The sequence below is a fragment of the Heterodontus francisci genome, unplaced genomic scaffold (assembly GCF_036365525.1).
Source record: "Heterodontus francisci isolate sHetFra1 unplaced genomic scaffold, sHetFra1.hap1 HAP1_SCAFFOLD_590, whole genome shotgun sequence".
Lineage (NCBI taxonomy): Eukaryota > Metazoa > Chordata > Chondrichthyes > Heterodontiformes > Heterodontidae > Heterodontus > Heterodontus francisci.
Genome location: NW_027142138.1, coordinates 257,309 through 329,397, shown reverse-complemented (window position 1 = coordinate 329,397; position 72,089 = coordinate 257,309). Strand labels below are relative to the sequence as shown.

The following is a 72,089-nucleotide window of genomic DNA, read 5'->3' as shown; positions in this document are numbered from 1 at the left end:
TAGGTTGGTTATGGAAAAGGACAAAGAACAATCTCAGGTCAAAAAAATTGAACTAAAAGTTTGGCGGGAAAAACTGCAGCTGAACAAAAGGCGACCTTCAAAGAAGAGACAGTTCGGGCACAGTCAAGGTATTGGATGAAAAAAGAGATAGAGATGACAATGAAAAAGAGTAAAAGTGTGCTTGTGACAGATGTCATGTCAATAATACAATGGAGAACCCACCCGTTATATAGGGATCCAAGTGGAAGTGAACAAGAAAATAAGAAAAACAAAGTGAGAGAATGAAAAGAGACTGGTAGCTGACACAATACGGAATTCCAAAACAATCTATAGGCACATAAATAGGAAACGTGTGGTAAAAGGTGGAGTAGGGTGGATTAGGGATCAGAAGGGTATTTACACATGGAAGTAGGGGCAATAGCTGTGGTATTAAATGCATACTTTGGATCTGTCTTTACCAAGGAGAAAGATGCTACCCAGGCCACGTCAAAAAAGGACACACTGAATACACTGGGATGATGTAAATTGACAGGGAGGAGATATTAACTTAAAATTGATAAAGTGCCAGGGCCGGATAAGATGCATCCATAGATACTGAGGGAAGTGAGAGTGGAATATGCTGAGGCACTGGCCATAATTTTCCACTCTTTGTTAGATTGTGGAGTGGTGCCAGCAGACTGGAGAATTGCAAACGTTACCCCCTTGTTCAAAGAAGGGTGTAAAGATAAGCCCAGAAACTGCAGGCCAGTCAGTTTATCTTCGTTGGTGGGGGAAATTCTGGACACAATGATCTGGGCCAAAATGAATACTCACGGAGTCAAATGCCGATTAATTAAGTAAAGCCAGCAGAGATTTCATTAGGGAAAATCATGATTGCTGGAGTTTTAAAGAGGTAACAGAGAGGCTTGTTGAGGGCAATGCTGTTGATGTGGTATACAAGGACTTTCATAAGGTGTTTGATACAGTGCCATACAAAAGACATGTGAGTAAATTTATAGCTCCTGGACTAAAAGGGATAGTAGCAATATGGATACGAAATTGTCTGCATAACAGAAAACGGAGAATGTTGGTTAATGGATGTTTTTCGAGTTGGACGAATGCTTATAGTGGAGTGCCCCAGGTACCCTTGCTTTTCCTGATATATATTTATGACGTAAACCTTGGTGTACAGGGTACAATTCCAAAATTTCCAGATTATTCGAAACTTGAAAGTACTGTGAAGGGGTTAGAACTTCAAAAGGACATGGACAGGTTAATGGAATGGGCGGACACGTGGCAGATGAAGATCAGTGCAGAGAAATGTGAAGTGATCCATTTAGGCAGTAAGAACATGGAAAGACAATATAAAGTAAAGGGAATAACTCTATATGGGGTTCAGGAGCAGGGGGAGCTGGGTGTATATGTGCATAATCATTGAAGGTGGCAGGACAGGTTGAGCAAGTGGTGAATGAAGCAAACAGTATCCTGGGCTTTATTAATCGGGGCATCGAGTACAAGAGCAAGGAGTTCTGTAAGACATTAGTTCTTCCTCAGATGGAGTGTTGTGTCCAGTTCTGGGCGTCACACTTTAGGAATCATGTGAGGGCATTGGAGAGAGTGCAGAAAAGGTTCACGAGAATGGTTCCAGGGATGAGGAATTTTGTTATGAAGATGGATTGGAGAAGTTAGGAATGTTTTCCTTGGAGAAGGGAAGGCTGAGAGGTGGTTTGATAAAGGGATTCAAAATCTTGAGGAGACTGGACAGAGTAGATAGAGATAATCTATTTCCACTTGTGACAGAGTCCAAAACGAGAGCAGAAAGATTTAAAGTGATTGACAAACTAAGCAAAGGCAAAATGAGGAAAAACGTTATCACACAGCGAGTGGTTGGGATCTGGAATGCACTGCCTGAGAGTGTTACGGAGGCAGATTTAATCGAGCTTTTCAAAAGGGAATTAGACAGTTATATGAAACAGAAGAATGTGCAGTGTTACAGGGAGACGATGGGGGAATGACCGTCGGTGAATTGCTCATTTGGAAAACTGGTGTGGCCAGGATGTGCCGAATAGCCTCCTTCTGTGTTTTCATCATTCTGTGATTCTGTGCTCTTTTATTGCAGGATTGTGGACAAGGGGACACGGTGATGGGGCGTCTCAGATGGACGTAACGGTGGGAAATAGGGATCCATGACGGTAAATGGAAGTTGCCCTATTGGAACCCATGTCTTAGCAAACACTTTCCTGTGCTGGTAGAAGGCATCCAGGAAATATCCTTTATTCCTCCTCTACCTCCCCATCATCCTCCTCCTCGTACTCATGATGTGGCCTCCAGATTCCTGTTGGCAATGCCTGTGTCCCCATGATGGTGATGATCTGAAGGATGCAGAAGAACATCATGAATCGGACACCTGCTCCAGTGTGTACTGGAAGGCTCCCCCCGAGCGGTTTAGACATCGGAAGAATTGCTTCATCACACCGATGGTCTGCTCCACGATCTTCCTGGTGGCTTCATTGCTCACGTTATACACGGGTTATTTGATGTCGTTGGTGGGTGGCAGTGGTTGTGATTGGTTGTTTCTGGGGTGTAGAATCATGAGCCGTGTGTAGAGGGGTAAACATCTGCCTCCGAGGAGCAATATTCCGGTTCTGCAGGGAGGCCCGAGGATGTTGGGACCGGCTGACTGCTTCAGACTGAAGGTATCGTGGCTGCTGCCAGGATCGTGGACATTCACCAACATGATATACTGGGCATGCTCACACACCAACTGTACATTAATGGAGTGAGAGGTTTTTTTCAGTTCCTGCACCTCTCCCCGTTGATGTGCGGGCTCGACAGAGCCAAGTACACCATCAGGAATCCCGCTGTCCTAATAAAGCCACGGGACCTCTCATGCTGATCCTCCCTGCTGAGGGAGAATATAATGACGTAGACAGCCACCCCAATTCACAGGTGCATCGATGGATAACACACAGTCCGAGCAACGGCAGACCCGTTATTCTAGCACTGGGGATGAAATGCATCGCCTGGAACAGAACATGGATAGGCCAGCATTGTGGGCAGAAGAGGTATCAGATGGAATTTAATATTGGCAAGTGCGAAGTGGTTCATTTTAGCAGAAGGAATCCGGAGAGGCAATATACAGTTACTGGCACCGTTCTAAAGAGTGTGTAGGAACAGAAGGACCCGGGGTGCATGAGCAACGATCTTTATAGGTGGCAGGAAATGTTAACAAAGTGGTGAGTAAAGCATATGGGATCCTGAAATTCATAAACAGACACATTGAGTACAAAAGCAGGGACGTTATAATGGACCTATATAGAGCTCAGGTTAGGCTGCAGCATGAGTATTGCATCCAGTTCTGGTAACCACACTTCCGGAAGGATGTGAAGATCTTTGAGACGGTGCAGAGGAGATTTAACAGAATGGTTCCAGGGATGGAGGATATTAGCTGCAAGGATAGGTTGGAACATCTGGGGTTGAACTCCCTCCAGCAAAGGAGATTAAGGGGAGATATCATAGCGGAGTACAAGATTATGACGGATTTAGATGAGTTAGATAAGTAAAAATCGTTTCCATTAACTGATGGAGCAATGACTAGAGACACAATCTGCAGGATTTATGGTTCATGGGATGTGGGCGTCGCTGGCTAGGCCAGAATGTATTACCCATCCCTAATTGCCCTTGAGGATGTGGTGGTGAGCTGACTTCTTGAACTGCTGCAGTCCATGTGGGGTATGTACACCATCAGCGTGTTAGGAAGGGAGTACCAGTATTTTGACCCAGTAACACTGAAGGAACGGCGATATCGTTCCAAGTTATGATTGTTTGTGGCTTGGAGGGGAACCTGCAGGTTGTTTTGTTCCCATGCCTCTGCTGCCCTTGTCCTTCTCGGTGGTGGAGGTCAGGGGTTTGGTAGATGCTCTATACGGAGCCTTGGTGAGTTGCTGCAGTGCATTTCGGAGATGGTACACACTGCTGCCACTGTGCGTCCTTGGAGGAGGAATTGAATGTTTGTAGATGGTGTGTCAGGCAAGCGGGCTGCTTTATCATGGATTGTGCCGAGCTTCCTGAGTGTTGTTGGATCTACAGCCATCCAGGCAACTTGAGAGTATTCCATCACACTCCTGACTTGTGACTTAAAGATGGGGGACAGGCTTTGGGGAATCATGAGGTGAGTTACTCACCGCAGGATTCCGAGCCTCTGACCTGCTCTTGCAGCCACTGTATTTATATATTACGTCAGTCCAGTTTCTGGTCAATGGTAACTCCTTGGATATTGATGCTGGATGATTCAGCGATCGTAATGCGATTGAATGAAAAGGGGAGATGTTCAGATTCTCTCTTGCCAGACTAAGAGTTGCAGGGGAATGTGTGGAAGATCTTTTTTTTTATATGCAGCGAGTGGTAATAACCTTGAACTCACTGCCCACGAGTGTGGTGGAAGTGCAGATCATCAATGATTTTGAAAGGAAACTGGATGGGAACTTGATGGAAATTGACTGGCAGGGCTGTGGAGATCGAGCGGGGGAGTGGGACTGAATGGGTTATTCGCCAGATAACCTGCATGGATTCGATGGGAGTAATGTCCTCCTTACGTCCTATTTATGACTATGCCCCGATCACTCTCTGTGACTCTCTGTGACTCGATGTTGGATATAACGACCGCTGGAAGATTCGATGCATAGAAATTCAATGAAACTGTGACCTTAACGGCCACTGACAGCTCCGTCCACACACTGATGTGAGGTTCCAGATCGTGTTACAGAAGGTGACATGGCACTGTGACCACCTCCTTATTGAATTGGAGTCACCTCAGACACTGTTCCTGGGTTCGGTGCAGAGAGGAAAAATGCTCTTGGAAAACCCCTGGTGAGTAGGGCAGAGACCACACCCCCTCCCCCACCTCTCTGCAGTCTCTGCTCCATTTGTTGCTCATGTTACAGACCCAGAGACACTGTAACTACAGTTCCTATAGCTCGTCCAGAGTTGGGTCAGCAACTCCTGTGTCCTCCCTGAATGTCTGCAGTAGCTCACAACACAACCTGCAGAAAAACATCCACAGCACCTCCACTAGATTTACTACAGCAGAAGTAAGTCAAAAATCCCCTCACCTGTAAGTTAGATGTCTGGTCCTTTTAAATAACACGAGAAGGGGTCCCTCGCGTTGCTTAATGTATGTTCAGCTGAGAGTGACTAACACAGGCGGTCAGTGGACATGCACAGACCATGTTTCAAAGACGTACATCAAAGCTGTCGGAATGGTGGAATGATGTCTCATTCAAACTCCTCCTAACATTAACACCACATGCTCCGTATGTCCAGGCTGGAGCCATGCCCATCATGGGCACTGTGCAGGCCGAGATCGAATTGTCTTTTTTCGCAGATCCCATTATTTTATGGCCCAAGGCGTTCATAGTGTTGGCGTCAGCAGTGCTGTGGAGACAAAGATCATAATCGGAGAAGGTAGAGAGGGAACGAAAAATACTTGAAAAACGGCCAGTGCAGAAGTGGCTGACTGTTGATCTTGCACTGTTTTATTGATCCAGGCTTCGAAAGTGTCAGATCCAGTGGTGCCATTGAACTGAAATCACGGCCAATGTCGGATGCAGAGGGAAAGAGATTCGCCAGGAATATCAACAGCAACAAGCAAGACAGAGTAAATGAGAAGAACAGCAATAAAGAACAAAGAAGAACAAAGAACAAGAAAATTACAGCACAGGAACAGGCCCTTCGGCCCTGCAGGCCTACGCCGATCCATATGCTCTATCTAAACCTGTCGCCTATTTTCTAAGGGTCTGTATCTCTTTACTTCCTGCCCATTCATGTATCTGTCTCGATACATCTTAAAAGAAGCTATCGTGCCCGCGTCCACCACCTCTGCTGGTAATGCGTTCCATGCACCCATCCCCCTCTGTGTAAAGAACTTTCCACGCATATCCCCCCTCAACTTTTCCCCTTTCACTTTGAACTCGTGTCCCCTTGTAATTTAATCACCCACTCTGGGAAAAAGCTTCTTGCTATCCACTCTGTCTATACCTCTCATGATTTTGTACACCTCAATCAGGATCCCCCTCAACCTCCGTCTTTCTAATGAAAATAATCCTAATCTACTCAACCTCTCTTCATAGCTAGCGCCCTCCATACCAGGCAACATCCTGGTGAACCTCCTCTGCACCCTCTCCAAAGCATCCACATCCTTTTGGTAATGTGGCGACCAGAACTGCACGCAGTATTCCAAATGTGGCTGAACCAAAGTCCTATACAACTGTAACATGACCTGCCAACTCTTGTACTCAATACCCCGTCCGATGAAGGAAAGCATGCCGTATGCTTTCTTGACCACTCTATTGACCTGCGTTGCCACCTTCAGGGAACAATGGACCTGAACACCCAAAGCTCTCGGTACATCAATTTTCCCCAGGACTTTTCCATTTACTGTATAGTTCACTCTTGAATTGGATCTTCCAAAATGCATCACCTCGCATTTGCCCTGATTGAACTCCATCTGCCATTTCTCTGCCCAACTGTCCAGTCTATCTATATTCTGCTGTATTCTCTGACAGTCCCCTTCATTATCTGCTACTCCACCGATCTTAGTGTCGTCTGCAAACTTGCTAATCAGTCCACCTATACTTTCCTCCAAATCATTAATGTATATCACAAACAACAGTGGTCCCAGCACGGATCCCTGTGGAACACCACTGGTCACACGTCTCCATTTTGAGAAACTCCCTTCCACTGCAACTCTCTGTCTGCTGTTGCCCAGCCAGTTCCTTATCCATCTAGCTAGTACACCTTGGACCCCATGCGCCTTCACTTTCTCCATCAGCCTACCATGGGGAACCTTATCAAACGCCATACTGAAGTCCATGTATATGACATCTACAGCCCTTCCCTCATCAATCAACTTTGTCACTTCCTCAAAGAATTCTATTAAGTTGGTAAGACATGACCTTCCCTGCACAAAACCAGTTAATGCAGTTAAACATGGTTTATAAAATTAATAGCTATATGGGGAGACTTACCAGAGACATCAATCATAGCCAGCATAGGATAGTAAATGAATTGCATCAACAGAAGTGTGAGATTGATCCGGGTGGCTAATGATAGCACATCATAAAATGTAGAAAGAATGTAGAAATGTAGGAATTCCAGGAGAAACTCCTGCCCATTGTTGCAACATTCCAATCTATTGTTCTCAGATTCTGATCCATTGCTGTAACATTACAATCTATTGTTCTCAGATTCTGACCCATTGCTGTAACAGTACAACTAATGTTCTCAGATTCTGATCTATCCTTTCCGACACCCTGGAGCTGCTGGTCCCTGAGAGTGCTGGGGTGATATTCTTGCTGACACTATGGGACAACACACTGAACGGAGATCCTTATTAATAGAAGAGGTAAATCCTCAAGTGATACAACTCGGGTCCATGGAGACTGGCATTAATTACAGTCACTGAACAAACAAGTTCAGTTGACCCTCTTCCATCCATAATAACGTAGAATATTTTGCGCCATGATCCCAGATGTATGAGAGAGAAAATGGTGGAAATAGCGGAGGCACTGGCCAGAATCTTTCAATCCTTCTGGTATATGAGATGGTACCAGAGGACTGGAGGGTTACAAATGTTAATACCTGTTTACAAAAAAGAGAGATGGGGTACATCCTGTAACTCCTAACCAATCAGTCCAACGTCACTACTGGATAAATTTCCAGAGGTCACAAACCACTGGTCACACGTCTCCATTTTGAGAAACTCCCTTCCACTGCTACTCTCTGTCTCCTGTTGCCCAGCCAGTTCTTTATCCATCTAGCTCGTACACCTTGGACCCCATGCGCCTTCACTTTCTCCATCAGCCTACCATGGGGAACCTTAGCAAACCTTATTGGCCCGAGGTTTAATTTCCTCTCTGGGGCCCAGCTCGCAAGGCTAAATTCAATATCCGAAAGGTGCTGCTGTCTAAAGGCTTGTTATAATTCCTGAATAATGCTGTTGTTTTGGGCAGTGCCGTGAATTTGAGGGTGAAATGAAATGTGTAGCAGCCATTTGAATTGAGAGTGAGGTTCTGACATTGGATTTCTCTGTCTGTCTCTCTCTCTCTCTCTCCATCAGTCTCTCTGAATGAGAGTGACATGAGGGAGAGAGAAGCAGGAGAGTGAGGGTAACATGGAGGGAATCAGAGGGGGAGAGGAGGGGTAGCGGGTTGTTATCACACTACTGCTTGTGGGATCTTGCTGTGCACCAATGGCCTGCAGATTTTACAACATTGCAACAGTGTCGACCACTTTAATAATGAACTCATTGAGCGTCAAAAGCTAGGAATTATTTCACAAATGTGAGTGTTTCTAAAGGCTTGTTATATTTCTAGAATAATCCGTGTACTTTGGGCAATGCTAGGAAGCTTTAATATTAAATAAGATGAACCGAGCCTATTGGAATTCATTTTACTGAAGTTCTGAGTTTCGATTTCTCTCTCTATCTCTCTCCAGCTTTCTTTATCTCTATGTCTCTATTTAAACTTCTAATCGTTAAAAACATACCACACACTGAAACATGATTTGTTGTTGTTTGAAATGGTGACAGAAATATTTCAAAGCACATTTCAATAAAGATTAGATAGGAAATAGTGGGGAAGAAAGCCGATATGGACAGAGAGAGAGAGCAAGAGAGAGGGACACAGGGGCGACTGAGATAGAAACAGAGAGAGAGAGAGAGAGATACAGAGTCAGGGAGAGAGATAAAGAGACAGACACACAGCCACACACTGGTGGAGGTTGATGTCTGAACCCTTTTATCCTTCGGTTTATTAACTGTGATTTGTTTGTATGTGGGTGTTGCTGACAGACTGTATGTGCAACCGAGGGCAATTCCTGGGCTCTTGCTATGATATTTTGTTTAACAATGCCTTTTAATCAATTTTCTCTCTCTCCCTCTTGCCTTCAGGAATTTTCTTTCTGAAAACTGCATGGAGAAGGTGAAAAGAGGGAAAGGCTGGGACGAGGAATCCTTGGACAGGATCTTCCTCCAGAGGGGAAGGTCTGAGGCCTTGTCCACAGGCTGCACCGAAAGGGCCCACGTGAGTTGTGTCTGTTTATTAGCCCGAGGTTTAATTTCCTCTCTGGGCCCTGGGTTAACTAGGTGCTGTCGGATGGGGGCCCTGGAGTTTTAAACAGTGTGAAAGCCTGGGGTTAAAGAAGCAGCCCCAGGAGGGAGTCCCATTTGCCTCTTGCTCCTTCCAGCCTTGCCTGTGAGGTTTGCTTCTGTTCTGGGCAATGCTATGAAGCTAACAGTTAAATATGATGCACGGTGCCCATTTTAATTCATTTTACTATCGTTCTGAGGTTAGCTTTCTCTCTGTCTCCACATTCTTTCCCTGTGTCTCTAACTCCCCCCATGCTTTCTCTTCTCTGACTCTTTTTCACACTCACCATCTGAATTTAAACATTAAATATATAAAGAACATGCCACAAACAGCAATGTGATTTGTTGTTATTTGAAATGGTGAGATGGAATCAGCAGCTGGTTCCCAGTTGAAAGAGGGAGTTTCACCCTTTCTGGGGACTGAAATCTGGTTATTGTTACAATGCTGCTTGTGGGATCTTGCTGTGCATCAAGTACCCTGCAGCATTTCCTACATAACAACAATGAGGACACTTTAAAATTTAGCTTCCTGTGGGTCTGAGTGTGGATTTTTCTGTGTTTTTACCAGAATTGCACAACAATTACAATTGCTGAATGAGAAGCTGTATAAAGATTTGTTATAAGTTTAAAGATGGAGTTTAGCATTTTCTGATGACTGTGATGGGATATCTGACTATGATCACATTGTGGGATCCTGCTGTGCATGCATTCTCTGCATCCATTCCGACATTACAACAGTGAGGCAGAAACAGATGGAGAGAAAAGAGGGCTAGTGAGAACCAGCTGGAGGTGGCAGGTTAAACGCAGAGAGGGAGAGACAGGCAGAGTGTGGGTGAGGGAGGGAAGGCAGAGAAATATGGAGCAAGACAGATAGAGAGAGAGAGAGGGGGAGGGAGAGAAATCCACACTCAAAACCTTGGTCAAGTGAATGTTGAAGTGTCACCATTGCTGGGATCTTGCCGTGCACAGCTCGCCTGCAGGATTCACTTCATTGTAACAGTGACTGCATTTTAGAAGTGAATTCATTATGTGTAATTGCAGCAAGACAGCCCTGCTTCTGTACTTGAATCCTCTCGCTATGAAGGTCAACATACCATCTCCCCTTTTTACCGCCTGTTGCACCTTCATGCTTACTTTCAGAAACTGGTTTACGAAAACCAGGTCTCGTTGCGTTGCATATTCCACTCTTTCAGTTTATAGTCAGTCAGCTAATAATCTGACTTCCTGTTTTTGCTGCCAAAGTGGATCACGTCACATTTATCCACATCATACTGCATCTGCCATGCATTTGCCCACTCAGTCAATTTGTCCAAATCACCATGAAGCCTCTCTGCATCCTCCTTAAAGCTCACCTTCCCACCCAGTTTTGAATCATCTGAAAATCTGGAGATATTACATTTAGTTCACTCATCTAAATCATGAATGCATATTGTGAAAAGCTGGTGTCCTAGCACCGATCGCTGTCGTACCCCATTAGTCACTGCCTGCCATTCGGAAAAAGACCCATTTATTCCAAATCTTTGTTTCCTGTCTGCCAAACAATTTACTATCCATCGCAATGCACGACCCCCAATCCCATGTGCTTTAATTTTCCATACTGATCTCTTATGTGGGACTTTGTCGAAAGCCTTCTGAAAGTACAAGTAAAGCACATCCATCACTGCTCCTTATCAACTCTACTAATTGCATCCTCAAAGAATTCTAGTACAGTTGTCAAGCGCCTTTTTTGCTGAAAACGTGACAACTAGCTTGCGCTGCAGTGGCACATGCAAAATGCAGTCTGTGCCACTAAATCGACACAGTCTTCGACATCAGGCAGCTGCCAGGACTAAATATGGCGCTGTTCAAATAATCACACAGAGGCAACCTAAACAGATGGCAGCACAGGATGGCTGAAGGGAGAAAGCGAGCGGGCCTGAGTATTCTCAGTATGTACAGGGTGGGATGAGTTTTTAAACATGAGGTCCCATCTCTACACCCTGGTATTCTCAGTATGAACAGTGTGGGATGTGCTTTGAGACAGGATGTCCCACTTTCCACCCGAGGATTCTCAATATCAACAGGTGGAATGTGTTTTTTTTTAAATTATTTCATGGGATGTGGGTGTCACAGGCCAGGCCAGCATTTATTGGGCATGGCTCATTGCCGTTGAACTGAATGGCTTGCTAGGCCATTTCGAGGGCATGTAAGATGTCACATGTCGGCCAGACCAGGTAGGGATGGCAGATTTCCTAAAAGACATCAGTTAACCAGATGGGTTTTTACAACAATTGACAATGGTTTCATGGCCATCATTAGACTAGCTTTAAATTCCAGATTTTTTTTTATTAATTGAATTCAAATTATACCTTCTGCTGTGGTGGGATTCGAACCCACGTTCCCAGAGCCATACTTGTGTCTTTGGTTTACGAGTGCAGTGACAATAACAGTACGCCACCGCATCCCCTTTTGAAACTGGATATCCCATCTCTCAACCCTGGGATCCTCAGTATGCACAGGGTGGCATGTGTTTGGAGACAGGATGTCCCAGGACGCCAACTTGGGATTCTCAGTATCAACAGGGAGGGAAGTGCTTTGAGAAGGGATGTCCCAGCTCTCCGCCCTGCAATTCGCAGTGTGAACAGGGTGGGATGTGTTTTGACAGAGGATGTCCCACTGTCCACCCGAGGATGCTTATTATCAACAGGTGGAATGTGTTTTGAGACTGGATGTCCAAGGTTTCCATCCTGGTAATCTCAGGATGGACAATGTGGGATGTGTATTGAGACATTTCATAGCGTGAACAGGGTGGAAAGTGTATTCAGAAGGCATATCCTTACTCTCCACTCCAGTAGTCTCAGTATGAACAGGGTGGGATGTGCTATGAAATAGGATGTCCCGGGTCTCCAGCGTGGGATTCTAAGTATGAACAGGGTGGAATGTCCTTTGAGACAGGATTTCCCATTTCTCCAGCCTGGGATTCTCAGTATGAACATTGTGAGATGTGCTTTGGGACAGAATCTCCCAGTTCTCCACCCTGCAATTCTCAGTAATAACAGGGCACAATGTGTGTGGAGAGGGGATGTCCCAGTTCTCCACCCAGTTCTCCAAATTCTCAGCATAAACAGGGTGGAATGCGTTTTGATAAAGAATGCCCCAGCTCTCCAGTTTGGAATACTCAGTATGAACATCAGGATGAACAATATGGGATGTGTTTTGAGACAGGATGTCTCAGCTCTCTCCCTTGGAATTCTGAACATGAACATAGTGGGATGTGTTTTGAAGCAGGATTTCCTAACTGTCCACTCTGGGATTCTCAGTATGAACTGGGTGGGATGAAGTTTGAGGCAGGATGTCCCAGCTCTCCAGTTGTGATTCTCTGTATGAACAGTGAAGGATGTGTTTTGCGAAAGGATGTGCCACTTTACACCCGAGATGCTTATTATCAATAGGTGGAATGCGTTTTGAAATGGGATGTCCAAGCTTTCCACACTGTTGCTCTCAGGATGAACGGGGTGGGTTGTGTTTCGAGACAGGACGCCCCAGCTCTCCATCCTCGAATTCTCGGCATGAACAGGGTGGGATCTGTTATGAGACGAGATGACCCAGTTCTCCAACCTGGTATTCTCAGGATGATCAGGGTGGGATGTGTATTGAGACAAAATGTCACAGCTCTCCACCCTAGCATTCTCAGCACAAATAGGGTGGGATGTGTTTGAAAGTTCCCCCTGTGTCTGCGTGGGCTTTCGCCGGGTGCTCTGGTTTGCTCCCACAGCCAAAGACTTACAGCTTGATAGGTAAATTTGCCATTATAAAATTGCCCCTAGTATAGGTAAGTGGTAGGGGGATATAGGGAAGGTGGGGATGTGGTCGGAATATGGGATTAGTGCAGGATTAGTATAACTTGGTGGTTGATGGTCGGCACTGACTCGGTGGGCCGAAGGGCCTGTTTCAGTGCTGTTTCTCTAAATAAATAAATAAACAGCGATGTGTTTTGAGACGGATGTCCCAGTTCTCCACGCTGGTATTCCCAGGATGGGATGTGTTTTGACACGGGATGTTCCAGCTCGCCACCCTGGAATTCTCAGCATAAACAGGGTGGAGTGCGTTTTGATAAAGAATGCTCTCCAGCTTGGAATACTCAGTATGAACATCATGGAATGTGCTTTGAGAAAGAATGTCCCAGCGATCCACCCTGAAATTCTCAGAATGAGCAGAGTGTGATGTGTTTTGACACCAGATGTCCCATCTCTTCCCTTTGGTTTCTCAATATGAATAGGGTGGGATGTGTTTTGAGACAGGATTCCCCAGCTCTCGATCCTGGAATTCTCAGGATGTACAGTGTGGGATGTGTTTTGTGACAGGATGTCCCAGCCCTGAACTCTGGGTTTCTCAGTATGAACAGGTTGGGATGTGTTTTAAGTCTGGATGCCCCAGCTCTACACTCTGGGATTCTCTGTGTGAACGGGGCTTGGTGTGTGTTGAGACAGGATATTCCAGTTCACCACTCTTGTTTTCTCATGATGAGCATGGTGTGATGTATTTTGAGAAGGACTGTCCCAGCTCTGCATTCTGGGGTTCTCAGTCTGAACAGGCTGGGATGTGTTTTGATACAGGATGTCCCATCTCTCCCCCTTGGGTGTCTTCGGTATGCACAGGGTAGGAGGTTTTTTCAGACATGATGTTATAGTTCTCCACCATGGTATTCTCAGGATGAACAGGGTGGATGTGTTTTGAGACATGATGTTCTACTTCTCCACCCTGGTATTCTCAGGATGAGCAGAGTGGGATGTGTTTTGAGACAGGGTGTTCTAGTTCTCCACCCTGGTATTCTCAGGATGAACAGGGTGGGAAGTGTTTGGAGACAGGATGTCCCAGCTGTCCACACTGGTGTTCTAAGTGTGAACATGTTGGGATGTGCTTTGAGACAGCATATCCCAGTTTTTCACCATTAAATGAGCAAGAAGGGAGCCAGCTGAATTTAATGTTCTTGCTTTGTGACATCACTGCATTGTCCAGAAACCAGCCTCCATTAGCCCTGCTTATGATGGACTGGGTTTAGCTCAGTGCTGTGATTGGAAGGTAAACTTGAACAGGACGCTAGCCTTGTCTAGCCCAAGTTTAAGGGGAGAGATATATGATCAATTTCTACCATATCGAGGGAGTCGTTGATGGGACAGTGAGGAGAGAGCTTTATTCTGTACCTCAACAGTCTTGTACCTGTCTTGGGAGTGTTTAGATGAACAGTGTAGAGGCAGCTTTATTCTGACTCTGAATTTTTTTTTATTCCACTTTTATTTTGCTAGTGGGGTTTTTGTTCTCCTGGCCACTTTATGTACATTTTAAACAAATAACTTTATTACAAAAACGATAAATAAAAGAAAACTCAAATCAAAATGCCATTCTCAGCATTAATGATGCACTCCAACCCCTGCGCTGCCCACCAATCGTGGAAGGACACAAGAGTATCGCTGGACACCCCATGTTCCTTCTCCAGGGGCAACTGGGCCCAATAATAACCGCGGAAGAGGGGCAGGCAATCAGGGTGGACGGACTCCGCGACAGTCTGCAGGCTAGACCTGGGTTGCCACCTTGGCCAGGCCCAGCAGCAGACAGAAGAGGAGCCCCTCCTCCCGGCCAACGCCACTCCCCATCGGGTGCCCAAAGATCAGGAGCGTGGGGCTGAAGTGCAGCCGGAACATGAGGAGCAGCCCCATTAAGTACTCAAAGACGGGCTGCAACTTCGCACACTCCATATAAACATGGAGCACGGGGTCATTCAGGTCGCAGAAATTGCAGGCGGACTGGGAGTCTGTGAACCTGCTTAAAAGTCCATTTAATGGGACTGCCCTGTGCAACACCCTGCACCCCAAGTCCCCGATGTAAAAGGGGGACTTCTGCATGGAGGGACCGCCAACGGGGATTCCAATTGCCACCAGATGGCAAAACGGATCGCCACAGATTTTCTGAGCGTCCAACAAAGGTGAGGAAGTGGAGAGTGTGCTGGAGCAGCCCATAGAGGAAACCGGTTGTGTGGGACCGGCTCCCGAAGACATTTCCATGGCCTGGGTCTGATGAGCAGGTCCAGCTGACCGGGGTCCAGCTGGGCCGAGAGCATTCGACACTCCCGAGCTCCCTCATCAACGGCACATCGAGGCATTCCACGGGCGTTGGCTACTCCTCTGCCTATCGGACTGTCCCGAGAGCCGGCAACCTGGAAAGCCTTGGTGCTCATCCTCCACCAGGGGGAGAATGCCCTGACTGGAGGTGACCATGTTCCAGACACTGAATAGATCCCAGTAAAAGACAGACAACACCCTCAGCAAGGTGCAGCTAACCTTCTCGACTGGGAGTTGCGTGCCGTCTTTAAGGCAGTGCCCCTGGTGTAACAAAATCTGATGCCAGTGCACATCATCTGGGAGGATGTTCAATGTTCAATCTCTGCAGGTTCCTAAGGTGGAGAGTTACAGCCTGGGTGCGGACGCACACCAGCAACTGGTCGCCCTCCACAAATGGGAGACTCAGGACCGCGGCAGAAACCAAGTCTTTCCTCTTGCCCCAGAAGAAATCGATGAGCTTCTTCTTGAAATTGGTGGCAAAAGCAAGGGTCGGGGCCAAAATGACCAACAGGTTGCATACCTCGAGGCCACCTCTTAGTTTAGGACCAACGCTCCGCCCCTGTAGGAAAGCACTCGGAGCAGTCTAGTCCAGCGCCCCATGCAGGTGGTGACTTTCGCCTCCAACTCCTGCCAGTCTGCCATCCAAGCTTCTGCAAAGGGGCTATGATAGACACCCAGGTAGTGGAAGTGCGTGGTGGTCCACGCAAAAGCTGTCATCTCCTTGGACAGGCAGTCAACCCGTCACTGATCCACCAGGAGTCTGGAACATTTCTCCCAATTGATCCCCGTGGAGGGTGCGGCAGAAAAGTTCTGCTGGCAGTCGCGCATCCTCTGCAAGTCAACGGGATCTGTGACTATGAGGAAGATGTGATTGGTATAAGCTGAAAAGATGACCCACATTGCCGGCCCGCGCAGAGTCAAACCCGTCAACCTCCTGCTAAGCAGGCACAGGAACGGCTCCACGCAGATGGTATATAATTGGCCAGACATGGGGCATTCCAGACACACTCCTCTACCAAAGCGAAGAGGAGCCATCAAGGTCCCGTTAACTTTAACCAGACACTATGCGGCGGTGTACAGAATTCCGACTTGGGCCACAAAATGTGGTCCGAGTCTGAACGCGCACAAAATCACGAAAATATATTTGTCATGCACCGTGTTGAATGCCTTCTCATGAGCGAGAGAGGGAAGAGCGACCAACAGACCAGTCCTCTGGGAAAGATGGATCAGGATCTGGACCATGTGGATGTTGTTCTGGAAGGACTGGCCCGGGACCATGTAGTATTGGTTCCGGTTCAAGATGTGGGCCAGCACAGAGTCGAGACGAGGTGGCAGACTGGACGCCAATTCTTCAGCAGGAGAAGATTGCCCCTCTTCTGCAGAAGGATGATGGCCACCCTGCGCGAAGACAGGGGCATCTCCCCAGTCGCAACGTTTTCCCCCAGGACCCGCGCATAATCGCCCCCAGGATGTCCCAGATTGCCCTGAGGAACTCCACGGTTAACCCGTCCAGCCCCCGGGATTTTCCCCTGAAGAGCTGGAGGACACCAGTTAGCTCTGCCAACATGAGCGGAGCCTCTAATCCTTCGGTGTCATCTGGGCTGACCTTCGGCAGGTCCTCCCACTGAACTGCTCCCATCCTCGCTGGAGAGATCCGGAGAGAACAGTACACTATATTAGGCATGGACTAGGAGGCCCATTCCCTCCAGATCCATGACGGAGGATCCAACATCGGTCAGCATGTCAGTGATTTGCTTACGGACACCCTGCCATTTTCACAGCGTGTAGAAAAACGGTGAGGCGCAGGCCAAATCTTCCCGGATCTGGATCCGCAGCCTCACGCACGCCCCTCGGGACTATGAGCTGCGGGTCCCACAGCGCACCGTTCTTCTCCTTGCCTGCGATGTCCTGTGTGAGATTGGACTCCAAGTCGAGCAGTTCCCTCTCAAGGCACCTGATCTCGGTTTTGCAACTCTTAGTCAACCCCTTTGCGTATACTGACAGAGGACACGAATGTGAGTCTTGCCCACATCCCACCACAGCCTCAAGGAGGGGACGCACCCTTGCTTCCTTCTCCAGTCGGCCCAGAATCGACGGAACAAGTCCAGGAATTGCTCGTCCTCCAGCAGCCAGTTGTTAAAATGCATGTATGCAGACCCCACCCATGTGCAGAAGCGAAGCGAACTCTGGCCACACAGATGATGCTCCTAGCACTGCACCAGGCGCATGGAGGCCGCCGAGTCGTGGGAGATATATTCCTGTGAAATTAGAGATGGTCCATTAGGGAACATCCTTCTCCAGACTTCCTGGTGAAGGCGCTGGAGTCGTGATAGAGATTCCACCAGATGTCCACCAACTTGAGGGAGCTGATCAGTCCCCTCAACCTCTCCACTGATGACTTGGCCACGCTGGGAACCGAAGCGATCCCTCACCTCAGGGGTACAGTTAAAATCCCCCCCCCGTGGATGATACACTCGCCGCTATTGATAGAGCTCAAGAGAGCAGACAGTTCTTTAAAGAAGCCCTCCTGCAATGTGCCAAGCCCGGGCACGTATATATCCACAAATTGGAGTGGCACGAAACCCAGGGAAACGGCGAGGTGGAGCTAGCGGCCTGGCACAAGCTCCTTGACACCCAAGATCACCGGCTGAAAAGTGTGGGACAATAAGATAGCCACCCAACAAGAAATATGGGTGAGGTCACTCATGTCGACCCATTCCAGCCTCTCCAGGAGCCAGGTGGCTTCGTCTCCCGGAATGGTGTTATTTTCCTGCAGAAGGCTCACCACATAGCTCCCTTCCTGGAGGACAGAGAGATTATGAAATCTGCGGAGAGGCCCCCTGCTGCCATTGACGTTGGGGCTGGCTCTGGTTATCTTGATGTCAAAAGTACTTTGATCCCATAACCAACACCTTACTGTGAAGAGGCAACGAAAGCAGACCTCACCTTCCAAACCCCAGCAACCCATTGAGCAACGCTTTAAGCCAGCGCCTCTCAACCAGTTTCACACCCGCACTATTCCCCGTCTTCTTGAGGGCAGCGCAGGTAGACTGGATGACTAGCGCCAGACTCAGTATCTGGCCGAAGGGCTGCTGAACTTCATTGCAGCAACCCCTGCATACAGCGAGGATGTCCCGAAATACTGTGATGGGGATGAGAGGAGACTCGGTGGGAGGCACGAGGTTGTCCACGGACTCACTAGCGATGGATTCATGGTGGTCCTCCGTGCCCCATACCGAGACCCCCTCCTCCTCCGGGTCGTCACTGCCAGTACCCGACACACACAAAACTCACACTGTCAGGTGGACGTCTCGGAGGTGCCAACTTGTCCCGGCTCTGTCACGATCTCACCCCCAGGATCGATGATTGGGGAGTACTCAATGGGTTCTTCTGTGAAACTGGAGACTATGTGCACCAGCGGTTCCGTACGCCCCCAACACCCCACCCCCTCCCCACACCCCCAACAACCTCTGTTTCCAAGCCAATGAATGACCCAGTGGAAACGGTATTTCCCGACTCCAGAAATCCAGCCAGAGCCGGGAATAAAGGCGAAGAGGGGAGGCCATCTCCGGCCCCGTCATAATCCACAGGTCCAGCAGGCAGGGCAACATTTTCCCTCGTAACTGGCTCAGTACGTCATGGTCGGGAGTGAATTATGGCTGGGAGGGCCAACCCTTTGGGGCCTCACCCACCGTCCATGCAGGTCCCCCGATCCCAGTGGCAAAATGGGTGACTTCTTCAGAGGTGTCCCCAGGCTCCTCCATCACAAGCAGGGCTCTACTTGCTCTTTCGGGAGGGGCCACATGCAGAGTGGACTTCCGCTCCCTCCATCCTGATGGGTAGGGACCTACCGCCCAGGCTTTACAGTCTTGATGGTGGTTGGGGCAGGGGGAACCAGCGGAGAAACACCACAGGACAGCACCCCTCCAGCAGATGGACCTTGCCCTCAGGATCCTGTGTTACCTATGTGGCACAACCTGAGGTGTGCTTTCTTCTCTTTTCCACATTAGGCCACGTAGGCTCAGAGAGCTCCATGTCGTCAGAGGCCTCCGCCACCGTTCCCTCACGTTGACTAGTTACCCTGGGCCTGAACTAGCCCTGGGGCAAGTGGGTTCCCGGGTTCGGGACTTGGGCTGATCCCAGACTCTGATTGTGCCTCAGTCATCGGGGACGCGCCTATCGGTGTTCATTCTTTCTCCCTGTCTTCCTTCTACTCGGAAGGGTACACCCCTACTTTCCAGAGTCGAAAAAAACCAAGGCCTCCGGAACCAGCTGAGCGGTGTCTGTTAGAGGTGCAGGGGGATTGGGAAAAGGTGCAGCAGCGACACCCAAGGCTGCCGATGTGGGGTTGGGGGTGCCGGGAGTTTGGGGCAATTCTTTTGAAAATATCCCACCCCTTTGCAGGAATGTTACCATCCGAGGTCGAAAAGACATGGTCGGCCATCCCTTGGAACCGAGCAGCAAACTAGCCTTCCGTGACTTCCTCCCACGCTAACTGCCTGAATAGCCTGCGGCGTGAGGAGTAGATATGTCAGAGGCTGTTCTCCCGAAGACTGAGTGGTACTGGGGTGATCCCGAACCTCACCTCATCCAGATGACGCAGGTTGGGGAGGTTGAGCCCATCGAGAATAAAGGGCGGGACGTTCGAGAGAGTCACACGCTCTGGCGTGGCTCCAGAGGTTCCACTTGCAGATAAGCCCCAGACACGATGAACCCCCAGCTCAGGGCCCGGGCCCTTGCCTGCTCGGCCATCAGGAAAAACACTTCCCTGTCCATCTTTGAGGCTGCAACATTGGCCGAGGGGCCGACAACCTCTGTCATTGCCTCAATGCTTTCCTCAATAGTTATGGTGTGTTGGGTGTAATTCTTCACTCCATGCTTTGATGTCAGCATTTTAAATGTGATGGGGATACAGGAGCGGCTGAAACAGCTGCTGCAGCAGAGGAAGGCCCCAGCACTGGAGACGAATGTGAAGCCATGCGCTAGAAGAGCCAGACCCAACGTTATAAAAAATAGATCTGGAGAAAACATAAATAAATAAATAACAACAAATTGTCCAACAAATACTGTACTGGAGATTATGGTAGGAGAGAGAGGGTGAAGGGGAAAAAAGGCCAGGAGAAATCTTTGCCGAACTTAATTCAAGGCAGTCCATTCGCTGGTCTTGCAGTTGGAGGTGGTAGTGGGGGGGCGGGGGTGGCGATGCCTTCTCCTGGGACAGCTGTAAGCTGCCCAGGCACACTTTGCTTCCGGTGTTGAGGGAAAAAAGATAAAGTTTCATCACCTGGGCAGGTCCAGCTATCCCAGGCTAGGTTGTTGGGGTGGGGTGGGAGTTCCTATTTAATGCTGTGAAACACAGGACCTCCCTGTCCTTGCTCCAGCCAAGGACTTTAGGCCACATCCTTCCCGCTCCCCACAATAATCAATCAAGAAGCCAAACTCACAAGAGCTGCCAGTTCTTTTGGCCTCCTCTGTTTTCCTCATTCAAAATAAGGAGGGATGTAAAAACCTTCCTTTCAATCTCGGTCTTTCTACTTGCAACAGTCACGCAGCCGCCACCTTATAGCTTCCATCACATAACCACGGTCAGGTGAACCTCGTTCACCATCCAGCACCTCCAATCAGGCAACAGCCAACGCCGTACTGTACCTGTCCTTGGAGTGTTTGATGCGGCAGTGCAGTGGGAGCTTTATTCTATCTAACCCCGTTTTTTTACATTTATATGTTGAGGGAGATTAGCTCTGTATATAACCCCGTGCTGTAACTGCCCCAGGAGTGTTTGATGGGGACAGAGAACAGGGAGCTTTACTCCATATCTAACTCGTTTTATTTTTATTTTTTATAAGGTGGTATTTATACCCCAGGCACCTTTGTATTATTTTTGTTGAGAAGGCCTTTATTCACCAGGTCACCTTTAAATACATTTTATAATAACTTGATCAAAAACAGCTAAATGAACCAAAACCTCAAATTAAAATGTCATTTTCGGCATCAATGATACACTCCAGCCCCTGCAGTGCCCAGGGTTGCGAAGGCCTCAAGCATACTGGCGGACACTGCATGCTCCTTCTCCAAGTACACCTGAACGGTAACATTACCTCGGAAGAGTGACAGGCAATCAGGGCGGACGGACCCCGACAGCTCTTGGCCTGGAACTGTGAACTGCCACCTTTGCCATTCCCAGGAGCAGCCCGACGAGGGGATCGTCATGCCAGACCATGCCACACCACCCTGGGTGCACAAAGGCCAGCAGCGCCAGGTGAACTGCAAACGAAACTGGAAGAGCAGCCCCTTTAGATATGTAAACAGGGGACGCAAATTCACACATATATGCATGGAACATGGACTCGTCCAAGCCACAGAAGTTATAGCCAGACTGGGAGTCCGTGAACCTGCTTAAAAGTCTATTGCACGGGACTACCCTATGCAGCACCTTACTCCCCAGCTCCCTGATGTAAAGTGGGGAGGACTCCCATGTAGAGAGACCGGCACAGGGGATTCCCCTCACTGCTAGACGGTAACACAAACTGCCAGGGCATGTCTGGAAAGCTGACGAGGGTGAGGAAGTGGAGAGTGTGCAGGAGCATCCCGTGCTGGAAACCCCTCCACGGCGTTTGGAATGGCTTGGAGGGTATTTACGAGAGGCGGCTCGGGTTGTGTGCTACCAAATCCCGAGGAGGGTTTCAATGCCTGGGTCCGATGAGCAGTTTCGGCCGAGCATGGGCCAGCTCGGCCAGGACTACTTCACACTCCTGAGCTCCATCATTACCCGCAATGAGAAGCGTCCCGGAGGTTTCGGCTGCTCCTACACCCGTCGGTGGGTCCCCTGCACAACAAATCCATAATTCCTGTGCCATCAGCCAATCTCATACATACCACATCGACCGGGTAAATGTGGTTCGTTGTTGTGGTCCAAAAAATGTGGAATTGAAAGGCGTTAATTTGAACTGTTTGTGCAGTGACTGTAATTAATGTCAATCTCCTTGGACCCTAATTGTTCCTCTTCTATTGATAAGGGACTCCTTTAAGTGTCTTATCCCGCAGTGTCAGCTGGAGTATCACCCCCGGCACTAACAGGGATCAGAGGCTCCAGTGAGAGGGAGAGGATAGATCAGAATCTGAGAGCAATAGATTGTAATGTTACAATAATGGGTCCGAATTTGAGAACAATAGATTGGAATGTTACAACAATAGGTCAGAATCTGAAAGCAATACATTTGGATGTTGCAACAATTGCCATGCGTTTATCCGATTGGTTTGGCAAGCTAACTGCAGATTATGATTGGATAACACTACATTGGCGGATCATTTGTGCCCTTCAAATGATTCAACGTATTTACTATCCCATCCTGGCTATTGTTGGTATCCCAGGTAAGTCTCTCTGTCCAGTTATTAATTCTATAAATCGTGCTTAGCTGTATTACTGCTCTTGTCATTTACTCTGCTATCATTGCTACTGTTGGCATTCCTGGTAAATCTCTATCTCCAGCTATTAACTCTATAAGCCATTGCTAACTGCATTATTGTTCTTTTACTTTACTGTCTCAACTTTGCTACTGTTGGTGCCCCTGGAAAATTTCTCTATCCGGCTAATATGTGTGCAAAGCACAATTAATTGCACGGTTGTCCTTGTTATTTAAGTTATGGAAATTGGAGCCATTATTTGCCACACCCAGCGCAAACTCTGCTTTCTTTCCAATGAATTCACGAATATATGAGCCTAAAACAGGGTCATTAATTTCTAAATGATTCATTGACCGTGAGCTGAGTTCCAATACCGTATCCTGTCCATCACCAATCCTGTCAACTACCACACCCGTAATATCCTCTGTCTTAGGCCATCTGCTCCTTAAACAACTGTCTATCTCTTTGTTAACTCCAGAGTCGAATATCCCAATGCTACCCTGACAATCCTCTCAGTTACAAACCTGCATAAACCATAGCCCATTTAATTATGTGCTGTCATATCCTAACTCACATCAAATCCTGATCACCCATCACCTCTGTGCTTACTGATCTACAATGGTTTCTGGTCTAGGAGCATCACGATTGTAGTAGTCGTATTCTTGTGTTCAGAGCCCTCCATGACCATTACTCCTCCAATTAGTCCCGTTCTGCTGTCCGATTCCCTTATTCAGGCAATTTGTTTCCCTTAGAGTATTTATCCAATTCACCTTTGAAAGTGTTTTGTTTCGCCCTCTCGCCCTCTCCGTGGCTGCAGTTCTGGGTTCCAATAAGCTACTTGTGCCAAGGATGTGTAGCCTAGAAGCCTTAACATGGTGAGGGCTGTTTGTGGCTGCTCTCCAGTGGTGCTCCATGCTGAGGAAAGTGTTCTGGTAGGATTGACACATGTCTTTCAATCTTGCTCTCTGCATGTCCACTGTCCACCCGTGTTAGTCACTCTCACCTGAATATGCATACAGCAACACAAGAAATCCCCCTCTCGTGTTATTTAAAAGGAACAGGCCACCAACTTACAGTAGAGGGGCTTTTGACTTACTACTGCTATTGTAAAGTTAGTGGAGGTGCTGCGGATGGTTTTATGGAGGTTGTGTTGTGCGCTGCTGCAGACATTAAGGGAGGTCAGAGGATTTGGTGTCCCAACTCCGTACGAGGTATGGGAACTGTAGTTACACTGGCTCTGGGTATGTAACATGACCAACCAATGGAGCAGAGGCTGAAGAGTGGGAAAGCTCTGTAAAGAGGGAGGAGGAGGGGGGCTCTGCCCCACCCACCCCGGGTTTTCCAAGAGCATTTTTCATACCTGCACCTATCCGATGGACAGTGTGTGAGGTAACTCTGATTAAATCAGGACGTGGTCACAAAACTGTGCCACCTCCTGCAACACGACCTGGAACCTCACACCAGGGTGAGGACGGAGCTTCCAGTGGCTGTTAATGTCACACTTTCATTGACTATCTATGTATCTGGATCTTTCCAGATCGGAGTGGCTGAGGAGCAGGAAATGCGGCCTTTCCACTCCATGCCGGTTCAATGCAGAGCTATCCAGACAGTCCCAATCCCTGCTTGATTCTGGGTTATGTTGCTAAATCTCTGGAGTGGAGCTCAAATCTATTTGGACTCAGGGATGATTCCAGTATCCCTGCGAGTTCATTTCCTTCAAGTGCCCATCCAGTTTCCGCTTGAAATTATTGATTGTCTCCACTTCCACACCCGTGTGTACAGCAAGTTCCAGGTAATTACCACTTGCTTCTTTAAAATGTTCTTCCTCATATCCGCCCTGCAGTTCTTCCTCAAGACTTTCAATCTGCGCCCCTCGTCCTTCGTCCATTAATTAACGGTAAAAGTGTTTTTTTTTTTTGTCTGTGTAACTTACCTAAGTTTGCCATAATCTTGTACTCTTTTATCGAATCTTGCATCAGTCTTCTTTGTTCCAGGCAGAACAATCCCAGCGCTTCCAATCTAACCCTGTAACTAACCCCCCACCCCGCCCCATCCCTGGAATCATTCGGGCAAATTTGTTCTACACCCTCTCAAGGACACTCGAATCCTTCCTGAAGTGTGGTGACCGGAACTGGACTCAAAACTTCAGCAGGGACCTAACCAGAGTTTTCTAAAGGTTCCACATAACTTCGCTGCTTTTGTACTCTTTGCCTTAAGATCCCATATTCTTTACTAACCAATCTCTCAATACGTCTTACCACCTTCCAAGATCAATGCTCAAGTAGTCTCAGGCCCCTCGGATTCTCGACACACTTTCAAACATTTTTCTTATTCGTTCATGGGATGTGGGCAACACAGGCCACGCCAGTATTTATTACCCATCCCTAATTGCCCTTGAACTGAGTGGCTTGCTAGGCCATTTCGAGGGCATGTAAGAGTCAACCACATTGCTGTCGATCTGGAGTCACCTGCAGGCCAGACCAGGTAAGAACAGCAGATTTCCGTCCCGAAAGGACAACAATCGACAATGGTTTTAATTCCAGATTTATTAATTGAATTCAAATTCCACTTTCTTTCAGGTACTGGGATTCAAACACATGCCCCAAGCGAAATACCTGGGTCTCTGGTCCAGTGACAATACCACTCCGCCACCGCCTCCCTGTGTAATTATCTGTTCTTACGACCTGGGCGAGACGCAGGCATTGCTAATTCAGTCCCACTTCTCCACAGGTCAAAGCACATATTTAAATGTTCCCACTTACTGAAATAATAGATCAGATGCACTTTTCGTCCCCAGAATAAAACACACCAATCAGGATTTCTGTACTAGCAACCTAATTATCTATTTAGTATAACCCAAACCGTAACCAAAACTAAAGTAATACAAAGCCGTAAACTAGAAATATTAAAACTCTTTATTTATCCTAGCCCTCACACACACATTCACATACACAACCAGTTAAATGGGAAAACATTGATTTTTTTAACAGCTGTTACAAAAAATATAGAAGGAATAAAAATAAGTTAGACTGAAGAGAAAATGTGGAAGTCCTTTGATTTGGGGAGGTCTCCCAAAGTCGAATAGGTGACTGCCAATAGGAATCTTCCGAGAATAGTTCTTTGCAGTGGATGTTGATGATCAGTCTTGATAGGCTTTCAAGAGATGCAGTTCCAGAACGCTTGACGTAGGTCTGACATCAGGTGTGCAGCAACAAGTGCTTAACTTCTCACACAATTGATGCAAAGTTCCTTCAAAGATGCAGAATGTCTTCAAAGAGCGGTAATAGTTGGACTTGATACAGGATTTGTCTTTTCAAGAGAAAGATAAGCAGGGTCTTCTTCTGTTGGGCTGGCAAGTCAGGATGCAAACTTCTTTCTGCCCAATGGCGAAAACCAACTGGCTTTTTAACAGTTCAAAGTGAAACAAATCAGTACAGCAGCAATCATGTGACCGTTGTAAATCGTGGTCTGTCATTTCCTTGCAAACATCTTCCCCCTCAGGTTAGAACACCTCTGCTGTGTTTCCGTGAAATTACATGCTATCCAGTATTTGTTTACTAGCCAAAAACAGGAAAGGTCTGGTAACTTATTTTAAAAACAACCACAAAGCTAGAAACAAAGAAAATAGGAACAGGAGTAGGCCATTCGGCCTTTCCAGCCTGCTCCACCATTCATTATGATCATGCCTTGATCATCCAACTCAGTAGTCTGCTCCCGCTGTCGCCCCATCCCCTTTGATCCCTTTAGACCCAAGGGCTATATCTAACTCCTTCTTGAAAGCAAACAATGTTTTGGCCTCAACTGCTTTCTGTTGTAGTGAATTCCATAGGCTCACTACTCTCTGGGTGAAGAAAGTTATCCTCATTTCAGTGCTCTAAGGTTTATCCCGTATAGATAGAATATGACCCTTGGTTCTGGACCCCCCACCATCGGGAACCTCCGTATTGCATCTACCTTGTCAAGCCCTGTTAGAATTTTAGAGGTTTCTATGAGCCCCAGCCTGCTCACTAGTCTGAACTCCAGCGAATATAATTCTAACAGACTCAATCTCTACTCATACATCAGTCCCGCCATCCCATGAATCAGTCCTGGTTCAGCCTTTTCAGTTTTAAAATGTGGAATCTCAAGTTTTTCTTTTTAACGAAACTCTTGTTCCAATTAGATATTGTCTCTCCTAGTCCTGTAACAAAATGCGTCACCTCACAGTTGCCAGTATTATATTCCACCTGCCACTTGTTGTCCATTTTGTTCGCCTATCTGTGTCCTGTTGCAGGCGGTTTCAGTCATCGTCACTGTTTGCCATTCTTCCAAGCTTGATATCATCACAAAATATTGAAATTCGACTCTGTATTCCAAGATACAAGCCATTGCTACATAACAAACAAAGCAGTGGTCGCAGCACTAACACTTGTGAAAAACCCACTGTCGAACATCCTCAAATCTGAAAAACAACCATTTATCACGATTCGCAGTTATCTGTCCTTAAGCCAATATTTGATCCAGTTGGACACTGACCCTCCAATTCCAATTGACTCAATTTTATTATCCAACCTATTATGGGGTCCTTTTTCAACGCTTTCTTAAAATCCATGTATGGAAAGTCCAATGCATTTCATTCATCAGCCTTCTATTTTACTTCATGAACATTTTCAGTTAGCATAGTAATGCATGATCTGCATTTAACAAATCCCTCTGACTATCCTTAATTAATCAAACCTCTCCAAGTGACTGCTCATTCCACCCTTCCCTCACCCCTCCCCCCCCCCCCACCCCCCACGCATTCCCCCTGGCCCCGATGTTTGACACACCAAAGATGTTAAACTCACTGGCCTGCAGTTGCGTTTTCTGTCAATTTATCTGGGAGATGATTGTGGCCATCCATGAGGTGAGGCGATTACATCATTTTCACAGTCAGCAGAGAGAGGCAGGATGAGAGTTCCTGTAGCTTTGTCGTGATAGCGGGATTCCTGATGGTGCAGGTGATTCTGGGCGCCTTCCTATCAACGGGGAGCGAAACAGGACCTGAAAGAACTCTCACTCCATTAATGTACGTTGGTGTGTGAGCATGCCAGTGTGTGAGCACATCCCGATTAGACCCCGCGACTGTGTCACATTTCTCTGGTGTCTGGGGCACCATCGATGGGCTTGGCCCAGGCCTGGTGTAGTACTAGCAGTGGCCTTCGCTCTCTGACAGGCCATAGCTACCACAGTTCACTTACCTGGTGTCTGGGACTCCAGAGATGGACCTGCTTACAGCCCTGGAATAGTTCCAACAGGGGCCGCTGCTCCATCGACCCGATCAAGTGTTGTCACCACACTTACCTGGGGTATGGAGCTGCAGCACTCGTCTTTGTCCCAAATCTGGTGTGTTACTGGCAGTTCCACTGCTCCCGGTGGTGTTTCCATTTCTAATGAGCTACTGGCCCTCTGATTGTCCAGCAGCTTTGGCAAGCGGTATCCCCATCTTAAAAGGTATGGGGACCTTAGCATCGGGTAGTCAATTGCCCGAGCATCACTGAATTAGTGGGGTCTACGGATTGCCTAGGCGAGGTTCCCCTCACCTTCGCCACCCCCACTGGGTCCAGTAAATGTGGTTCCCTGTCCCCATTATAAATCCCTGTCACTGGTACAATAATTAGATCCATCACTGTATGCAGTAACGAACTTTAAAAATTCACCACAATCTCTTTCAAACTGTTGTTTTTACTCCGAGGCTGATAAATTCCCTTGTTTGCATTTAACTTAGTGACGATTGAGATTATTTGTTTCCTTGATTTTTCAGTGGACTCATTTCCAATTATTGTTTTGAAATAATTGAATTCCGTGTTGCCTGTCACAGGCGAGGGAATCTCTCTCTCAGTCCAACATTTAACTTTCTATACAAGAGCAAAGTGCTGCAGATGCTGGAAATCTGAAATAAAATAGAAAATGCTGCAGATATTCAGAGGGCCTGGCAGCATCTGTGGAGAGAGAAACAGAGTTAATGTTTCAGGTCAGTGACCCTTCATGAGAAATGGAAGAGATTAAAGATGGAATTTTTTTTTAACCTTGTCCGGGAAAGGAGATAAGGGGAGGATTATGATTAACATTCAGTTTAGCTATTTTTTTGTTATTTAATCTCTCCTGCCTACCACCCTATCACAGACCTTCCCATTTGTTCTTTCAGGTCCAATCATTTCAATACATCACTGGATACAGGAACATATTTGCAAAGCTCAATACTTCTTCAATCCAACTGGTAACTTTGCTCCCATTCTGATGTCTAATTTCCCAGTTTATTTCCCTTCCTCACAGTTAACTTGCTGACGATTGGGCTCCTGTCTCGGGGAAAGTGTGGTCTCTCCAAATGTGTCACTCGCTACCTGGTGGCCATGGCAGTGGCGGATCTAGTGGTTATTATCCTCGACCTGATATTGAGGCATATTCCTATTGTTTATCGTGAACAGTTTCAGTTCCTGCGGTATTCCATCCCTGTGTGTAATATCCACGCCATCCTGCTTTATGCAGCCACAGACTGTTCTGTCTGGTTCACCGTCACTTTCACCTTTGATCGATTTGTGGCCATTTGCTGCCAGAAGCTGAAAAGTAAATATTGCAGCAAGAAAACGGCGGCTGTGGTTCTGGGAACAGTGACTGTGCTGAGCTGTTTAAAGAACATCTTCTGGTATTTTATGTTAACAGGTTGGTATTGGCTGCTGAACCTCCACTGGTTTTGTGTTGTGGAAGGTCATATTCAAATATCTCTTGTCTGGGGAACAATCGAGTTCCTCCATCATATTCTAACTCCATGCGTTCCATTTGTGGTGATTCTGCTTCTCAATGCTTTCACCATCAGACACATTTTAGTGAGCAGCAGAGGACGCAGGAGACTCCGGGCTCACAGCAGTGGGGAGAGTTGCAGAGACCCAGAGATGGAGAGCCGTAGGAAATCCATCATTTTACTGTTAGTTATCTCGACCAATTTCATTCTGCTATGGGCAGTGTTTATGGTGTATTCGGTATGGTGGCGGATGTGGTATTTGGGGTATGAATCTGTATTTCTACCTGGTTTTTTGCAGGAACTGGGCTTCATGTTGCAGCTCCTGAGTAACTGCACAAACACTGCGATTTATGCCGTGACCCAGACTCAGTTCAGAGAGCAGTTGAAAAATGTGCTGCAAAATCCCTTTACTCCAATTATTAAATTCATTCAAAGATGAGAGGAACTGAATCACTGACTATTTACAACAGCCATGGAGGTGCGGGCGGGGCTATAATGTCGCTATGGTGACAGAGCGGGTCGAGACCTATCTCGGGAGCGCTGGAGCGGGGGCGGGGCCCGTCGCCAGGCAGCCAGAGCAGGGGCGGGGCCAGTCGCTATGGTAGAGCAGGGCGGGGCCTAACAGCATGGAGACAGAGCGGCTCCGGGTCCTGTCCATATTGTGTAGAGTAGGGGCCGGAGTCAGAGCGGGACGAGTCCTGTGGTGGCTCAGCGGGGTGCGAGTCCTGACGGTGTGATGATGGAGCGGGCGGGGTCCAGTCACGATACTGACTCAGTGTGGGGCGGGATTTTCGTTACTGTGACATTACGGGTCATCAATTGACGCTATAGTGAGATCGGGGCGGGGTCTGTCGCAATGGTGGCAAAGCGAAGGCGGGGCATGTTACGATGTTGCCAAAGCGGGACTGGGCTTGCTGCCAAAATGACAGAGCGGGGTCAAGGACAGTCCTATTGTGACAGCGTACAGCCATGTTATGATGGTTAAAGAGCAGCAGCTGGGCCTGTCGCTATGATGACGTGCCGTATGACGGAGCCTGTTCCTCATTATGACGGGGGAGCGATGCAGAGTGTATTCCCCAGCGTGGCGGAGGAGTGGCGTCAAAGCGAGTTCCGATGGTGGTGGGGGGGTGGGAGTGGTGGTGGGCGGAGCCTGTATTCATGGTTTGGGGCCTGGGGGCGAGGCCTGCTACAACGGTGACAGGGGAGTTGCAGCCAGAATTCTCCAAAATCAATTATAATCTTCATAATTCTGAGAATCGTTAATAATGGTTTCTAACCATTAATACTCCTTTCAAACACTTTACACCCATTCATTATCCTCTATAATACTTCATGACCACTCATGATGCATTATAATACTTTCCAGCCCTTTAACGCACATCGTTATCCTCCATATCCCTTTTTAACTGTTTATAATTCCTTACAATTATTTATAAATCTTTATAATCCTTTATGATCGAGTATAGAAATTTATAATGTTTCGGAATCCTCCATGATGCTTTTTAACTGTTTATAATTCCTTACAATTATTTATAAAGCTTTATAATCCTTTATGATCGAGTATAGAAATTTATAATGTTTCAGAATCCTCCATGATGCTTTTTAACTGTTTATAATTCTGTATAATAATTTATAAACTTTATAACTGTTTCTGATTTCGCACAACCCTGTGCAATCCTTTGAAAAAAATATATTTTCTTACTCTTTATAACCCTTTATTATCATTTATGAAGCGTTATACTATATTAATAACCCCGAAACATCTCATACATTCACTGCCATGGAAAGGCAGCATTTAAAATGACCACCGTGGATTGCTCTCATTGTTAGATCACTTAAAATGGCCGCAGTGCTTGTCACTTTAAATGGCCCCAGTGCATGCCACTTCAATGGGCCACACAACATGTGACATGATTTTCAGAAGGCTTTTGATAAGGCTTCACCGAAGGGTTTGGTGTAAAAAAATTAAAGTACATAGGATTGGGGGTAATATGCAGGCATGTATTGAGAAATGGCTGACAGACATGGAACAGAGTGCCGAAATAAATGGGTCTTTTACACGGCGGCAGGCAGTGACTGGTGGGGTACTGCAGGGAGCAGTAATGAGCCCCAGCTATTCGCAAAATATATTAATGACTTAGGTAAGGGAACTAAATGTAATATTTCCAAGTTTGCAGACGACACAAAGCTGGGGGTGGTGGTGGTGATGTGAGATGTGAGGAGGATACAGAGAGGGTCCAATGTGATTTGGACAAGTTGGGTGAGTGGACAAATGCACGGCAAATGCAGTACAACGTTGATAAATGTGACGTTATCCACTTTGATTGTAAAAAGAGAAAATGAAGATTGTGAAGTGGGAGGTGCAACGAGATCTGGATGTCTTTGTACACTAGTCATTGAAAGCAAGCAAACAGGTGCAGCAATCAAATAGGAAAGCGAATGGTTTGTTGGCCTTCATTGCAGGAGGATTTGAATACAGGAGCAAGGATGTCTTACTGCATTTATTCAGTGCCTTGTTGAGACCATAGCTGGAGAATTGGATACAGTTTTGTGCTCATTTTCTGAGGAAGAATGTTATTACTAGAGAGGGGGTGCAACGAAAATTTGCTCGGCCGTTTCTTGGGCCAACAGTTGAGAAGAGGGGTCTCAGAGAAACCTATAAAATGCTAACAGGCCTAGACAGGTGAGATGCAAGGAGGATGTTCCCTATAGCTGGACAGTCCAGAACCATGGGTCACTGTCTCAGGATATGGGATCATGCAATTTAGAACGCAGATGAGGAGAAATGTCTTCACTCAGAGGGTGGTGAACCAATAAAATAGTCTACTGCAGAAGGCAGTGGAAGCCAAGTCATTAAATATATTCAAGAAGGAGATATATATACTTAAAATGACCACAATTCACGTCACTTAAAATGACCACAGTGCCTGTCACTTAAAATGGCCGAAAAGAATGTTACTTGCAATGATCATACTGCATATCAATTTCAATGCCCACATGGCATACCACATATAATGTCCGAACTTCTTGGCACTTAAAATGGCCACAATACATGTTCCTTCAAATCGGCACACGGATGTCAATTAAAATAGCAGCATTGCATGTCAGTCAAAACGACTGCAATGCATATCGCTTAAGATGGCGACCGCGTCTGTCACATAAAATGGTGGCATAGCATGTCACATAAAATCTTGGTAGTGCATGTCACTGTAAATCTGTAAATAGCCGCACTGCATAGCACTTAAAATGCAGCCATAGCATGCTATTTAAAATAGCCACACGGCATGGCACTTAAAATGGTAGCACTACACATCTCTTAAAATGGCCGCAGTGCATTTCATTGAAAATGACAGCTGTGTATGTCACTTGAAATGGCCGCAGTCCATGTCATATAAAATGGACACAGTTCAAGTCACTTTAACTGGTCGCAGTATACATCACTTAAAATAGCCACATGGTATGGCTCTTAAAATGGCCGAAGAACATATCAATTAAAATGGTCGCTCTGTAGTCGATTAAATTACATTGCATACCGCTTAAATTGGTCATGGTGCATATCACATAAAATTACTGCAGTGCATATCACTTAAAAAGTCGGCAGTGCATGTCAATTAAAACGGCGACACTGCATGTCAGTTTGACTGGCCGCACTGCATTTCCCTTAAAATGGCCTCATGTTAATTTACTTAAAATGGTCTCAAGGCCTGTCATTTGAAATGGCCAAATGGCATGCTACTTGTAATGGTTACAGTAGATATCACTTAAATTAGCGACAATTAATGTAATTGATGCACTGTATATCACTTAAAATGTTCACAGCGCATGTCACTTCAAACGGTCACATGGCATATCACTTAAAATGGTTTCAGTGCATGAAATTACAAATGGCTACATGGCGGGCTGGATTCTAAGAGTCCACGGTTCAAGTTGGCAGCGGACGTAAAAAAATGCACTTGACCGCAGGAGCACCAAGTCATGGCGCTGCCACAATTGCAAATGCAGTGACTCATTTTCGTTGGTGTGGCGCAATCAGATGGAGAGAGTAAGGTCTCACAATGTCATGAACGGTATCAGGTGATGAATGGAAAGGAGTTTGCGCCATATTTCAAGGGCATTCCACCCTGCATCAGTTGCAATGCTGCATTTTTAGACGTCTCTGTGGAGATTTATATAGCAGATTAAAAACAACCGTCAACAGGTGCATCCCTGCTGCCAACCATGTGCCATCCCAGGTAGACCCTCAGTTCAGCGATGCCTCCCTTCTCATTCTGCTCCAGACTGTGTGGACAAGGCAGGAGGTTTTTTCCCCAGCGAGAAAGCCTGGATGATGATTGCAGAGGAGGTACGCTCCCATGGGATCACCCATCGTGACTGGAACCAGAGAATGAACGATCACATTTGCTCGGCAAAGGTAAGTGACACTTTTCTGGGGGGCCCATCATAAAATGGCACGTTGGTGTCACTCCCATGTCAAACACAGGGATGTTGGGTGGGTATGATTGATGCCACATGGGGGTCTACATGTGTGAAAGACTCAATCCCTCATATGCACCCCAGAGCACTGCATCTACATGACAGGCTGAGTCAGTCTGACACGCTGACTGGAACCCACCTTTCGTTGTCGCGCTCCTATTGTGCCCAGCGTCATGTAGTTATATGCCAATTTTTAACACCTACATCCTTGCTGTTCCACGGAAAGAGAGCGTACAAAGTGAGGGTGTCATCCACGACTGGAGGACAGGTAACGGGCATTTATCCACTGACCCAAACTGAAGAACAGGTCCTCGAAATTCGTGGAGGGCATGTAGGATGGACCATGTCAGTAGTGTTGCTTAGCTTCTATGGCATTAATCTCTTTACCAAACGCAAAGATGATTCGAAACATTTCCTTTGTTGACATAACTCTGTAATTTTACTGATAGGTATACCAGTGAATCTAAAACTGTACTCTTCACATTGTTTCCTGCAGGGCGACACTATGAGGAGGCCCCAGAAGGCACCTCTGGGGAGGAGATGCCCTCATAGGAATCAGCGTCCCATGACACTCCCAAAGCTTCCACCAGCGTAGAGACACTCACCTCAGTGGGCATGCACTGGGCTCTGGAGTCAGGGTCACAAGCCTGTGACAGCACCACGCATGCAACCGAGAAGCTAGCTGAGGCTGAGACAGCCGAGGCCTCTGATGGTTGTAGGACTGTGGCAGCCATGCACATGCTGAGCCCAAGGTTGATGATGACCCTCTGTGTCGACAGCACAGGGCATGATGGAGTTTCAGATAGCGGTATAACAACATCTGGTGGAAATGCCATCGACCATGCGCAGCCATGAGCGGACTATTGGTGAGTGCATCAAAGCCAGGACAGCTGCCATGACCCGCGCAATTCAGCAGTGGCTGGGCGAGAGAGGGACCAGGTGCCTAGACATTATCTCTGCTCCTGGTCCTTTTCAGGACAGCAGTGAAGTTACCACGAGCCTTCAAAGGGAGGAGGAGAGCCAGTTGTGGCTTCATGGGCCCCCCTCTCAGGGCGGTTCTAATGTGGACACCGGTCCCTCTGCCTCATAGCTCGTGAGTGCAGCTTCAGCTGCCTCGACGTGTGAGGAGATCCCTGTGCTGGTGCAGGGGGCCGTCAGGCAGCCAAGGCCCTCCAGGCCTCGTGCACAGAAAGGCAACTGCCCAAGTCATGCAAAGCCAAAGGGAAATTTGATCAGCAGCCTGCCATCAGTCAAGCTGCTAGCGTACAGGATGCACAGATGAATACCACCCACAAGCGCCTAAAAATGCATGACGTTTATGGGTTATCACGGGTGCAACGTCTATGTTTAACTCATCATTAAATGTGTTTCTGTAACAGCTCTCTCCTTATTACTGTGTTAATGACGTACGACACCATGTGCCGACTCTTTCTCCTCCCATGACATCATTTCCCTGGAGCAATGCCAATGTCTGGAACAACATCATCGCTGTGCCAGTATGCATGATGAACACACTGCACGGGTGTAGTGACATGGGCAACGGCTCAGTGCTCTGCTGCCAGTAATAGTGCTGTTAAAGATATCACAGATACAGGAGACTGTTTACCAGATACTTCAAAGTGATGTGTGAGATGGGGAGCATCTGCACACCTGATGGATTATGGAAGCGTTCTTTGCTCGCCCGGTCTGTAATGCCGCCATTATCCTAGCCCTCCTATGTGCATATGCTGCTGCACCTCCTCTGTGTCGTCATCATGTGAGCATGACTCCTTCTCGTGACTCTAAGTTTACTGCAAGAACTCCCCCCCTCTGGATTGAAAAGTAGTGAGTAGCACATCACACAGCAACGATGCGTGCTACCCTTTCTATTGAATATCTATTGAGGCCCCATATGGCCTGTGTCGGCAGCAGAAACTCATCTTGAGCAGGACAATGGCCTTCTCGATGGTAGCTCGTGTCGAGCCCTGGCAGATGTTAGTATGTCACCTCTGCATCGCTGGCGGTGTTTCTCACTGGTTTGAGGAGCTATGTCTGCAAGGGGTCGCCCTGCTCCCCAAGCCGCCACCCTCAGTCTTGAGATGGTGCAGTGAAAGCTGTGGCACCTGGGCACGACGCAACACGAATGAATCATGGCAGCTGTCTGGAAAGCGGTCACACATTTATATCAAGCGTTTACTCTGGTCACATACTAGCTGCATGTTAAGTGAATATATGCCCATTCCATTCAGAAAAAAGCGCCTGGTTGTCCGACTAGAGCCTCGATGGCCACAGGTGTGCAGTCGGTGAACTCTTGCACCTTGGGGACTCGCACGATGGCCCCAAATCTGACAGCCCCTTGGACCTGAATCTCAGGGTCTGTCCTGAAGCACAGCAGTCAATGGCTCTCTCGTATTAGGCGTCGCTGACCTCCCTAATACAGCTGTGCACTGGTGACTTCCACACAGTTTGCCAGTGGGACCCTGGAATGATATGGAGTTGCAGAACGTAAGAGACATCGTGACTATGAGGACCACATGCATGCGATTTCCATCAATCCCCATCATCTGCAGCTGATCATTCAGTAGTGTACAAAGATGTGTCACCGCGAATCTGGACATCTGCAGCTGCCTCTAACACTGATGCTCTGACATGTGCAGGTATGTCATGTGTTGCCTGTAGAGCCGCTGTCTTCTCTGACATCGAATGCATCTTGGTGACTGCTGCTGCTCTCTTCCAAGAGCTTTCACGTGGACCGAGCCTGCCTGTTAGTTCGACCTCTGGCAGATATAGCTTTTCATTGAATTTGAATCAGGAGATACAGGATGAACCAGCCCCATATGAACGCTGCAGGTGAACTCGGTGCATTCAGTAGATCAATGGCACTGATCGAGGAGACAGTGATATACATTGTTGCTTAGGCTGCGTTCTCCATCACCTATACAGTATGATATGATATCACCCATAGGAACATGGCATGTCAGCAGGGCAGCAGGAACACTGTCATGTTACTGTAGATGTGAGGATGCAACCAACCACCGCATGACATTTGACCCAAGATCATCACACAGGAGAGATTTTTGAGCCAGCATGTAGAAAGTCCGACAAGAGAAGAGGCAGTACTGGACCTCATCCTACTGAATGAAGCCAGACAAGTGGTAGAAGTGTAGGTGGGGGAGCATTTCGGGATAGTAAATGACAGTGTGACTTAAGGTAGTCATGGAAAAGGAAAAAGAGGGTCCTGAATTAAAAGTATTGGGCTGGTGGAATTTCAATAAGATAAATCAGGATACGGCCAAAGTGGACTGGGAGCAGCTACTTGGAGGAAAGTCTACATCAGACCAGTGGCAGTCATTCAAAAAGGAAATAGTGAGAGTTCAGGGCCAGCATGTACCCGTAAATATGAATGGTAGGGCCACACCTGGATTTCAAGTGATAGAGAGGATTGGATAGGGGGAAAAAGGAGGGTTATGACAGACTCAGAGCGCTTAAAACAGTGGAGGCCCGAGAGGAGTATAGAAAATGTAGGGGGTCATTTTAGAAAGTATTTAGGAGAGCGAAGAGGACATACAAAAAAAACACTGGTGGGAAAGATAGAGGAGACTCCCAAGGCATTTTATAATTACCCGAAGAGCTAGAGAATAACCAGGTAAAGAGAAGGGCCCGCCGGAATCAAGGTGGCTATTTATGTGTGGAGCTGGAGGACATAGGCGAGGTTTTAATTGATTACTTTTCATCGGTGTTCACTGTTGAGAAGGACAATGGCGGTGTAGAAATCAGGGAGGGGTATTGTGATATTCTTGAACAAATTAGCATCGAAAGGGAGGAAGTATTAGCTGTTTCGCGGGCTTAAAAGTGGATAAATCCGCAGGCCCAGACGAGATGTATCCCAGTCTGTTATTTGAAGTAAGGGAGGAGACAGCAGGGGCTCTGACACAATTTTTCACATCCTCTCAGGCCACAGGAGAGATACCAGAGTACTGGAGGACAGCGAATGTGGTACCATCATTCAAGAAGGGTAGCAGGTAATTATAGACCAGTGAATCTAACATCAGTGGTAGGGAAACTATTGGACAACTTTCCGAGGGGTAGGATTAATCTCCACTTGGAGAGGCAGGGATCAATCAGAGATAATCAGTATGGCTGTGCCAGGGAGAGATCACATCTAAGCAACTTATTGAATTTTTTGAGGAGGTGACTCGATGTATAGATGAGGGTAAAGCAGTTGATGTACTCTAATAGACTTCAGTAAGGCTTTTGACAAGGTCCCGCATGGGGATTGGTCAAGAAAGCGAGAACCCATGGGATCCAGGACAATTTGTAAAACTGGAAACAGAAATTGGTTTAGTGGCAGGAGACAGAGGGTGATGGTCAGAAGCTGATTTTGCGAGTGGAAACCTGTGACTAGTGTTGTACCGCAGGGATCGGTGCTGGGGCCCTTGCTGTTGCAGTGTACATCAATGATTTAAACGTAAATATTATAGTTATGATCGGTAAGTTCGCAGATGACACAAAAATTGGTGGTGTTGTAAATAGTGAAGAGGAAAACTTTACATTACAGGACGATATAGATGGGCTGGTAAGATGGGTGGAGCAGTGGCAGATGCAATTTAATCCTGAGAATTGTGAGGTGATGCATTTTGGGAGGACTAATGGTAAGAGAATATACAATTGGTGGTAACACCCTAGTAAGTACAGAGGGGCAGAGGACCTTGGTGTACTTGCCCATAGATCACTGAAGGCAGCTGCACAGGTGGATACGTTAGTTCGGAAGGTATCTAGGCTTCTTGCATTTATTCGTCGTGGTATAGAATATAAGAGCAGGGACGTTATGGTGGACCTGTGTAAACTGCTAATTAGGCCACAGCTGGAGTATTATGTACAGTTCTGGCCACAACACTATAGGAAGGATGTGATTGCACTGGAGAGGGTGCAGAGCAGATTTACCAGGATGATGCCTAAGCTGGAACATTCTGCTATGAAGAGAAACTGGATAGGCTAGGGTTGTTTTGCTTCGAGCAGAGAAGGCTGAGGGGGGACCTGATTGAGGTATGGAGGGCGGCACAGTGGCGCAGTGGTTAGCACCGCAAGTCTCACACTCCAGGGATCCGGGTTCAATTCTGGGTACTTCCTGTATGGAGTTTGCAAGTTTTCCCTGCGGCCGCGTTAGTTTTCGCTGCGTGCTCCGGTTTCCTCCCACCACCAAAGACTTGCAGGTGATAAGTAAATTGGCCATTTTAAATTGTCCCCAGCATAGGTAGGTGGTGGGGAATATGGGATTATTGCTGGGTTGGCATGAATGTGTGGTTCCTTGTCGGCCGGTTTCAGTGCTGTAACTCTAAATAAAATAAAATTATGAGGAGCATTGATTGGATAGGTAGGAAGAAACGTGTTTCCTCAGTGGAAAGGTCAATAACCAGGGGGCATATATTTAAGACAAGGGGCAGGAGGTTTAGACGGGATTTGAGGTGGAAAATATCACCCAAAAGGTGGATGGAATCCAGATCGCACTGCTTGAAGAGGTGGTAGAGGCAGGAACGCTCACAACATTTAAGATGTATTTAGATGAACACTTGAAAGGCAATAGCATACAAGGATACAAGCCAAGTGCTGGAAAATGCAATGAGAATAGAAAGGATTTTGATGGTCCTGTTTCTGTGCTGTATAACTCGATGACTCAATTATCGCTCACACTGAAGGAGTAATGTAGTGCTACTTAACCACATTCCCACCAAACAATGTTGCTGAAAGCAGGGCCAACTCCTTTCACCGCCACTCCTCATGCTTGCGTGCGCAGACTCCTCCCCTTTATGACAGAAGGACACGGGGTCCATCCCTGATCTCGTGCAGAGTAACGTCCCATTTATTGGAGACACACACCCACCTCCCCGATCTCACGCAGAGTGAGGTCCCGCCCATCGGAGATCCCCACCCATTTCCCTGATCTCATTCAAAGTAAGGTCGCAGTCATTGGAGAGCCCCACCCACCTCCTTGATCTCACACAGAGTAAGACCCCACTCATCAGGGACACCCGACACCTCCCTGATCTCACACAGAGTAAGGTCCCATTCATTGTCGATCCCCACCCACTCCCTGATCTCACGCGGAGTAAATCCCATTCATTGGAGACCCCCACCTCCCTCCATGATCTCATGCAGAGTTAGGTCCCATTCATCGGAGACGCCCACCCACCCTTCGCCGGCTCCGAGGACAGATGTTTTGTTGTGGCCAGCTTTTCACAAACATAAACGTGATGGAACGTGAGTGCCGCACGTCTGAATTCAGATTGGAACCTGCTTCCTAGACCGCTGCGGCCTGCATGGTAATTGCCAGTTAGCATATTGCATTGTAGGTCCCTTCGCCGAATGGCGAGGCGACCGCAATGAGGCCTCGCTGCTGCCACCGATATCAGCATGGGCCTATGTGCATTGATCAGTGCAGGTAGGTTTCAGTAGACTGTTGTAGAGAACTCCTTAGCAGATATTTCAACTAGTAAGTCAAGGAATGGAGCTCATTGCACTGATTTGAGAAATCTGCTAAGTGGTTCTTCATCATGGTCTGCTGCAAAGCTACCATCACTGGTTAATACAGGCTTCGGGATTCTTACAGTTCCACATGCTATAAGATTGGCCTTATCAGCAGCCCGCTGAATAGAGCCTGAGCATTTTCCTCACTATGCAAGCTTGGTGCTGAAATAGGGCGACTAAAAGATATCCTGCATGACAATGGCTCCCCTAATCAGATCATTTTTCACTGTGTGGCTAAGGCCGTAATTTGCGGCTCTGGAAATTACCCGGTCTATCTCAAATTACTGCGGAAGTGTGATGTGCCCCAAAAATTTGAGCAACAGGTTAAGCTGGCTGTTTCACGCTGCTACTATGCAGGACCAACACTTGTGGTGTTCGTTGCTAACAGGATGCTGGCATCAAGCCCAAAAGACGTCCTCCCTATCACACAACTGAGAAATGTGTTATCCGAATTTCAATTCCAGTGCGATGTTAGGTACGTAGGCCGTATTTCCCAAGCAATGGTGCATTATATCAATCAACGTGTCCCTTCTGCTCTTTGCAATGGGCAAGGTGTAGACCGCACTCAACCAGCCTGTGATTGTAAATTTAGCTAGAGTTTAGACATGCCTTAATGACCACCTTGCAGGTTTCATTACATTCCTTTCCCCTTTATCAGTTCAGTTACACCACATTGCTGAATCAGCTCATCCTACTTCCCTCCTGTGGACATTATTTGCCACTTTTCGCCACGCACACTACTTTCCCCACATACCAGGTTACACAGAGGTCATAGGTTGGGTGGTGCTCGCCTTCAACTGATAAGGGAGATGGAGAAAAGAAAATTCAGTTGCGAGCCAGACCCAACCCGGTGCCATCAATAGAAGAAAGACACTGATAAATCCAATGGGGGAATTCAGGAGAAACTTCTTTACCCAGACAGTGGGGAGAATGTTGAACAGGGAATGAGTGAGGAGAACAGTTTAGATGCTTTTAAGGAGCAGATAAACATTCATGAGTGAGTGAGCAATAGAAGGATATAGAGGTAGGATGAGATGAAGTAGAGTGGGATGAAGACCGTTTGGAAAATAAATAGCAGCGCCCGGCAGTTGGTTCGAATGTTCTGTTTCTGTGCTGTAAATTCCATACAATTATTTGTAGACCAACACTTTCCTCTTTCAAGATCACAGCATGTGCTCCATTGTTGCAGAGACAGTCAGAAGCTGAGTGCACAGACACACTCTGTGATACCCAAACACTGTTACATTGATGCAAATATGAATTTCTGTAAATGCCAAAGGATGTTGGACAGACATATTAACAATCACTGTTCCTCTTCGCTCACCTGCTATAGTGACCATCACAGATTCAATGAACTGGGATGCTAACCGCCTTCCATAGATGAAGGTTGTATACGTGAATTTGTACCGCCCTGCTTGGTTTGTGCTGGTCACTGGGAATATTCCAATGTTATCCTTTGTGATGAATTGAGGATAGTACTGGCTTTGGCTCTCTCTGTAAAAGTGGAAGGTTTTCCCGCAATCATCTCCAGTCACGGTGCAGATCATGGTGACATTCTCCACTGCTACTGGAGTGATGGTGACATACTGCACTACAGTCGATTGATCAAGAGATACCCCTGGCGCTGATGGCCGATCTGTTGGAGAACAATTGGACAGGACAGTTAGAAATGGATCTGTGGAATCTGTGCTCCCTTTCTCCAGGAAGTTACAAGCCTTCACAGCTTATGCTCTTTTTGCATGTACTCACAATAAATTCAATGGATGGTTAAATGGAGTGGAGCATTAAATGTGTAATGGGCCTGGACCCAGACCAGTCCCATTCCATCAGGGCGAATTCACTTGCAAAATGTTCTCTGACTTGCTCTGAATTTGAGCTTGTTTGACGTCGCAATATTGTGAGACAACAATCCCCTTAGGTGGTCTAATGGTTTCGCATCTCATTTCCCAAATTAGGAATAACACTTCCACTGAAGTCTATACCAGGAAAATGGGGCGGGGGGTGTTATATGGTGGATTTCAATCCCTCCTGTTTTACCCTCCAGAATATCTACCCCATATAGTGTATTGGACATTAATGCACAGAAAATGTAAATGAAGTACATGCTTCCACCAGAATATTCGGGATGATATTTGCCTTGGACTGGAGTGGAAAATGGGAGATAGTGTATTTGTTGTCTACTTTACACACAGTGGGAAGGAATATTTGGCAGTGGCTAAGATGGGTGGGCGATTCATCAGCATCGAATTTCCACTACCGAGGATCCGTTTCACTCCATGGAGAGCCCACATGGGCTTCATGGGCTGAATGGCTATATTGCTGACTCTATGACTGTGTGGCTCACTCCCATATTATTCATGTCATGTGTCGAGATCGATCCGGAATTGATGCCCTTAGAGTGAAAGGTATTGAACCTTACCCACGACTGTTACCTTCACAGTATCACTTCTCTCTGAGGTGAGCTCCCGCGCTGACACTGTCTTTCTGTACACACAGGAATAATCTACTGACCCTGTGCCCAATAGATTTGTGACAGTAAAGGTGACTGTGTATTGCCTTGAACTTGCAGACTGGGTTTTGATTGGTTAATCTTGGCCTCCTCTGTACAAACAGAAACTGCTGCCAGAATACGGATACGGTGCTTCACAAGTAATCATGACCCGTTCATCTCTCAGAAATACATGATCCTCACGGTTAACATACATTGATGGTTTTCTGGGGTAATCTATAGGGATAAGAAGGAAGCACATTCATGTCAAACCCACCTATACACATACTGGGCTCCATGTAACTGAATATAGAAAGCGGTAACAAGCTTATATCTGGTGGGCCTCACATTTTATGTCCGAGTCAATTTTCCCTCTCAGGGATTTGAATATTAGGTAATTCTTGCAATGGGCGACCGAGCTGAAACTGCCCGTTTTGGGCCACTGCCCTGGATGTATTTCTAGCCCATAAGGTCCTGGCGCTACATCAGTACCGTGTGGAGTTTTGTTAAGCAAATGTATAAAGGGAACTGGGGGAAAAGTGGGCATGTTTTGTTATGGCAGAAATCAGCCATGATCTCATTCAATGGCAAAACATGCTCTATATTCCTATGATCATAATATTACATGTAGGACAGTGAGCAAAGACTTTACATCCGGAGCACCAGAATGCGAAGGCGTGGACGTCATGCGACAACTATGCAAAGCCTTCGTGAGACCACACAAGGAGTTACTGTGAACAGTTTTGGGTACCACACCTTAGCAGGGAGAGATTCATAGATTCATGGAGTCGTACAGCATAGAAGCAGGCCCGTTGGCCCACTGCATCCATGCCGACCATAATGCCGATCTATACTAATCCGACCTGCCTGCATTCATTCATTATCCCTCTATGCCTTGCTCATTCAAGTCCCTGTCCAGATGCCTCTTAAATGATGCAACTGTTACTGCCTCCACCACCTCCTCAGCCAACTCATTCCAGATACCCACTATTCTTTGTGTGAAAAAGTTACCCCTTAGATCCCCTTTAAAACTCCTCCCTCTCACCTTAAATCTATGCCCTCGACGTTTATTCACCCTAGCATGGGAAACAAACATCTACCCTACCTATGCCTCTCATAATTTTATATACCTCTATCATGTCCCCTTTCAGCCTTCTTCGCTCCAGGGAAAACAGACCCATCCTATTCAATCTCTCTTTCTAACTCAAGCCCTCCAAACTAGGCAACATCCTTGTGCATCTTTTCTGCACCGTCTCGAGTTTAATCACATATTTCCTGTAGTGCGGCGACCAGAACTGCACACAGAACTCCAAATGCGGCCTAGCCAACGTTATGTCCAAATGTAACATGACATCCCAACTCTTGTAATCAATGCTTTGGCCGATGAAGGCAAGCATGCCATATGCCTTCTTCACCACCCTGTCTACCTGTGTTGCCACTTTTAGGGAACTGTGTACCTGCACCCCAAGGTCTCTCTGCTCAACAACACTCCCCAGGGCCCTGCCACGCACTGTAAATTTCTTGCCCTGGTTTAACTTCCCAAAATGCATCACTTCACACTTGTCTGCGTTAAATTCCATTTGCAACGCCCTTGCCCACTTTCCCAATTGGTCTACATCCTGTTGTAACCTTAGACAACCTTCTTCACTGTCCACTATACCACCAATGTTGGTGTCATCTGCAAACTTACTAATCATGCCCGTTGCATTCACATCCAAGTCATTAATATATATGACAAACAACAGAGGGCCAAGCACCGATCCCTGTGGCACACCACTGGTCAACGGCCTCCAATCTGAAAAACAACCCTCCACTACCACCATCTGCCTCCTATCACCAAGTTAATTTTATATCTAATTGTTTAGCTCACCCTGGATCCCATGTGTTCGAATCGTCTGGACCAGCCTACCATGCGGGACCTTGTCAAAGGCCTTGCTAAAGTCCATGTAGACAATGTGCATCACCCTGCCCTCGTCAATCCTCTTGGCCACCTCCTCGAAAAACTCAATCAAATTCGTGCGACATGATTTCCCACACACAAAGCCATGCTCACATTCCCTAATCAGACCATGCCTTTCCAGATGCATATAAATCCTGTCTCCCAGAATCCCTTCCAATAACTTTCCCACCCTGATGTAAGGTTCACCGGCCTGTAGTTCCCTGGCTTATCCCTGCTGCCCTTCTTCAATAAAGGCAAAGCACTAGCTATCCTCCAGTCTTCTGGTACCTCACTCGTGGATAATGATGATACAAAACTCTCTGCCAGGGCCCCAGCTACCTCCCCCCTTGCTTCCCATAGCATTTAGGGTACACTTGGGCAGGCCCTGGGGATTTATCCACCTTAATGAGCTTGAGAACATCCAACACCTGCTCCTTTATAATGTTGATATGCTCCAGGGTATTGGTGTTCCTTCCGATGAACTCACGAGCTTCCATGACCTTCTCCACGGTAAATACGGACGAAATATATTCATTTAAGACCTAGCCCATTTCCCGTGGCTCCACACACAGATTGCCACACTGATCCTTAAGGGGACCTAATCTTTCGCTAGCTACCCTTTTACTCTTAAAATGCTTATAGAATCTTTTAGGATTCTCCTGTATCTTATCTGCCAGGAAAATCTCATGGCCCATTTGAGTCCTCCTAATTTCCTTCTAATTTGTACTCCTACATCCCCTATACTCCTCGAGGGACTCGCACGTCCCAGTTGCCTACACCTGACCTATGCCTCCTTCTTTGTCCTGACCAGGCCCTCAATATCCCTCGTCAACCAAGGTTCCCTAAACTTGCCAGCCTTGCCGTTCCATCTAGCAGGAACATGCCGTCCCTGAACTATTCCTATCTCACTTTTAAAAGATTCCCACTTGACAGACGTCCCTTTACCTGTAAACAGCCTCTCCCATTCAACGTTTGAGAGTTACTGTCTGATGCCATCGAAATTAGCCTTCCCCCAATTTAGGACTTCAACCTGCGGACCAGTTCTATCCTTTTTCATAACTATCTTGAAGCTAAAAGAGTTATGGTCATTGGTTCCACAGTGCTCCCCCACTGACACATCAACCACCTGACAAGCCTCATTTGCGAAGAGGAGTTCGAGTGGAGCCCCTTCTCCAGTACGGCTATCCACATACTGCTTCAGAAAACTATCCTGGACGCACTTAACAAATTCTTCCCCATCTGATCCCTTGGCACTGAGGCAGTCCCAGTCAATATTAGGGCAGTTAAAACCACCTACTATTACAACCCCATAATACCTACACCGATCCGTGATTTCCCTACATATATGCTCTTCCACTTCCCTCTGACTATTGGGGGGGGGGGGGGGCGAGAGTATAATCCCATCAAAGTGATTACTCCTTTTTTATTTCTAAGTTCTACCCATATGGCCTCGCTGGACGTTCCTCCTGGAATATCCTCTCTAAGTACTGACATGATGTCCTCCCTACTCAATCGTTCAACTCCCCCTCCTCTCTTACTTCCACCTCTGTCACCTTGGAAGCATCGGTATCCCGGAACATTGAGCTGACAGCCCTGCCCCTCCCTCAGCCACGTTTCTGTAATAGCTATAATATCAAAAACCCATGTACCGATCCATGCTTTGAGTTCATCTGCCTTAACTGTAAGTCTTCTTGCATTAAGGTAACTGCAGTTTAGCCTACCAGACCTTACAGGTTCCCAGTCCTGCCCCTGCCCCTTCCCGGCCTGCCTACTGGGCTTGCTTGCTTTAACGTCTACATTTGTCTCAACTGTCTCATCTGAGAGACTACGACTTTGGGTCCCACCCCATTGCAAGACCAGTTTAAACCCTCCTGAGTAGTATTAGCAAACCTCCCCGCAAGGCTATTGGTTCCCCTGGAGTTTAGGTGCAACCCGTCCTTCTTGTACAGGTCACCTTTACACCCGAAGAGATCCCAATGAACTAAGTCGCTGAAGCCCTCCCGCCTACACCAGCTCTTGAGCCATGGATTCATTTGCCTAATCCTCTATTCCTACCCTCACGAGCTCGTGGCCAGGAGTAATCCTGAGATTACAACACTAGAGGTCCTGCTTTTCAATCTTCTGCCTATCTCCCTGCATTCACTTGGCAGGACCTCATCTCTCATCCTGCCTATGTCGTGATTACGAATATGGACCGCGACCTCTGGCTGATCACCCTCCTCTTTAAGAACGTCCTGCAGCCGCTCCGAGACATCCTTGACCCTCGCACCAGAGGGTCAACATACCACCTTGTAGTCTCGTTTGTAACCACAGAAACGCCTATCTGCACCCCGTATGATAGAATCCACTAGCACAATAGTTCTTCCACCTCTATTCCACCCCTGCTGTGCAGCAAAGCTCTGCGTGGTGCCACGAACTTAGCTGTTGTTCCTTTCCCCTGGGAGGTTATCCCCGCAACATTATCCAAAGCGGTATCTCTGTTTGAGAGGGAGATGGCCACAAGGGACTCCTGCACTACCTGCCTGCGCCTACTACTCCGTCTGGCGGTTACCCGTCTCTTTTCTGCCTGTGCAGCCATCACCTGCGGTGTGACCACCTCACTAAACGTGCTATCTGCAACGTCCTCAGCATCGCGGATGCTCCATAGTGAACCCACCCGCAGCTGCAGCATTGTTATGCGGGTAGCCAGTAGCTGCAGCTGGATACACTTCCTGCACACATGGTCACCAGAGACACTGGAAGCGTCTCTGATTTCCCATCTAGTGCAGGAGGTGCATGTCACTGGATTGAGCTCTCCCGCCATGACTTACCCTTAGGTTAATTAGTTACTCCCTTAATTAAAATATACTAATTATACTAGGGGCCTTGTTCTATCCACTTCAATCTACAGTCCTTAAAAAAACACTTTAGTAGTACTCACCTTATCATCAGAGACTTTTTCCAACAAAAAAAAACAACTTTCCCCTCACTTTTTTGATGTTCGAACAGTTTCTGCTCACCAACCAATCACCTTGCAACTCTCCTCTGACGTCACTCTTTGCCTTCGTTTTTCAAAACTTGGGCGTGCTGAAAGATGTCTGACTGCTCTCCGCTCCCGGAAGATAAGAGTAACAATATGTTAATGGTGTGTTGAAGGACAAGGCATTAGTACAGACAGGGTGTTAACAGACTGAAAATTGAAAAGCAGCAAGTACAAACATGAAAGAAAAACGTTTCTCCCTGTCATGTCTGTCTCTCTCCATCTCTTTCTCTCTCTGCCTCTTCCCCTCTCTTGCCACTGTCTCTCCCACACCCTCTCCCCCTCTCGCTCTCCCTCTTTTTACATCTGTCCATGACCCAATCTGTGTCTCTCTTTCTCCATTTCTCCCTCCCTCTGTCCCTCGACAGCAATGCTTTGAGCCATTTCTTGGTTAATTTTGAATTTGTACACTCTTGTGCTTCTTTGGAATGTCACTGCAGTTTGAAAATATCAAACACTGGTCCAACCCTCAGCCCGAAAGCACTCACACTAAACCACCAATACCGGAGTCCGCAAACAATGGGGATTATTACTGAGGTTCTCTCAAGGTCTAATTTCACGATCTCTTCTGCATCAATGTCTTTCATTTCGTCCCTCCCTCCATTTCTCCATTTATATTCATTTCCCTCTCTCCTCTTTCCTTCATCTCCCTCCACTTTATACATTGAGGAGGAGCTCACTCCATTTTATACATTGAGAGAGTCCTCCCTCCAATTTATATGCAGAGGTGGAACGCCTTCCATTTTATACAGCTATCACTGTGGGAGGAGAATACCTGCTCCCAGGCAATAATTAGGCCTCTGGATACTTGACCAGTGATATTATCACTATGGAACTGCCTCAACAATGGATGTGGACAGTATCAGTCGCCGAATATCACTCACAGTAGTTTCTAGGCAGTAACCCTGAACATGGTCCTGAATCAGATCCTCAAAGATCACATTTCAACTGGGAAAAAGCAGAGACAGAGGGAAACGAGATCGCTTTTGTCCCTGGATTCAGTGTCTACTGCAGACAGATCATTTACATTGACAATTGAAACGCCAGTAATGAACAAAATCAATACAATAATATGGAAAATGTAAATGACGCCACTCATAATTGTTGCATCCGTCCAGCATGCGTATAATTTCAGGTTTATTCCGAGAGAGGTCTTACTCATAAAATGTCATTGACAGTGAAATGATTGCATTTTATCCACCGCATTATTTACATCAGTGTCAAAGCTGCTGATGTAATGTGTTTGTTCAGGTGCGTGAAACTAATAGAAATGATCAGGGGTATAACCGTGTCGGTGGAGACCTACCCCCTGTGCAAATCAGGACCCATTAGAATGGATCAGCTCAGAGTGCCTGCTGGAGCTGTGGATTCCAGGCCAACAGAAGAATCTGCTTCTCACAGAAATGGGATATCCAGTAATCTATCAGATCGAAGACATTTATTATCCTGCACTTGCGGCAATTGGAGTTCCTGGTAAGCAGGTATCTCAGCTGTTGATGGTGTAAATCCTTGTTAGCTGTGCTGCTGTACTTGGATTTACTTGCCACTGTGTGTGTTACATAGCCATTTGTTCTATTCCAGCAATTTAGTGACGGAATATCCACATTATCTTTTCTTTCAGTCTTGCAGAGTTGCGTTATGTCTTGAATGGTATTGGTTTCAATAAACATGGCATTGTTACTGGATTATTCTGTATATTGACTGCATTCAAATCAAGCGTCCCGATTAGGGTCAAGAAACAGACCAACAGGAGCTTTTAACAGTTTCATGATGTCGATCTACCCTGTCGATGGCCTGTTCCTGTGCTGTAATTATCTTTGTTCTTTTAGGCGGCATGTTTAGAGAGAGGATCTGGATCGGCGCAGGCTTGGAGGGCCGAAGGGCCTGTTCCTGTGCTGTAATTATCTTTGTTCTTTGTTCTTTGTACCCGGTCCTGGAACATTTTTATGAACGTTTTTTTTCACTGATTGATAATGAGACATCTCACAGTCTCAGTGTTACAAGGGGACAGCACAATGTCCTCCCTCCACAGTAAGATGGCTCTGTTCAACTGGGAGTGCAATGTATTTATTGGCTTTCACTATTATCAAATATTATTTCATACTGTCTGTGTCTGACGCTTCTTCAGAGATCAAGTAATCAGGTGCAGACTTGGCTTTTCTGTAGATACATTAAATTATTCACAGAGCTTTCACCATTGAACAAGCTGACTCTGAGAATAGAATCATTGGACCTGTGCTGGTGGAAAGAACACAGGCGCAGAATATTAGTAATACATTGTTTGTGAAAGGTAGCATTAAATAACAGTTTTCAGGTGTGAGTACTTGAGCCACTGTGTTCATTTCTATTCGGTTCTCATTTTGTTTTGGAGAAAGTTCCTGTTCCTTACTCAGCGACTGAATAAATAGAATCAGTTCTTCGCTGATGGTAATTCATTATTTAAAAACTAAACCTTAAAGTCTCTCTGACTGCTGAATTCAATAAAGAACAAGTTTGATATCAGAAATATGTTTAAATTTATCTTTAATTGCCTATCCAAACTGAATATGTTGACTATATTGTACAAACAATGAACTGTTCTCCAACACCAATAACCACAGGGATTATTGTTTGAATGTATTAATTGAGGTGTATTACTGGGATCGATAGATTAGATTTCCTCTAACACTCTGCTGCAGTCTCTCCCTGTGAATCTCAGCCTCTCCTCTCACTGTATTGAATCCTCAGTCTCCTCATCCATTGCTTCAGTTTATCGACTTTCACAAACCATCTGCTCCAGTCTCCCCTCCTGCTTCAACATGTCCTTTTCCTTATCTCACTCCAAATCTCACTCACTGGCTCCACCTCCAGATGCCTCGTCCAACCTGATAGGAATACAGGAACACTGGAACAGGAGGCTGCCATTCAGCCCATCGAATCTTCTCCACCATTCTAGATCCTGGCTGATACTTAAACACATCGCTGCAGTTTTCAGCCTTTTCCCTTTTGGTAACATTCCCTGTCGGTTCCCTCAACCCAGCGAAACAAACCAGCTACACATCCCGCTCTCCCCAAATCTTCCCAACCAACTGTCTGGAGACACATTCCAAATTAACCCATTGGATTCCATCTCTGTAAAACCCCTTCTCATTTCCCCACCGGCACTGCATCCACACTCAGTACTTCCAGTAGATCAAGTGCTGACTTTATTCACTTTCTGTATCAATTTCCCAATTCATTATTAATAATTGTGTTTTCAAACATTTCACTGTGTCAAAGCACTGCGCAGGTCAATGAATCAGTTTTCACTGCTCGATGCAGCAAATCAGCTGGAAATTTCAGCCCAGATCCTGTCTATCTCCAGGTCTGATCAGTAATTTCTCTGCTTCCTTTTCTCTCTCTTCCAGTTAACTTGGTGGCGATTGCGATCCTGTCCCGAGGAAAGTGCGGTCTTGCCAAATGTATCACTGTCTACCTGGTGGGAATGGCAGTGTCTGATCTTCTGGTCGTTATATTGTACTGGATTGTTTCAATTTATTTCCCAGGTTCGTTACTGATAATTACCCCAGTGTGTTCTCTCATTCTCGTTCGGTTTTCTGCAGCCACAGTTGTTTCTGTCTGGCTCACAGTCACTTTCACCTTTGATCGATTTGTGGCCATTTGTTGTGAGAAGCTGAAAACAAAATACTGCAGCGTGCAAACGGCAGCTGTGGTTTCTAGGAATTGAGAGAGTGCTGGGCTGTTTAGAGTCTCTCCCCTGGTACTTTACACAGGAACAACTTTACATTATTGATAATGTTCCCATGGGTTGTGTTAATAAACTGAGTGTCTTTACTTCTCCCATATGGGGGAGCATTTGAATTGTTTGACCTCACTTTAACCCTTTGTGTCCAGGTATTTCTGATTTTGCTGCTCAATGTTCTGACTATCAGACGGATTTTATTCTCCGGTAAAGTCCGCAGAGGATTCCAGGGAAACAGCAATGGAGAGAATCACAAGGACCTAGAGATGGAGAATTGCAGGAAATCAATCATTTTACTCTTAAGTATATCCGGCAGTTTTATAATGCGATGGATGACTCGAGCTGTGTTCATGATTTATAGGCGTATTGCGGATATTCAGTGTTATTCCTCCTACACTGACCCTCCCTTTATCACAGATCAAACATCAAAGATGCAGCAGATTCTCAGTTCCTGCGCCAACACATGGATTTACACTGTGACCGAGAGTAAATTCAGACAAGAGCTGAAGAAGGCGCTGAAATATCCTCTCAATCTCATTGTTAAATCAGTGAAATCATAAAAAGAGCTGAAGGGTTTCAAACACTGGAACTAAATCTCATTCGCCCCGCACCCCCCCCCCCCCCCCCCACCACCACCCGCTTTCTCTGGCCGCTCGCTCCACCGCCACCCCCACCCGCCTTTGTGATTATTTAACCGGCGCCATCTTTAGTCCTGCAGCTGGCTGAACGTGTCAACCTTGACGTTTAAGTGGAACAGGCTACATTTACGCATATACAGCGCTACCTCGTGATGGGATGTCAACAAATGAAGCTTGTGGACAAAGCTGCAAATCACAGTGATTGAGGAGGTGACAGGGGGCAGAAACTGAAGTGAGACAGGGACACCAGCAGATGGATATGGTGACAGGGGACAGTAACGGCAGTGAGACAGGGACTCCATCAGTTGGAGAATATGAGAGGGGGACAGGAAATGTAGTGAGCCAGGGAAACCAGTAGATGGAGATAGTGAGAGGGGGCAGGAACTGCAGTGAGACAGGGACACCAGCAGGTGCAGATGGTGAGAGGGGGAAAGTAACTGCAGTGAGACAGGGACACTAGCAGATGGAGATGGTGAGAGGGGATGAAACTGCAGTGAACCAGGGGCACAAGCAGATGGAGATCGTGAGAGGGGCAGAAACTGCAGTGAGACAGGGACACCAGCAGATGGAGATGGTGAGAGGGGGCAGTAAGTGCAGTGAGACAGGGACACCAGCAGATGGAGATGGTGAGAGGGGGGCACTAACTGCACGACTGAGACACCAGCAGATAGAGATGGTGAGAGCGGGGCAGTACCTGCACTGAGATGGAGAAACCAGCAGTGTCTGAGTGATGCTGAGCCATTGCTGATGGGAGATTCCATGCTACTGATAGTTTGAAATTTTCCACAAGTCTGAGGAATTTACTTTGTGTAAACTTGATTTGCTGAAGAAAATAATTTCAATACAATTTGTGTTAAATGGCCATTTTACTACAATGTAAGCACTTGTAGCATTAAAATGGTTCCAGTTTGGAAAAAGTATTTTGAGTTAATTAAGGTAATGGATAAATAAAACAACAGCATCAAATAAAACTGCAACAATCAATTATAAATAAAAACTCTCTACATATATTGTGCTGATTTGTTCATCACTAACGTTGTGACATCTCTCTCTCACTTCACTTCACTTTCTATGCTGGTATCTTCTCTGCTATAATTCAGAGTAATTGCAGTTTTCATCCAATTGTCTTTTGAAAGTTAATATTGAATGTGCTTTCAGAAACTAGTCAGACAGTGAATTCCAGACCATAACAACTCCTGCCTGTTTGTTTCACCCTCTGCTAGTGTAAACAGTCTCTCATCATTTCTCCAAACAGAAGGAAACATTTTGAATACAATTAATTTCTCCGGGACAGCAACTGCAGAGGAGCTGGAATCTCCTGAATGTGGACAAGTGATGAACAAAAATCATCTCTGAATCCCCCAGGAGAGCTGAGGAAAGAAACAGTCTGGAAGCAAAGGGAAACAAGTGACACTTTATTGCAGCAGCAAAAACTCTTTGTCAGAATGTGGAGGTCGTTATCGCTGAGCTTTATATATATTGGAGGTGAAACGTGCAAGATTTTTCATAAAATTTGCGTTAAATGGTCATTTCCCCGCTTGTAAACACGTGTAACATCAAACTGTTAAATGTTAAGAAGGTTTAATCGATTTATTACAGGCTAATGCATACATACAGCAGCATCAAAGAAAGTACAATATTTGACAAATATAACTGCAAATATGGGTCAGAACTGTTGTGTGAAATGTCACCAGTGGTAAAAGTACTCGGCTGCATCATTCACCTGGCTCCAGTTTCAGACTTTGTCACACAGTGGAATTGAAAACCCGAATAAAAACCTCCTTTGTATATAGCAGTCATACAGGCCTCTCCAGTAAAATAAAAAATTCTTCGCCAGAATTTCAAGGTAACTGCAGTGAGCCATTTTCAGTCATTATCTGATCTTCCTGTTAACTGGATGTGAAAAGTGAAAGACATTTAATACAATCTGTGTTCAATGGTCATCATTAGTTAGCACTGCAGCCTTGCAGCTCCAGCGACCCGGGTTCAATTCTGGGTACTGCCTGTGTGGAGTTTGCAAGTTCTCCCTGTGTCTGCGTGGGTTTCCTCCGGGTGCTCTGGTTTCCGCCCACATGCCAAAGACTTGCAGGTTGATAGGTAAATTGGCCATTATAAATTGCCCCTAGTGCAGGTAGGTGGGTAGGGAAAGATGGGAACTGATGGGGATGTGGTAGCAATATGGGATTAGTGTCGGATTAGTATAGATGGGTGGCTGATGCTCGGCACAGACTCAGTGGGTCGAAGGGCCTGTTTCAGTGCTGTATCTCTAAACTAAAATAAACTAAACTAAACAAACCTGCCCCTCCAGGTTTCAAATTACAGCAGCCTTTCTGCACTGTTAATGAGGTTTTGGTGCAGGGAGAGAGACAGGCAGACATGTTTCTGTCTGGACTGGTCCATTTGAGATACGGCTGGAATATCCCTCCCTCCCCATTCCCTGTTTACACAGAAACTGACCTTGGAATGTTCCGTACCTGGGAGGCAGTGTCCAGATAGAGGTAGCTGAGAGCTGGTTGGATGAGCTGTATTTTGGGTGGACTGGCTGTTTGAGTGGCAGGTTCTGGGATATATTAGGACAACATCAGCCTCCATTCCTTCTTTCCATGTGGCTGTTGTGTGAAGGTGAGTTTTTGTGTCTCAGTCTCTGTGTCTCTGTGCCCAGGTGAATTGGAGCTGATTACAATGTGCGTGTGAGAGACAGTCCATTCTGAATCCCCCTCTCTCTCTGTTTCGGTCCTGACCCTTTTCTAATGTTTGTCAAATTTTGATAATATTTTTTCAACAACAGTAAATGTCCCTGCGGTTTGGAAATATGAACCACTGATCCAACAGTTGCGTCGAAAACACTCACACTAAACCCCCCAACGTTTCCTTTCAAATTTAGTTCTTGCGCACAGCCGGTTTTTAATTTTATCACTTTTCAATCGTTATTACATGTAAAGTTTCCCCATAATCTCACCCTGCCTCTCCCTCAGTCTCTGTGTCACCCTCTGTCTTTCTCTCTCCTTCTCTCTGTCTGCCTCTCTCTGGATAGCAATGCTTCAAGCCATTCCGTGGTCTATGTTGAATCTGTAACGCTGGCACATGTTGGGAATGTCACTGCAGTTTGAAAATATCAAACACTGAGCTAACACACAGACCTAAAACACTCGTACTAAATCCCCAATGCCGCACTGGTCAGACAAAGGCGATTATGACTGGGGTTCTGTCAAGTTCTCATTTCACTATCTGTTTTGTCTCTCACTGTCATTCATTTCGTCCCTCTCTCCATTTCTCCATTTGTTTACATTTCTCTCTCTCCGTTACCCTTACTCTCCCTCCACCTTATACAGAGAGAATGAGCTCTCTCTACTTTTCCAAAGAGAGGGAGCTCTCTCCACTTTCGACATAGAGGGGGAGCTCCCTCCTCTTTTTACATAGAGAGGGAACTCTCGCCACGTTATACATTGATAGGGAGCTCCCTCCACTTTATACATAGAGAGGGAGGTCACTTCACTTTCTCCACATAGAGGGAGCTTCCTGCACTTTATAATTAGAGAGGGTGCTCCCTCCACTTTATATGTAGAGAGGAACCTCCCTCCAACTTATACATAGAGAGCAAACCCCCTCCACTTTGAACATACAGAGTGGACTCCCTCCACTTTATACATAGAGAGGGAGCTCCCTCTACTTTATTCACAGAGAGGGAGCTCTCTCCACCTTATCCACAGAGAGGGAGCTCCCTCCACTTCATACTTCGAGAGGGTGCATCCGTCCACTTTATCCGTAGAGAGGCAACTCCCGCCAATTTATACACAGAGAGGGAGCCCCCTCCAATTTATACACAGAGTGGGAGCTCCCTCCACTTTATACATACAGAGGGTGTTCGCTCCACTTTATACATAGACAGTGTTCTCCCTCCACTTTAAACGTACAGAGGGGACTCCCTCCACCTTATATGCAGAGAAGGTGCTCCCTCCACTTTATACATGGACGGGGAGCTCCGTCCAGTTTATACGTTGAGGGGGAGCTCCCTCCACTTTGTACATAGAGAGGGTGCTCCCTATACTTTATACATACAGAGGGAGCTCCCTCCACTTTAATACATAGAGAGGGTGTTCCCTCCACTTTATACGTACAGAGGGAGCTCCGTCACGTTTATACATTGAGGGGGAGCTCCCACTATTTTATACGTCGAGTGGGAGCTCTCACCACTTTATACATAGCGAGGAATCTCCCTCCATTTTATACAGCTGCCATGATGGTATTTGAACCCCTTTCCCCAGGCCATTAGTTTGGGCCTCTGGATTACTTGACTAGTGATATTATCACGATGCGACTGCCTCCCTAACGGATATGTACAGTGTCTGTCTCTTAATATCACTCACAGTAGTTTTTAGGCTGTAACCCTGGACATGGTCCCGAATCGGAGACTCAAAGCTTACATTTTGACTGGAAAAAGGCAGGAACAGAGTGGAATGGGATTGCTTTTGTCCCTGGATTCAGTAGCCAGTGAACCCAGTAATATGGAAAATGTAAATGACACCAGTCATACTTGTCGCATCCGTCCAGTATGAGTACAGATTGTAGGTTTATTCCGAGAGAGGTCTCACTAAAAAAAAAAGTCATTGACATTGAAATTATTGTGTTTTATCCACCACATTATTTCCATCAGAGTCACAGCTGCTGATGTAATGTGTTTGTGTCAAGTGAGTATAACTAATAGCAATGATCAGGGGTATAACCATGTCAGTGGAGACTTATCTCCTGTATAAATCAGGACCCATTGGAATGAATCAGCTCAGAGTGCCAGCTGGAGCTATGGATTCCAGGCTAACAGAAGCTTCTGCTTCACACAGAAATGGGATACACAGTAATCTATCAGATACAAGACGTTTACTATCCGGCACTTGCAGCAATTGGAGTTCTTGGTAAGGCAGTATCTCAGCTGTTAATGTTGAAAGTCGATGTCAACTGTGCTGCTGTACTGAGTATTATTTCACAATGTGTGTGTTACACAGCTGCCTTTTCTTTACCAGCAATTTACTGATGGAATCTCCTCATTGTCTACACTTCCATTCTTGTAGTAGCTGCATTATGTATATTATGGTTTTGTGTTTTTTTATTTAGAGATACAGCACTGAAACAGGCCCTTCGGCCCACCGTGTCTGTGCCGATCAACAACCACCCATTTATACGAACCCTACAGTACGCCCATATTTCCTATCACTCCCTACACTAGGGGAAATTTACGACGGCCAATTTACCTATCACCTGCAAGTCTTTGGATGTGGGAGGAAACCTGAGCACCCGGTGAAATCCTACGCGGACACAGGGAGAACTGGAAACTCCACACAGGCAGTACCCAGAATGGAATCCAGGTCCCTGGAGGCTGCGGTGCTAACCATTGTGCCACTGTGCCGCCCAAAGTAACCGTGGCATTATTACTGGATTATTCTGTGTATTGAATGTATTTGAATGAGATGTTTTAGTTAGGATCAAGAATCAGAGCATTACAAGCTGTTGACAGTTAGCTGATGTGGATCTGACATGTACTGGAATATTTTTATGATGCCTTTTTCAGTGATTTGTAATGATACATCTCACGGTCTCGGTGTTACAATGGGACAGCACAATGCCCTCCCACCCCAATAACATGGCTCAGTTTAACTGGGATTTCAATGTATTTATTGGTTATCACAGTTATGAAATATTATTTCTCCATGTCTGTGTCTGACGCTGCTCTAGAGGTCTGGCTACTGAACTGAGTTTGCTGCTGACACTTTCACATCTCCTTCTCTGATTCACTGTAGAGCCTACACTGTCACTGGCCTACATTGTAAAATAGAAAGTATTGATGTGATGTTTTATTGGCTTTCACTCCATCAGTTGGAATCAGTTGGAGTCTTTCCATTTATCTGTAAATTATCAGCTGCAGCGCTGATGTTGATGTTTTATTAATTAAACAATCCCACATTCTAACGGATTACTTTATAATTCCAGGAGAAGAAATTTCAATGATCGTGAGGTTTATCTGGAAGAAGCTTTCGATCCTGTTTATTCCATGCATTGTAGATGAAGTGAAGAGTGTAGATGAACAGGTGGAGGTTTGGGTGTTCTGTAGATACATTAAATTATTCACAGAGGTTTCACCACTGAACAAACTGATTCTGAGAATAGAATCATTGAACCTGGGGCTGGTGAACAGAACACAGGTGCAGAATATTAGGAATAAATCGTACGTCAACAGTAGCATGAAGTATCAGTTTGCGGGTGCGAATACTCCAGAGAAATACGGAAGGAGAAAAGGAGCAGGGAGAACGAAACCGAGGGAAAGAGATAATCAGAAGTAAAGAGAAAGAGAGAAAAGCGGCAGTGTGAATAATTCACTGTCATAAAGTGCTGGAATTTCCAGAACAATTAGTGAAAGAAACTGTGAGTTGAAGTTGTCTGTTGTCAGATTGTGTTCATTTTTCTGTTGGACTTGATCCTCTGTGTTCATTTCTGTCAGGTCCTCATTTTGTTTTGCAGAATGTTCCTATTCCTTACTTAGTGACTGATTAAACAGAATGGAATCAGTTCTTCACTGATGGTAATTCATGACTTAAATACTGCAATTTAAAAATTCTGTGACTGCTGAATTCAATAAAGAGCGCGTTTGATGTCAGAAATGTATTTAACTTTGTATTTAATAGCCTGTACTAACAAAATATTTTGACTAAATTCTATGAACAATGAACTGTTCTCCAAATCCAATAACCACAGGGATTATTGTTTGAATGTATTAATTGAGTTGTATTACTGGGATCTATGGATTAGATTTCCTCTAACACTCTGCTGCAGTCTCTCCCTGTGAATCTCAGCCTCTCCTCTCACTGTATTGAATCCTCAGTCTCTTCATCCATTGCTTCAGTTTATCCACTTTGGCAAACCATCTACTCCAGTCTCCCCTCCTGCTCCAACTTGTCGTTATCCTTCTCTCCCTCCCAGTCTCACTCACTGGCTCTACTTCCAACTACCTCGTCCAAACTGATAGGAATACAGGAAAATATGAGCAGGAGGAGGCCATTCAGCCCCTCGAGCCTGCTCCGACATTCGAGATCATGGCTTTGTCAAACTCAGCGCTGCAGTTTTCAGCCTTTTGCCATTTGGTAACAGTCCCTGTCGGTTCCCTGAACCCAGAGCAACTAGCCATCTACAAATACCACTCTCCACAAACCTTCCGAATCAACAGTCTGGAGGCAAATTCCCAGTCAGCCCATTGGATTCCATCTATGCAAAAGCCCTTCTCATTTTCCCACTGACACTGCATCCTCACTCAGTACTTCCAGTCGATCCAGTGTTGACTTTATTCACTTTCTGTATCAATTTCCCAAATCATTATTAATAATCGTGTTTTCAATCATTTCACTGTGGCAAAGCACTGCCCAGGTCAATGAATCAGTTTTCACTGCCCGATGCAGCAACAAAGCTGGAAATTTCATCCCAGATCCTGTCAAACTGCTGATTTGTCTCCAGGTCTGATCAGTAATTTCTCTGCTTCATTTTCTCTCTCTTCCAGTTACCTTGGAGGCGATTGTGATCCTGTCCCGAGGAAAGTGCGATTTCGCCAAATGTATCACCGTCTACCTGGTGGGAATGGCAGTGTCTGATCTCCTGGTCGTTTTCACTGATCCCATATTGACTTGGATTGTTTCAATTTATTTCCCAGATTCATTCCTGAGAATTACTCCTGTGTGTTCTCTCATTATCGTTCTGCTTTCTGCATCCACAGTTGTTTCTGTCTGGCTCACAGTCACTTTCACCTTTGATCGATTTGTGGCCATTTGTTGTGAGAAGCTGAGAACAAAATATTGCGGTGAGAAAACGGAGGCGTGTGGTTGCTGGAACAGTGAGTGTGCTGGGCTGTTTAGAGGCTCTCCCCTGGTACTTTACACTGGAAAAAGATTACATTATTGATAATATTCCCATGGGTTGTGTTAAAAGACTGAGTTCCATACGTCCCCCACATGGGGGCATTTGAATTGTTTGATCTCATTTTAACCCCTTATGTCTCGGTCTTTCTGCTTTTGCTGCTCAATGTTCTGACTGTTAGACGGATTTTATTCTTCAGTAAAGTCCGCCGGCGATTCCGGCGCCTAAGCCATGGAGAAAATCACAAGGAACCAGAGATGGAGAATCGCAGGAAATCAATTATTTTACTCTTCAGTTATCTGGCAGTTTTTTGCTGTGATGGATGCTCTGGTTGTGTTTATCATTTACAGGTGAATTGCAATTGCAGATATTAAGGATTATTTCTCCTACAGTGACCCTCTCCTTATCACACATTGCACACTAAAGACGCTGCAGCTTCTCAGTTCCTGCACCAACACATATATTTACACTGTGACCCAGACTAAATTCAGACAGGAGCTGAAGAAGGCGGTGAAATACTCTCTCAATCTCATTGTTAAACTAGTGAAATCATAGAAAGAGCTTAAGGATTTCAAACACTGTAATGGTGAGAGGGGCCATTAACTGTAGTGAGACAGGGGCACCAGCAGATAGAGATGGTGAGAGGGGGGAAGTCACTTCAGCAAGACAGGGGGACCAGCAGATGGAGATGGTGAGCGGGGGAGAGTAACTACAGTGAGACAGGGCACCAGCAGATGGAGATGCTGAGAGGACTCATTAACTGCAGTGAGACAGGGACACCAGTAGATGGAGATGGTGAGAGGGGGCAGTAACTGCGATGGCACAGGGAGGGCTTGAGCTACTTGAATCATTGGGATCTCTTCTGGTGCACAGGTGTCCTGCACAAGAAGGGGGGGTTGCATCTAAACTGGAGTGGGCCAGTACCCTTGTGGGGAGGTTTGCCTTTTCTGCTCGGGAGGGATGAAACTCGTCTTGCAGGGGGTGGGACCCAATGTAGTCTTCTCTGTAATGAGATAGTTCGGGTAAATGCAGAAGTTAAAGCAAGCAATTCCAGTAGGCAGGCCGGGCAGGGGCAGGACAGGGGGCATGGAAGGTCTTGTACTTTAAACTGCATTTACTTTAATGCACAATAAGTCTTGCAGGTAAAGCAGATGAACTCAGAGTATGGATCGGTACATTGTATTGTGATATTTTGGCTGTTACAGAAACGTTCCTGAGGGATAGGCAGGACTGGCAGCTCAGTGTTCTGGGATACCAATCTTTCCAGTGAGAATGTGGCGGCACAGTGGCACAGTGGTTAGCACCGCAGCCTCACAGCTCCAGTGACCCAGCTTCGATTCTGGGTACTGCCTGTGTGGAGTTTGCAAGTTCTCCCTGTGTCTGCATGGGTTTCCTCCGGGTGCTCCGGTTTCCTCCCAAAGCCAAAAGGACTTGCTTGTTGATAGGTAAAATTGGCCTTTATAAATTGCCCCTAGTATAGGCATGTTGTAGGGAAATATTGGGGCAGGTGGGAATGTGGTAGCAATATGGGATTAGTGTAGGATTCGTATAAATGGGTGGTTGATGGTCGGCACAGACTCGTGGGCCGAAGGGCCTGTTTCAGTGCTGTATCTGCAAAACAAAAAACAAGACAGAGGTGGAGGTAAGCGAGGAGGACGGGTTGCAGAATTGATTAAAGAGGACATCACAGCAGTACTTCGAGAGGATATCCCAGGGGCAATGCCCAGCGAGGTCATATGGGTAGAACTTAATAATAAGAAAGGGGTGATCACCTTGATGGGATTATATTATCGGCTCCTCAATAGTCAGAGGAGCATATATGTAGGGAAATCACAGATAGGTGTAGGAATTATAGGGTTGTAATAGTAGGTGATTTTAACTTCCCTAATATTGACTGGGACTGCCTTAGTGCTCAGGGATCAGATGGGGAAGAATTTGTTAAGTGTGTCCAGGATAGTTTTCTGAAGGGGCTACACTCCAACTCCTCTTAGGAAATAAAGATGGGCAGGTGGTTGATGTGTCAGTGGGGGAGCACTTTGGGACCAGTTACCATAACTCTATTAGCTTCAAGATAGTCAGGGAAAAGGATAAAATGGTCATCAGGTTTAAGTCCTAAATTGGGGGAAGGCTAATTTCGATGGCATCAGGCAAGAACTCTCAAACGTTGAATGGGAGAGGCATGTTGAATGGGAGAGTTTACATGTAAAGGGACGTCTGGCAAGTAGGGGGCGCTCTTAAAAGTAAGATCGGAGGAATTCAGGGCCGGCATGTTCTGTTAGATGGAAGGGGAAGGCTGGCTTGTTTAGAGAACCTTGGCTGATGAGGGAAGTTTCGGGTCTGTTTAGGACAAAGAAGGAGGCATATGTCAGGTATAGGCAGCTGGGATCATGCGAATGGTTCGAGGAGTATAGGGGATGTAGGAGTACACTTAAGAAGGAGATTAGGAGTGCGAAAAAGGGCTGTGAGATTTTTCCCTGGCAGATAAGAAGAAGGAGAATTCTGAAAGAGTCTATGAGTATATTAAGAGTAAAAGGGTATCGAGGGAGAGAGTAGGTCCCCTTAAGGATCAGTGAGGCAATCAATGTGTGGAGTCACGGGAAATGGGCGAGATCTTAAATGAATATTTCTCGTCCATATTTAGCTTGAAGAAGGTCATGGAAGCTCGTGAGATCAAGGGATATTCCACAGCATATCAACATTACAAAGGGGGAGATGTTGGAGGTTTTGAAGCGCATTAAGGTGGATAAATCCCCAGGGCCAGACCAGGTATATCCTAGCATGCTCTGGGAAGCAAGAGAAGAAATTGCTGGAGCCCTGGCAGAGATTTTGGTATCATCGTTAACCCCGGGTGAGATACTCGAAGACTGCAGGATAGCTAATGTTGTGCCTTTATTTAAGAAGGGCAGCAGGGATAAGCCAGGGAACTACAGGGCGGTGAGCCTTACATCAGTGGTGGGAAATTTATGGAAGGGATTCTGAAAGAAAGGATTTATATGCATTTGGAAAGGCATGGTCTGTTTAGGGACAGTGCGTGGGAAATCATATCTCACGAATTTGATTGAGTTTTTCGAGGAGATGACCAAGAGTATTGACGAGGGCATGGTGATGGACTGTGTCTCCATGGAATTTAGCAAGGCCTTTGACAAGGTCCCACCTGGTAGGCTGGTCCAGAAGGTTCAAACACATGGGATCCAGGGTGAGCTAGCAAATTGGGTCCAAAATTTGCTTGGTGAAAGGAGGCAAACGGTGGTAGTGGAGAGTTGTTTTTCCGATTGGAGGCCGTTGACCATTGGTGTGCCCCAGGAATCGGATTTGGGCCCTCTGTTGTTTGTCATGGATATTAATAACTTGCATGTGAATGTAAGGGGCATGATTTGTAAGTTTGCAGATGACGCCAAAATTGGATGGTATAGTGGACAGTGAAGAAGGAAGTCTAATGTTACAACAGGATATAGATCAACTGGAAAAGTGGGCAAGGGAGTGGCAAATAGAATTTAACGCAGACAAGTGTGAAGTGATGCATTTTGGGAGGTTAAACCAGGGCAGGACATATACAATGAATGCCAGGGCCCTGGGGAGTGATTTTGAGCAGAAAGACCTTGGGGTGCAAGTACATAGTTCCCTGAAAGTGGCAACACAAGTAGACAGGGTGTCAAAAAAGCTGTATGGCATGCTTGCCTTCATCGGTCGAGGCAATGAGTACTCGAGTTTGGATGTCATGTAACAGTTGTACATAACGTTGGTTAGGCCGCATTTGGAGCACTGTGTGCAGTTCTGATCGCCGCACTACAGGAAATATGTGATTAAGCTGGAGAGGGTGCAGCAAAGATTCACAAGGATGTTGCCTGGTTTGGAGGGCTTGAGTTATAAAGAGAGATTGGATAGGCTGGGTATGTTTTCCCTGGAGCGATGAAGGCTGAGATGGGACATGACAGAGGTATATAAAATTATGAGAGGCAAAGATAGGGTAGATAGCCAGAGTCTGTTTCCCATGGTAGGGGTGACTAAAGCAAGACGGCATAGATTTCAGGTGAGAGGGAGGAGGTTTAAAGGGGATCAAATGGGTAAATTTTTCAGTCAAAGAATAGTGGGTATCTGGAATGAGCTGCCTGAGAAGGTGGTGGAGGAAGTAACAGTAGCGACACTTAGAGGCATCTGGACAGGTACTTGAATGAACAAGGCATAGAGGGATATGGAATTAATGCAGGCAGGTGGGATTAGTATAGATAGGCATTATGGTTAGCAAGGATGCGTTGGGCAGAAGGGACTGTTTCTATGCTCTCCGGCTCCATGACTCTAAAATTGGAGTGAGGGAGGATTCTTCACGTTTAAAATGGGAGTAGTGGAGGATTCTCCAGTCTGTTCATTGGGGTTTTAGATGGGGTCCTGTTCACCGTGAGGGTGGGGGTCTAATTACATGGGGGTCTGTTCACAGGAGGGGCATTTGGATGATAGTTTGTTCACAGGAGTGGTATTTGGATGATAGTCTGTTCACAGGAGGGGTATTGGATGTGGTATGGGGGTCAGTCCACAGATGGATATCAGATAGGGGTCTGCAGCCGAAGCGTGTTTATATGGTGGTCTCTTCACGGGGTGGTGTTGGCGGGGGGGGAGAGGATTTTCCAGTGATGGAAATATTGCAGTGTAAACGAATTTCTGGGGGCAAATAATTAACCTGGGGAGAATTTTCTGAGGGGGGCGATATTTGCAGGGGGTGTGGGTGAGAAATATACTTGCCAGGTGAGGGGGGAGACAAAGAAAGAGAGAGAAAGCAGAGAAAGATAAAAAAGAGGAAAAGCAGAGAAAGAGAAAAAGAAAGACTGAGAAAGTCAGAAAGAAAGAAATTGAGAGAGTGAGAGAGAGATTGAATGAGTGAGACTGAGTCAGAAGGAGGGAGAAAGGCAGAGAGAAACAATAAAGACGTGATACTCACCTGTCACACGCTCTGAACTCCATCGTTGGACTCTAACATCTTCCCTCTGTCAGCTCACCCATGGAGAAAAGATCCTGGGCAGGGGCATTGGGGTGGGAATTGGAGAAAAGTATCAGGACTGGGACAGAGAGAGGGGGATTCAGACTGGACTCTCTCTCACACACATTGTAATCAGCTCCAATTCACCTGGGCACAGAGACACATAGACTGAGACACGGAAACTCACCTTCACAAACCAGCCACATGGAAAGAAAGAATGGACGCTGATGTTGTCCTAATATATCCCAGAACCTGTCACTCAAAATAGGCAGTCCACCCAAAATACAGCTCATCCAACCATCTCTCAGTATCCTCCACCTGGACACTCCCTCCCAGGTATGGGACAGTCCAAGGTGAGTCTCTGTGTAAACAAGGAATGGGGGAGAGAGGGATATTCCAGCCATATCCCAAATGGACCGTCCCCGACAGAAACCTGTGTGTGGGTCTCTATCTGTCTCCCCCTCCCCAAAAACTCATTCAGAGTGCATAAAAGCTGTTGTTATTTTAAAAACTGGAGCGGGCCGTTTTGGATAATGGCCATTGAACACAAATTGCATCAATGGTCTTTCACCTTTCAATTCCAGTTTACAGAAAATTCAGATAATGACTGATAATGTCTCACTGCAGTTACCTTGAAATTCTGGTAACGAGTTTTTGCTTGTGAGGCCGGTTTGACTGCAGTATAAACAGGCAGTTTTTATTCAGATGTTCAATTCCACTGTGTGACAAAGCCTGAAACTAGAGCCAGGTTAACATTTAACACAACACCACTGAGTTAGTAATCCAGAGGCCCAACCAAATGGTCTGGGGACAAGGTCTCAAACCCCAGCATAACAGCTGTATAAAATGAAGTGAGCTCCCACTCTATGTATAAAGTGGAGGGAGATTCCTCTCTATGTATAAAATAGAGGGAGCTCCCCCTCTACGTATAAAGTGGAGGGAGCTCCATCACAATGTATAAAGTGGATGTAGCACCGTTTCGATCTATAAAGTAGAACGAGCATCGTCTCTCTGTATAAAGTGCAGGGAGCTCCGTCTCTATGTATAAATGGAGCTAGCGAGAGAGCCAGGATGAGAGAGATAGTGAGAGAATTCGTGCCGGTGGGGGATGTGGGGAGGGGCGAGGGGTTCAATTGACGGGAAGTTTTTAAAAAATCAAAAGGAAATGAGAGATCAGAGGTGCAGGGTATTGAACAGGTGAACAGCAATGAAAGTGTGACAGGAAGGAGCAGAAAATATAAGCAGAAGATTGCAGCAGAAATTAGAACAAAAATGCGTAATAACGGTAAAAAAAGTCGAAGCTTCAGGCTATTTATCTGAATGGACGCAGCATCTATAACAAGATAGATGATTTGACAGCACAAATAGAAATAAATGAATATGATTTGACAGAAATCTAAGATGCATGATTGCAGAATGACCAAGACTGGGAACTCAGAATTCAAGGATATCTGACATTCTGGGAAAAAATGCAAAAATGGAATGGAGGTGAAGGAACTTTGTTAAAAAAGGAATGTATCAGTGCGATATCCTGGTCTCGTTGATGCTTATTCACACTGAACCAGCTCGGCATGATGATCAGTATCTTGGGATGGCTGACTCATAGTCACACTGTACCAGCTCCACATGGTGATCAATATCCAAGGATGGTTGACCCATATTCACACCGTACCGGTTCAGCTTGGTGATCAGTATTCTGGGTTGGTAGTCCCATATTCACACTGTACCAGCTCGGCATGGTGATCACCTCCAGTCAGTCCATAAGAATGACCCCGAAGTTCCGGTTGCTGGTCATTTCAACACACCTCCCCCTGCTCTCATGCTCACACCTATCTCCTAGGTTTGCGGCAGTGTTCCAGCGAACATCAACACATGAACATCGCGGAACAACATCTCATTTACCCATTAGGCACACTACAACCTGACGGCTTGAACATTGAGTTCAATAATTTCAGAGCATGACGCCTCCCTTTTTATTTTTGGTTATCTTTTCTTTTCTTTTCTTTTTCCTTTTTTATTTGTTTATTTTATTTTAGGTTTTTCAGTTTGTTTCCACTGTGCTTACATGCTGTTTTTTTAATGTCAGTTATTGGAGTGCTTTCTGCTTAACAGTCAATTCTCACCCTCTCTGTCCTCACGATTTGTCTTTCAGCACACCATGAACACAGTATTTACATAGAACATAGAACATACAGCACAGAACAGGCCCTTCGGCCCACAATGTTGTGCCGATCCTTTGTCCTCTGTCAAGGACAATTTAATCTATACCCCATCATTCTCCTTTATCCATATACCTATCCAAAAGCCTTTTGAAAGTCCCTAAAGTTTCTGACTCAACAACTTCCCCGGGCAAGGCATTCCATGCCTCGACCACTCTCTGGGTAAAGAACCTTCCCCTGACATTCCCCTTATATCTCCCACCCTTCACCTTAAATTTATGACCCCTTGTAACGCTTTGCTGCACCCGGGGAAAAAGTTTCTGACTGTCTACCCTATCTATTCCCCTGATCATCTTATAAACCTCTATCATGTCACCCCTCATCCTTCTCCGTTCTAATGAGAAGAGGCCTAGAATGTTCAGCCTTTCCTCGTAAGACTTATTCTCCATTCCAGGCAACATCCTGGTAAATCTCCTCTGCACCCTCTCCAAGGCTTCCACATCCTTCCTAAAATGAGGCGACCAGAACTGCACACAGTACTCCAAATGAGGCCTTACCAAGGTCCTGTACAGCTGCATCATCACCTCACGGCTCTTAAATTCAATCCCTCTGCTAATGAACGCTAACACCCCATATGCCTTCTTCACAGCCCTATCCACTTGAGTTGCAACTTTCAATGATCTATGCACATAGACCCCAAGGTCTCTCTGCTCCTCCACATGCCCAAGAACCCTACCGTTAACCCAGTATTTTGCATTCATGTTTGTCCTTCCAAAATGGACGACCTCACACTTTTCAGGGTTAAACTCCATCTGCCACTTTTCAGCCCAGCACTGCAACCTATCCAAGTCCCTTTGCAGACGACAATAGCCCTCCTCGGTATCCACAACTCCACCAACCTTTGTATCATCTGCAAATTTACTGACCCACCCTTCGACTTCCTCATCCAAGTCGTTAATAAAAATCACAAACAGGAGAGGACCCAGAACTGATCCCTGCGGCACGCCACTGGTAACTGGGCTCCAGGCTGAGTATTTACCATCTAAGACCACTCTCTGCCTTCTATCAGTTAGCCAATTCTTAATCCAACTGGCCACATTCCCCACTATCCCATGCCTCCTGACTTTCTCCATAAGTCTACCATGGGGGACCTTATCAAATGCCTTACTAAAATCCATGTACACCACATCCACTGGTTTACCCTCATCCACTTGCTTGGTCACCTGCTCAAAGAATTCAATCAGGCTTGTGAGGCAAGACCTACCCCTCACAAAACCGTGCTGACTGTCCCGAATCAAGCAGTGTCTTTCCAGATGCTCAGAAATCCTATCCCTCAGCACCTTTTCCATCAACTTGCCTACCACCGAAGTAAGACTAACTGGCCTGTAATTCCCAGGGTTGTTCCTATTCCCTTTCTTGAACAGGGGCACAACATTTGCCACCCTCCAATCACCTGGTACCACCCCCGTCAGCAGAGAAGATGAAAAGATCATTGCCAGCGGCTCTGCAATTTCATCCCTTGCTTCCCATAACATCCTTGGATATACCCCGTCAGGCCCGGGAGACTTGTCTATCTTCAAGTTATTCAAAAACCCCAACACATCTTCCCTCCTAACGAGCACTTCCTCGAGCTTACCAGTCTGCTTCCCACCGTCCTCTTCAGTAATACACCCCTTCTCATTCGTAAATACCGAAGAGAAGTACTCATTCAAAACCTCACTTATCTCTTCCGGCTCAACACACAGTCTCCCGCTATTGTCCTTGACCGGACCTACCGTCCCCCTAGTCATCCTCATATTTCTGACATACGCGTAAAAGGCCTTGGGGTTTTCTTTTATCCTACCCGCCAAGCATTTTTCATGCCCTCTCTTAGCTCTCCTAATCCCTTTCTTCAGATCCTTCCTGGCCATCTTGTATCCCTCCAGAGCTATGCCTGTGCCCTTTTTCCTCAACTTTATATACGCATCCTTCTTCTTCCTAACAAGACTCTCAACCTCTCTTGTCAACCACGGTTCCCTCACATGACCATCCCTTCCCTGTCTGACAGGGACATGCTTATCAATGGCCCCTACTATCTGCTCCTTGAAAAAGTTCCACATTTCGACCGTGCCCTTCCCTGCCAGCATATGCTCCCAACTTATGCTCCTCAGTTCCTGCCTGACAGCATCATATCTACCCTTCCCCCAATTGTAAACCTTGCCCTGTTGCACATACCTATCCCTCTCCATTACCACAGTGAATGCTACAGAATTGTGATCACTATCTCCAAAGTGCTCGCCCACCAACAGCTCTATCACTTGCCCTGGTTCATTACCTAGTACCAAATCCAATATTGCCTCCCCTCTGGTCGGGCAGTCTACATACTGAGTCAGAAAAGCTTCCTGGACATACTGCACAAACACTACCCCATCCAAACTATTCGATCTAAAGAGTTGCCAATCAATATTTGGGAAGTTGAAATCCCCCATAATTACTACCCTGTGACTTCTGCTCCTTTCCAAAATCTGTTTCCCAATCTGCTCTTCCACCTCCCTGCTGCTATTGGGGGGCCTATAGAAAACTCCCATCAAGGTGACTGCTCCTTTCCTGTTCCTGACCTCAACCCACAGTGCCTCAGTCGGCAGATCCTCCTCGAAAATTCTTTCAGCAGTTGTTACACTATTTCTAACTAACAATGCCACCCCCCCACCTCTTTTACCACCATTCCTAATCTTATGAAAACATCTATAACCAGGTACCTCCAAAAACCTCCAAATTTGTCTTTGTTCCATGACAATATGGTCAATTCTTCTCTGACCATGTCCTATCAACACCTTCTCCTTTGTTATCTCTTGCCCAACCCCCGTTTTAGTTGCTTAAAACCTTTTACATTTCTAATATCTGTCAGTTCTGAAGATCGGTCACTGACCTGCAACAATAACTCTGTCTGCTGTCAGACCCGCTGCGTATTTCCAGAATTTCTTGTTTTTATTTTACATTTCCAGCATCTGCTGTATTTTGCTTTTATTTTAGTGTTTAATTCACTGCCACATCTCTTCCAGGAATGCCTACATTGAAGATGTTCTGCCCTTCTCTCCGACGGGATTTTCATTTGTCTCTTTTACCTTGTTCACCTTCATTGCTTTCTATTTCCTTCGTGCTGCTTGCTACCAAAACATGTCTTCACAACCACATTTCCTTCCTCAGTGACTTTCTCCAACTCCGACTTATTCCACGTGGATTCCAACTGAATTTTCATCCTTTTTTTGAATCCACCAGGATTACAGGCATCTCTGAGAAATACAACGTTCAGCAGACAGCTGTTCTTGCCGCATCCTGAGATCCACACTCAGTGCCGTGCCCCGCCACATGTACACACTGGACCTCTCTATCCAGAAGCAGCGCCTCACGTTATCACAAAGCTGTTCTACTCCTCAGTTTCATTTCATCCTTCGTCTTATCCGACGCATTAACAAAAACCGTTTTTTCTTCCTTTCATCTGCTAAGGAACGCAAGTTCCAGCAGCTGATGGGATCTAATGCCCCTGCAGATCCTCCTTCCGTTTCACTTCCCTCTGACCAAACCCCTTCTGATCTGACCCCTTTCCATGTATTCACTCTACCCTCTGACATTCCCCTCTCTGGTGCTGAACTTTTGGTACTCAGCAAAAGACTCAGTTAAATCACCTTACGCCCTCACATCAATGAATTCTGGGCTTGGCACGACAATAAGCTATTCTTCCATCGCCTTGTCGTCCATACTCACTTCTTTGACCAGGAGTCTTTGACCAGGAGTCCACCACCGACCAGCAGTCCCATTCACCCGCCTCCAGCATGCACCCTCTACCTGGACCCCTCCCTCTGGCCTCTTTACCGCTCTTCATATTTTCATTGACAACTGTCAGCGAGACATCTTAATTTCTCTGCCTCCCACACTCACTCTAAACTATCCCTGCTCTGAACTTGCCGCTCTCAGTTCTAACCCCGACATTGTCATCAAACCTGCAGATAAGGGTGGTGCTGTTGTTGTCCGGTGTACCGACCTCTACCTTGCAGACACTCAGTGCCAACGCTCAGACACTTCTTCTGATTCCCCCGGAGCATGACACCACCACCGAAGATCCACAGGAGATCTTCCCTCTACAGCTTCCAACAGAGTCATGATTAATACAGAGTATAAAACATGCCAGCAAATTGTTAAACAACATGCACTCACCATTACACAGCTTATGGTCTGGTTAATTGTCAAATGGGAAAGACAACTAATATGGAGCATAAATTGTTCCAGTTAATTGATTGATTAAATGCCATCACTAATACACAGGCTATAATATTCTGATTAAGTGTTAAATTATGCATGATATCTAATATAGAGAGTAAAACGTCGCAGCTAATTGTTAAATTAGATATCATCCGGAAGACAGAGGGTGAATATCCTTGTTAATTGTAAAAGGAGGAACGTTAACCAATATGGGGCATGAATTGCTCCTGTTAATTGTTAGATTGGACACCATCCCTAATGCACAGGGTAGAATATTCTTTTTAACTGTTAAATTAGGCATGATAACAAATATAAAGTGAACAATGTTCCAGTTAATTGTTAAATTAGTTATCATCCCTAATTCACAAGTTGTAATATTCTGGTTAATTGTTAAATTGTACATGATAACTGGTGCAGATTGCTTAAAATTCTAATATATTGTCAAGTTTAATGACATCCCCAATACACAGGTGATGATATTCTTGCTCATTGTTAGATTAGACATGACAATGAATAGAGTGCGTAAAATGTTTCAGTTAATTGTTAAATTAGATGTCATCTCTGAGACACAGTCTAAAATATTCTGGTTATTTTTTAAATTAGAAATCATCCCTAATACATGGGGTATCATATTATGCTTAATTGTTAAATTAAACAT

The 72,089-nt window shown here is 46.2% G+C and overlaps 1 protein-coding gene across 1 annotated transcript; it reads left to right on the top strand.

Annotated features, from left to right (window-relative positions):
- Positions 1–21,941: 21,941 nt before the first annotated feature.
- LOC137366669 (probable G-protein coupled receptor 139) lies at positions 21,942–29,825 on the top strand. The gene is made up of 3 exons (XM_068028349.1): positions 21,942–22,039; positions 22,388–22,593; positions 28,921–29,825. The coding sequence occupies exons 1-3, from the start codon at positions 21,942–21,944 to the stop codon at positions 29,823–29,825; spliced, it is 1,209 nt and encodes a 402-aa protein (XP_067884450.1).
- Positions 29,826–72,089: the final 42,264 nt, after the last annotated feature.

Coding starts and splice junctions, on each gene's coding strand:
- LOC137366669 (XM_068028349.1), top strand. CDS start 21,942: ATGGGCCAGCTCGGCCAGGACTACTTCACACTCCTGAGCTCCATCATT. Junction 22,040..22,387: donor GGCTGCTCCTACACCCGTCG/GTGGGTCCCCTG, acceptor TCCGAATTTGAG/AACAATAGATTGGAATGTTA. Junction 22,594..28,920: donor GGCTATTGTTGGTATCCCAG/GTAAGTCTCTCT, acceptor CCTTCCTCACAG/TTAACTTGCTGACGATTGGG.